Here is a 72,089-nt window from a genome sequence, read left to right on the forward strand (position 1 = left end):
TCTTCTTTTTCCTGATTACTGATCTGCTGCCAGTTTCTGGTTGGCTGGCTGTGATTACCTTCATACAACTATGTTCGAACACTTTCCACCTTGAACCCCACCCCTTTTCACACCTTGTACCGCCTTGCATACCTTAACCACACCAAACTCAGGCCACACTCTGTAAATATCAAGGATGTTGCATTAAGAGAATCCCAACTTCAGCATGCCCGCAAACCACGGCCACTGACACATTTCACCCAGATTGGGCCTAATTGTAGAGCTCTGCAATTAAGTCCAATCTGAGTGAAACACATCAGCTGGCATGGTTGGTGGGTGAGGACTGTAGCTAAAGCGGGGATTCTCTTTAGGCCTCATGCACACTGGACCGGGCTCTGTAGCTTACACATGTGTTTGCAAATGTGTGCAGACTAAACTCTGTTTTTAATGCATAAGACAGGATAATTTGGTTGGTTGCAGGCTGGTCGGTAAGTTGAGCTGGGAATTTCTTTGGTTTTGTTTTGCATGTGTTGCCGTTCCATGTGCTCCTTGCTGCCAAGGTCCAGTCATAGGTGAGGGCAGTAGTCATTTGTTTGTACTGTTGAAATATTGGTGAGGGGATGCACTGGACACTTTTGCTGCTTGTAATTTCTTTGGTTTTGTTTAGCATGAGTTTCATACTTCCCACCCGTCCCAGATTTACCAGGACTATCCCGAGATTTGATTTAAACCCCGGTATCCTAGCAATTTCCTAATTAATCCCGGAGCCCAGTGCCTGAACCAGCAATGAGCTCCAGTAACTGGCCTGGCAGGGGCATGCTGGTGTGGGCAGTGGGGACACCTGCCTCATATTACTTGCGAGGTGTCTGAGGGTCTATACACTGTTATCGGCTCCTCTGTGGCAGCTGGCATCTCTGTCTGCACACACTGCAGAGAGGAAGCCTCCTCCTCGGCTCAGACATTGTATACAGACAGGAGGAGGAACCAGAGAGGAGGGACAACACTGCATGAGCCATGCTTATCTGAGGTCTGCAGTGAGTGTACTGTGCATGGAGAACTAAAGGGGAACAGATTGACTGAGAAGGGGGGGTGGAGGGGGGTAGGTAAGAAAGGGTGTACATGCGGAGGAGTGATTAGGGCACTTGAGGGTAAGAGGATATGTACAGGGGGGTACCTTGGGAGAAGAGAAGATGCTTGCTAGAAGGGGAGGGGTTTATATCCACCCCCCACTGCACCTTCTGCCAAAGGCCTCTCCTCTCCTAAAGCACCCCCCCAGTACATATCAGCCCACCCCACCTTCTAGTACAAGTCCTCTCCCCTCCCAAAGCGCCGCCCCCAGTACATATCAGCGCCCCCACCCCACCTTCTAGCTCAAGTCCTCTCCCCTCCCAGAGCAACCCCAGCAAATATTTGATCCCCCCCTCCTACCCACTTTCTAGTACAAGTCCTCTTCCCTCCCAGAGCATTCCCCAGCATATAACTGAACCCCCCAACAAACCCACCTTCTAGCACAAGTCCTCTCCCCTCCCACAGTGCCCCCAAGTATATATCAGCTCCTTCACTTTACTTTCTAGCACAAGCTCCCTCCCCTCCCAAACTGCCGCCAAGCACATTTTCAAAACCTGGGTTTTGTTTAACCATTCCCCTTAAGCCCCTCCCAAATTAAAGTTTGACCACACAGACTGTTTGCCCCTGGTCTCTGCCTCCCCTAAGTGTCCCTCATTCTCAAGTTTTAAAGTTGGGAGCATAGACACATAGGGTAACAAGCAGGAATGTTTAGAAGCAAGGGGAAAAAACCCCAAACGTGCCTAGGAGCAGCAGGAAAAACATCCAATGTGCATAAGGCCTTAGGGGAAATGGTTGATATTTACAGAGTGCGCCCTGAGTTTGATGTGGTTGTGGATAGGTAGAGCAGGACGTGCTTCTTGAAGAACTAGCATATAGAGTAAAGGGGGAGTTCACAGGACATTACACAAGTGGCTTTGAGGAGTGTTATCTATAAAATGCAACCTTGCATGCCTTGTGATAAAATTCATTTTTTTTTTTAAGAGAACTTCTGTGAAGACTGGGCAATTCATAGATGCCATGGTTCTAAGGCTTGTATCACCGATGGTCCACACCAGGGCTTTTTTTCTCAGACAATAGGTGCAGGAACTCCCCCTTTCTGAGTCACCCCTTGTCTTCTTCCCCTACCCACCCCCTGCACGATTCCTTGGTTCAACCCCCTACCCTCCTCCCAATACCGGCCCTTTTAGAGAATACAGAACCAAGTAACATTTGTGATACTAAGTAATTTGTAAAGAATTTGTTCATGAAAACAAGAAAAGCAGTAAAATAGATCCTCTGAAGCCAGCATCAATAGATCCCCCCAAGCAACCCCCCAACAAAATACCCCTCCCCGCCAGCAAAAATAGACCCCCAGCAGCAACAGATTTCCTTGCAGCCAGCAATTCTAGATCCTTCCCAGTACCAACTGACCCCCAGCAACAAAAGCCCCAACCCCAACAACAGTAGATCCCCAACCAGCAACAATAGACCTCCTTAGCAACAATAAACCCCACCCACCCACCCCGTATAAATACATCCCCTCAAGCAACAATAGATCCCCCAGCATCCAGCATCAATAGACCCTGAACCCCTTCCCATTACATACATTCAATGCTTGAGGTGCCGGAACTGCGTTCCCCCGCGTTCCCGCTGAAAAAAAGCCCTGGTCCACACTAACCCCAAACATAAGTATAGTTCATGTCTTTCTAATAATCCAAATACCTGTGAACAATATAAGGACAATTTTGGAGCAAAGAGGGACTTTTAAGTAAGGACGGGTAAAACTGAGTTGTGTGCAGTTTATGAATAGCCATGGTGGGAAAGGAATATTGAGCATATAATATATATATACTCTTACTTTTTCATTTAGATGTGGAATGAAGCCCTGTGTGTGGGGGAGAGCAGGAACAATAGGTCAGTGACTGGCAGGGTATCAGTAGGCGGGTGGCAGCAGTGAAGATGATGTGGCAGAGATAAAGTGATATGATATAAATAAAACATCTAGTACTATCTGAATCAACGTTCCCAGGTCTTCTGTGAAGTGGTTGTAGCGAATGCAGCGCTTTCTATTGACTAAGTTGAAGTAAAGCATAATTTACAGGCAAAACTATTTTAAAGGAACCGACCACAAATGCTGAAGCAGACTCCAAAAAAAAAAAATTCCCTCATTGCCTTCCTGTCCCCGTTACCACAGGGTAAAGTAGTTGACCTTTTTTGTGATTTACATATTTATTTATTTTTTATTTTGGATTCAACCCGCTCCGCTGCCTTCATTTTTGCCTAGGCGTGCTTTTGCCTGAAGCCTCCTGAGATATGCACATCACATATCCCAGGAGGCTTCAGATTTTACAAAGAGCAATTAGGTGAAAGGGGAGGTGGGGGCCTATTTAAATAGAGGATATAATGGCACCTTCCCCCAAATGCAAAATTGGAAAAAACGAATCAAGGGCATAGGCAGACACCATAGGGAGGTCCGGCTAGGTCCCTGAAGGAGGGGGGATTTAAATGTGCCTCTATAAGTCACAAAACTATGCATATGTTTACATCAGACATGGCAACACATATATGTTAAAAGAATAACAAATCTTTATTTGTACAAATGATAAAAACAGTAAGTACGTCATTCTATCTATATAGATGAACCTTTAATATATGGTACAATGTTTAACAAACATATCAAAAAATGGCTGGAACTACGCGTTTCGCATTATGCGCTTCATCAGGGTCCAGCAATGGAATATATTTAGACAGAAATTCAATCTTTAGTAATCTAGAGGTACATAAAACATTTGTTATAAACATAATCATGTACATACATTATTTTTATTTATTTATGATTTATTGCATTTAAACTCTAAATATCAAGCTGTTCACTTAACCTCAAGAACATTATAATTATTCTAGAGAATCTAAAACAGATTCACAATGTATAATAGAAGATATATAGAGGACTTTTCACATATGGCTAATGAGATATTTTACCTCTTCATCTTATGAGTTTATTGAGAAGTTTAGAAAGAATCTGAAAGACTTTATTAAAAACTCAGAAACTACGTCTAGACATTGCAGCAGAAAACTAAGTTAAAAAAGGAAAAGACAAAAAACAGGAAACAAAAAAAAAACCAACAACATAGCAAGGGGAAAAGACATAGAGAAAACGGAGAAAGCCATTTTTTGATATGTTTGTTAAACATTGTACCATATATTAATGGTTCATCTATATAGATAGAACGACGTACTTACTGTTTTTATCATTTGTACAAATAAAGATTTGTTATTCTTTTAACATATATGTGTTGCCATGTCTGATGTAAACATATGCATAGTTTTGTGACTTATAGAGGCACATTTAAATCCCCCCTCCTTCAGGGACCTAGCCGGACCTCCCTATGGTGGCTTCAGATTTTACATGGTGCTGGAGGAGGACAGATGTGGCATGTCATCAGGGGGCTGGCGGCCTGAACTCGGAAGAGACAGCTGGCTTCTGATGAGAAGGGGATGGAACATGGAAACAGGTGAGTGGCAGCCCTGCGGCAGATCACAGTAGGGCAAAGCTGGATTCACTGGGTGGGTAAATATGTGAACTCACTATAAGGCCTCTTGCACACAGGGCATTAGAAAAAACAAGCTGCAAAGCCACTACAAACGCCAGGAAAAAGCAGCAGTAAAAACATGCTTTTAGTAGCTTTTTCCATTGGCGTTAATGTGCGTTTAGCCGCGTTAGCTTTTAGCAGCATTTTTCTGCCTCTATTTAAAATCAATGGTTGCCTATGAGCCGTCTTTGATCCGACTTTCAGCCCATTGATTTGAATAGAAGTCGCATCCATGTTGGATCATGATGATCCGACTTGTGGTGTGACATGTGCTCTGAGGATCGGATCTTGAAGGGGTACTCAGTGCCAAAATGGAAATATGGGGGTTTCTCCCAAGTTCCATACCAGGTCTTTTGAGTCTGGTATGGATCTTAAAAAGGAACCCCACTCCCAAAAATAAAAAAAACGGCGTCCATAACAGACCCTTATCCGAAAATGCAGCCCGGCGGGTCAGGAAAGGGGAGGAGCAAGCGCCCCCTCCTGAACCATATCAGGCCACGCGCCCTCAAAATGGGGGGGGGGGTGCTTTGGGGCGGGGGAGGGCTCCGCCCCCCGCCACCCCAAAGCACCTTGTTCCCATGTTGATGGGGACATGGGCCTCTTCCTGACAACCCTGGGTCGGTGGTTGTGGGGGTCTGCGGGCATCTGAATCTGGACGCTCCCTGTAATAAGGTGTCCCTCCAAATCCTGCCCCCCCACGTGTGCCCAGGGTTGTCAGGAAGAGGCCCTTGTGCCCACCAACATGAGGACAAGGTGCTTTGGGGTGGGGGTGTAGAGCCCCTGCCCCAAAGCACCCACACCCCCATGTAGAGGGAGTGTGGCGCTGCATGCTGGGGTAAGGGTCTGGTATGGATTTTGGGGGGGACCCCACGCCAGTTTTTTTTTTTTTGGAGTGGGGTTTTCCCTCAAAATCCATTACCAGACCTAAGGTTCTGGTATCGTCCTTGGGTGGGGACCCAACGTCATTGTTTTTTTTTTTTCATTTTGGCATGGGGTTCCTTTTCAAGATCCATACCAGACTCAAAGGGCCTGGTATGGAACTTGGGGGGACCCCCACGCCGTTTTTTTTTTTTCCATTTTGGCATGGAATTCCCCTTCAAGATTCTCAGAGCACAAGTCGCACCACAAGCCAGATCATCATGATCCGACCATTATGCGACTTCCATTCATATCAATGGGCTCCCATAGGGAACCATTGATTTTGACATGGAAAAAAAAAAAAGTCTGACGCAGCTCAACGTTGTATGTTTAGCAGCCTTTAGCAGCGTCAGACATTTTTACAATTGTAACGCCGGTCTTCAGAACACACTGGCCCTTTGTTTTTTTGCAGCTTGAAAAGGTCAATGCCACTTATAGCTTTAAAACGTCTGTGTGTGCATCAGGCCATAGAATAACATGGAAGAAGGTTTTTAAGCTGCAAAAAAAAAACATCTGATGCTCCTAAAAGCAGCTGTAAAAATGCCCTGTGTGCATGAGGCCTAAAGGTTAGGATAAACTTAGGCTTCATATACACTCGCCAGCCACTTTATTAGGTACACCTGTTCAATTGCTTGGTAACACAAATTGCTAGTCAGCCTATCACATGGCAGCAACTCAATGCATTTAGGCATCTAAACGTTGTGAAGACGACTTGCTGAAGTTCAAACCAAGCATCAGAATTGGGAAGAAAGGGGATTTAAGTGACTTTGAACGTGGCATGGTTGTTGGTGCCAGACTGGCTGCTCTGCGTATTTCAAAAACTGGTCATCTACTGGGATTTTCACACACAACCATCTCTCGGGTTTACAGAGAATGGTCTGAAAAAGAGAAAATATCCAGTTGTGTGGAGGAAATGATGTCAGAGGTCAGAGGAGAATGGGCAGACTGATTTTCAGAGGTCAGAGGAGAATGGGCAGACTGATTTGAGATGATAGAAACTCAAATAACCACCCGTTTCAACCAAGGTATGCAGAATACCATCTCTGAATGCACAACACATTGAATCTTGAAGCAGATGGGCTACAAAAGCAGAAGACCGCACTGGGTGACACTTCTGTCAGCTAAGAACAGGAAACTGAGGTTACAATTCACACAAATTGGAAAAGAGGTAAAAAAGTACCAGAGGATCTGAGTGCTGGGTAAATATATTTGCCAGCAGCGTAATGGGTATCAGGGGCAGACTGACAACTTTCGGCCCAGGGGGCAAGTACAAACCAGAGGCCCATGGTGCAGCGAATCAGCCCCCCTCCCACTCTCCCTCTTCCCGTCCTCCTCCTGACCCCCATTCCAGGCTGACACCCTGCTCCAGGTACTCTCTACTCACTGGCAGAATCTGGACTCCCAACCTGGCCTACAGGGGGCAGTTGGGGGAGCTGGGACAGCATGGTTGGAGCTGGCCAGGGGAGGAGAGTCTCCAGTGGGGCATGGAACCGGCCTCTGCTCAGACACAGTTTACACCATCCATGCTGGGGAGGGAGGCTTGCGCTCTGTCCTTGTCTTCAACCCGCACTCAATAGGTCAGTGGTGGGGACATTTTACTTCTCTTCACCAGGAACCCTTGAGGCATGCCTGTGGCAGAAGTGGTGCAGCCTTTTTACAGGACATCAGAGCAGCCCAGGGGGCAATTGCCCCCCTGCCCCAGTCCTCCCCTAATGGGTACAGACTCAACGCTGCAGGTGGCGCCTATCTCTTCAACTCCCGAACACAGGGAAACTATCAAAGGAAATTTAAGAAAGACCCAAAGGAGTTCAGAAAGGGAGGAGGGGGATCAGGCAAACTGTAGTTTATCCCAAAGTAGTAAACTTTATTAGTAACAAAAATTAAAAATTATCAAAAATCACAGATGACACATAAAGAGTTAAAAAATATATGACAACATTGCCAATAAAAACACACACCCAGGGTTTACCACCGCATGTACACAATACACAATGGAGTATGTCATTATATAGTGGTTAGACTGGAGATCAAGTAGTAGTGAGTAGCAGGAAACCTCAGTGATGTCAGCTGGCATCCAGCTATACAGAAAACACTGTGGACATCTGCTCTCGCTATTCACCCATAATCTTTAAATGGTTGACCACTACAGGTTAAGTGACATATATAGAGGAAGACCCTTCACTAGAATTTATAGGGCTGTGATGCCTCCAGGATGCCGGACCTTCTTATAAAGTCTCAATGTAGAGAAAGCAGCTATAGAGGAGAGCTGAGGTCATCTCAAAAAAGATACATTGATTTCTTCTGGAACCACCATGAGAAGTTAGACATTTCGAGTGATAATAGAGCAAATCCTGGACTGGGAGTGTTTCAGATGTGTTACTCATGGTTGTGTTGATAGCGGAGTTCACTAAAGATTGCAGGATCACCTAGGCAGGGATTTCAATGCTGTGACTTAAAGCATTCTCGAATCACCCATTGCTGTTATCGTGGGGTGGCCTCTGTCTTTTCAAGAGATCGTCTTCCTCTCAGCTGTGCAGAGTATGCTGGGAGTATGGAAGCCTTGATTGAGCCGGTGGTAGTCTCAACATTCAGAGGCGCTGGCGTAAATCCTCGCTCAGAATCATGATACAGGCCGAAGCTAGAGTTTTCAATTGGGGGTAGGAGGTGTATCTAGTTCACTGTCGGGCTTCGTGATAGATCAGCTTCAATCCCTTGCTGTGCAATCGGCATGCAGCCTGGGGGTATCAGGGAAATTGCTAGTAAAAGGCTGACAGCTGGTGCAGAGATGAACCGGGGGGGGGGGGTTCAGGGGCATACACACCAACGCGTTTCGTCCACTAGGTGGCGTTGACTTCCTCAGGGTAGTATGCCTGCCTTCCATTCTGACTTTTAAAGGGTAACTCCACTTTCGTTGGGAAAAAAAATAGCAAATAAAGAAAAAACAATATAGCGTATACAATTGCGACACAAATCATATTGTAATTAAAAATGACCTTTCCTTTTCAATCTGCAGCTGTTGTAACTTTCTGCAAATGCAATGCAATATGGCTACTTGGAAGTGTTCTGTAGAAAGAATGTGTACTGACCACACCCCAAAAACATAATTTTCTGCTTGTGTGATTGGCTCACCGATTTTCTTGGAAGTCTGCCTAAGATTCAAGTCAGATTTCTGGCATCCCCCTGCAACAAAAATTTCATTTTTGGTGAGATCCTCCCAATGTTAACAAGTCTAAAGAGATGCAGACCCAGCAGCTTTCCTCATTAGTGCCCTGCAACTGCCACAGCTGATAGATAATTATGAAACCACTTTCATTTGACCCACTCAGCACAGAGGAACAAACAATGATTTCTTCAGAATAACAAAAGGTGGGAATCTGCAACAAAGTTTGTTCAAATCCTTGTAATGTACAGATATCATCCAGAGGGAAATGTTTTTTTCTCAACAAAAGTGGACTTACGCTTTAAGTCCTTTAGAATGTTCACAAAAGTGGGACACGCCCTGTCCTTAGGTTTCTGGTTATTCACCCCCTGAAGGGGTCAAGGTTGGTGTATGTGGGTTGGCCAATGCTTATCGCCATCATGTAGCCAATTGGGAAAATACAGACACATCAGTGACAGTAGATATAACCAGCCTAGCATAGCTAAATAAACTCATCAGTGACACAACAACCTTGTTCATTAACAAGTTATTGTTTAGAAGTTTTTCTTTATTGTGTGTTTAATTCACTTATAGGTATTTATCTTTATAATTTTTATTATGATTTGTTCAGTCGGTTGGGCGTGCCTACTTGGGAAAAGAGAAGATCTGGGCCAGATATAAGATTCAGCTAGGATGTTAGAAACACCTGAAGATTCAGTTCATTGTTAAGTCCTTTGGGAGCCATAGTTCCCAGCCCAAAAATCCATTCCTTTTCTCTCTTTAGGAGGATTATATTGAAATCTCCTCTTCTACTTGATAGATTGAGGGCGTAGAATCCCTTGACTGGCAGGCCATTTGGTTGCCCTTTATGGTACTTGGCAAAGTGTTGGCCGATTGGTGTTTCATCATCTTTTCCTTGGATGCTGGACAGATGTTCACCGAAGTGGACTTTTAAAGGGCATTTTGTTTTGCCCACGTAGTACTTATGACATGGGCATTCTAAGATGTAAAGAGCCCGAGTGGTATTGCAATTAATAAATCAGCTTGCAGATATGGCACTTCCCACATGGGAACATGGCCTTTAAGTTCAGGGAGGTCAGTTAGCCAATTAAGACAGGTGTAGATGGAAGCAGCTGCAGCCAGTACCATCTTAAAAGCATTAAAGGGCCCCAGGCAATGCAGTGCACTGGGGCCCTGCCTACACAAACACCCACGAGAATAAAAATGCTAATTATCAATAAGGCTTTATTTATTGGTACAGCAGTGGCAGGCATGGGAGTCCGCAGAACTTTTTTCAGGGGGGGGGGGGGCATCATTTTAAGGTCACCCATGCTCTGCCCCTTTTTGCCCCCATCGATCCCCCTTTAGAGCAGGCCAGGCCAGGGTCCCCCATAGATCCCCTTTAGAGCAGGGTCCCCATAGATCCCCATTTAGAGCAGGCCAGGGTCCCCATAGATCCCTTTTTAGTCTTACCTTTTCACCTATATTCCCCATGCTACCAGGTTTTCCTGCACCACCAGGTACTCCAGGCACTCCCTGCAAAGAATATAGATATATATATATATAGATATATATATGTATATTAAAAAAGAATAGCGCGCAAATGCAAAAGAAATTACTACCAAATCTGAAGAGAGTCCATAAATAAAAATGGGGGTTTGGTCCCACCATATGGCCATATCGTGCTCAAGCCCACTACTGCGTCAAAGTACCCCATTATCAGTGGGTCCTACACTATCCATGAAAAAGAGATGAATCCAGCCTTTCTAACCCTTGGAGATAAAACTCCTTGCTGGGAGAGATGTGCAAATGCACTACAGGGGACTCCTCCTATATCCACTTGATGGTGGACACTGATTGAGTACAGGTGTGTGTGGGGGGTGGGGAGGGCTGCTCAACCTCGATAGTCTGGTCAGACCGAATACATAATAAACAGGCAAAAAATTTGGGGGAGCATACCCATGTATTTCCAAAGCTGCTGCAGCTATGAACCAAAAGACATGTATATTAAAAAAGAATAGCGCGCAAATGCAAAAGAAATTACTATATATGTATATAGCCAATATGACCCCCTTTAGAGTAGACCAGGATCCCCATAGATCCCCTTTAGGGCAGGCCAGGGTCCCCATAGATCCCCCTTTAGAGCAGGCCAGGCCAGGGTCCCCCATAGATCCCCCTTTAGAGCAGAGTCCCCAAAGATTCCCTTCTTAGGCCAGGAAATTTCCAGGGGGGGGCCCTTTCCCCCCTTGCCCCTCCTTGAGGACACCCATGGTGGCAGGGTAATGACAGCTTCCAGGTTTGGCGGCTGAGTCCAGTGAGCACACACACGGATAGGAGTCAGACTCGACTGCCCTGTGTGTGCCTATCCCCGTGGAGGTGTGCAGTTGTGGGCTCCGCCTCCATGGCCCAAGTGGCCTGACAGCAGCACAGGGCCGACAGGCGCTTGCCACCTGCTAAGTTCGTGGTGGAATGCACACGGGAATCGGGAATAATGCTTGGCTGGGGCTGGGTCGGGCAAGTGGGGCCCCCTGGGCAACTGCCCAGTGTGTCCATTCAATAAGATGGCCCTGGCTGCAGCGCTGACATCCCGGCGCTGGAACAGCTTAGTTTTAGGGTAAGTTTCACATATTGTGCTAGTATGTGATGCATACTAGCACATTATGATTTTAGCTTGCAGGAAAAAAAAAAGTCCAGCGGTACAACCGCTTTCAGGCTGGCCCTTTTTGCAGGTATAGCAAAATGTATGTATGTAAAATAGGGATGCACCGATACAATTTCTTTTGAGTACCGATACCTTTTTTTTAGTACTCGCCGATACCAATTACTGATACCTACTGCAACTGTTTTGTTTACACTTCAGCAGTCAGCAATGGTACAAAGCATTGAAGTTATCTAAAAATTTAATTAATTTATATTTTTTACATTTTGCATGTTTTTCAATTTGAAACGTGTGTGTAAATATATGTTAAAGGTGTAAAAATATTAACGAACAACGCAAACAAAAAAAAGTTTTAATTATTAATAGTTTATAAAATAGAAGTGGACGAAAAAAAATCACCAGGAAAATAATAATTGAATGGAAGAGAATAAGGGGTTAATAAAAGTGATTGTAAAGTCTCGTTTTTGTTTTTTTGAAATAACAAACATGTTATGTATACCAACTCTGTGCCGCTGGTTTTCCACAGAGCACCCCGGATCCTCCTCTTCTCGGGTCCTTCTTCGGGTTAAACAAAGGAACATGTAATAAAAAAACATTAAAAAAAAGTTTTTTTTTACTTTACAGGTTGCTTTAAACCTACTTCATCTACAGATTGAAGTTCATCCCTTTTGATCTGTAGATGAAGAAACGAAACAATACAAAAAGAAACAATGTTTCTTTTTATCTAAGTGTTTCAGCGGCTGTCTGCTTTTTTTTTTTTCTTTATGACAGATCTAATTGCCGGACTTCTTTAACACTTTAGCTGTCAACAGAGGAGCCTCACTGACAACTGAATGAGTCATGAGTTGTTGAGGACGCGGCGGCCCCACTCGTTAACCACTTCTGAACCGGAAGATTTTCCCCCTTAGTGACCAGGCCATATTTTGCGATTCGGCACTGCGTTATTTTAATGGACAATTTCGTGGTCATGTAACGCTGTACTTAAATAAAATGTATGTCCTTTTTTCCCACTAATAGAGCTTTCTTTTGGTGGTATTTGATCACCTGTGTGATTTTTATTTTTTGCGCTATAAACAAAAAAAGAGTCAATTCTGAAAAAAAAAAACAATATTTTTCACATTCTGCTATATAACATTCTCAAAAAAATAAATGAAAAATCTACATTTTTTAACATTTTAGGGCAATTTGTTTTCTGCTACATATTTTTGGTAAAAAAAAATCACAATAAGCATATATTGATTGGTTTGCGCAAAAGTTATCACTACGGGAAAGATTTATGTTGTTTTTATTGTTTTTGGTCTTTTTTACTAGTAATGGCGGCGATCTGGGATTTTTAGCGGGACTGCGACATTGCAGCGGACAGATCGGACCCCTAACTGACATTTTTGACACTTTTGGGGGCACCAGTGACATTACTACAGTAATCAGTGCTAAAAATATGCACTGTTACTGTACTAATTACACTGGCAGAGAAGGGGTTAACATTATGGGTGATCAAGAGGTTAAATGTGAGCCTAGGGGAGTGATTCTAACTGTGGGGGGGGGGGCGTGGTTTGTGAAATGATCATAGAGACCTGTGATCCTATATAGAAGGATCACAGGGGCTCTCTGATCATCCCAGGGAGAAGGACGGTCGGCTGTGTTTACAACAGCTGACCGTTCTTCTCTCTCAGCGGGGAACGATTGTGGGTGTCAGGCGGCAATCGGAGCTGCCTGACCCGTGCCTGAAGCTGCAAATTCTTGTGCAACTCTAATGTAAAATATTAAAAAATATGTGCCTATACTGTGTAAAATCCAGTAATACACTGTCTCACCCTGCTCTGCACATGCTCAGCTTCTCTCAATATTTGGCATTGTGCCGAAAATCAAAGCCACTAGAGGCCGATCTGCTGACAGCCTAAAGATTTACTGCTGTTTGGGGGATCTGGGCTTCAGCAACATGGCAGCTTCCGGCAAGAAGAAACGCACTGAATGCACTGTCCAATTCATTTGCTGGAGGGGGGATTATGGTGTGGGGTTGTTTTTCAGGGGTTTCAGTAGGTCCACTCCTAAACCTTGTGGACAGCCTTCCCAGAAGAGTTGAAGCTGTTATAGCTGCAAAGGGTGGGCCAACTCAATATTGAACCCTACGGACTAAGACTGGGATGCCATTAACCGCTTGCCGACCGCCGCACGACTACTCACCGCGGCGGTCAGCCCCTCACAGGCAAAGTGACGTAGTACTACGTCGCTCGCCTGTGAGGCTCTAGGGGGCGAGCGCGCACCGCCTGAGGCGCGCTCCCGCCCCCGCTCGTTCCCTAAGCAGTCCGCGCGAGTGACCTGCGGACCCGATGTCCGCCGGTCACTCGCAGTCTCCCCGTGAAGAGGGAGAAAGGCAGGCGGCTGATGTAAACACAGCCGCCTGTCATTCTCCCCTGTGTAAGAACAGAGATCATACGGTCCTGCTATGTAGGATCGTATGTCTCTGTTGTTACACCACTAGCCACACCCCTTTACAGTTAGAAGCACGCCCCTAGGAACACACTTAACCCCTTGATCACCAATAAAGTTAACCCCTTCCCTGCCAGTGTCATTTTTAAAGTAACAGTGCATATGTATAGCACTGATTACTGTAGTAATGTCACTGGTAACCCCAAAAGTGTAAAAAATGTCAGTCAAGGGTCCGATCTGTCCACCGCAATGTCGCAGTCCCGCAAAAAAAAAATCGCAGATCACCGCCATTACTCGTTGAAAAAAAAACCACCAAAAATGACAGAAATCTTTCCCTTAGTTAGTAAACGCAATAACTTTTGTGCAAACCAATCAAAATACGCTTATTGCGATTTTTTTTAGCAAACATATGTAGCAGAAAACAAATTGGCCAAAAATGTTAAAAAAATTAGATTTTTACATTTTTTTGGGGGAATTTCATATAAAAAAATGTGAAAAATATTGTTATTTTTTCAAAATTTACGCTCTTTTTTTGTTTATAGTGCAAAAAGTAAAAATCGCACAGGTGATCAAATACCACCAAAAGAAAGCTCTGTTTGTGGGAAAAAAAGGACATCAAATTCGTTCAGGTACAGCGTCGCTCGACCACGCAATTGTCCGTTAAAGTCACGCAGTGCTGAATCGCAAAATAGGGCCTGGTCAGGAAGGGGGTAAAATCTTCCGGGCTTAAGTGGTTAAAGTTCATGTGATAAGAGAAGCTCATTGTCAGGGTTTACATACACTTTAACAGCTAATCACATATTACGGCGATCTGTCAACACTTGGCTCCTCGCACTGCGTCATAAACAGGTGTTACTTTAATTGCTATCCCAGTGAACGGCTACCAGTGATCTGCCCCTCCTTGTCACCTTAGCGCTGATTACAATTAGGCCGCGCTTTCCCACCACTTACATCCTCCCACGCCACCTCCCCGCGTACGTCCCCACTACCCAGCTGGACACTGATTGCGGATTGACAGACCCAGCCACGCAAATTACTTCCACACAAATCCGCCTATTCTGTCTCAATTAATTCTAAGCCATAAGCATCAGTTCTGTCTGTGAATGTAACGCTTTGGCAGAGAACTTTGTATTATCCTAATGACAGCCCCAGGACGACCCATATACAGCATATCGTTATAAATAGAATGTTCTGGCATCAGGAAATGCTATTAATATGAAAGTCAATTTAAAGCCCAAATTGTGCTGATTCTTTTATTTTGTACAGGGCTGGGGAGGATTAGAAGCTGTCAACTTTTACAGCTCTGTCTCCCCGCTTTGAAGGTTTCTGGTCCCTGTTTGTTTTAGGGACCTCCATCGTAGGTAGGGAAATTTACCCAGGAACTATTAAACCAGCTTTCTAGATGTAGGGGGCCTCAAGTGCAGCCCTTGATATTACCATAGGACTGCGCATAAAGTTTATTGATTATACTGCTGCAAAAAGCTGTTAGGGACTACAGGCCAGGGGCGTAACTACAGGGGTTGCAATTGCAACCGGGCCCCATGCTCCAGGGGGCCTGTGCGGCTCCCCTGTACACCTGGATAGAAAGGGGGGGGCAGCATGTAGAGCAATCGCTGTCCTCCGTTTTCCTCCTTTAGCTGCAGGAGGAAAATGGAGGAGATTGGTTCCTCTGTACAGGGGAGCCGCACAAGCACCCTGGAGCATGGGGCCCGGTTGCAACCCCTGCAACCCTTGTAGTTACGCCCCTGGCCTTTAGCCCCTCCTCCTATTCAGTTCACTTGTGTTCTGCTGTCTGTGGGCCCCTGGTACCCCCCCTACTGTGCTACCCCCCCACCCCCCTCCCACTGTGCCACTTTCTCTCTCCTGCCGGCTGCTGCAGGGGATGTGTCACAATAGAGAACCAAGAAGGGGTCGGTAAATATGTAATTTACCAGCTCCTTCCTTTTCTGAATGGACAGAGTCATAGTCAGTGACATTGTAGAAAAATAAAATAAAATGATAAAAAAAATAATACAATTAAAATACCAAAAAAAAAAAAACTACTGACACCAGTGGGTGAACTTCCAGGATCACAAAGGTCACACTTGTGACCGGGCCCTGGCACTCCACCACCGTGGGGAGGCCCCAAGATGGCAGGAAGGGGGCCCACTGCAGAACTTGTGAAAGGGTCCCGCTAGAAGAGTAAAGGGCCCCAGGATCAGTGGGAAGAGCCCCAGGCTTGGAGGGAAGGGCCCCGGCCAGGGTTACTACAGGAGATGGTGAGAAACCCCAGGCATGCTACAGGAGATGGTGAGAGACTAAAGGTATGCTACAGGAGATGGTCAATGATTGCAGGCATGCTACAGGAGACAGTGAGAGACTCCAGGCATGCTACAGGAGATGGTGAGAGACTCCAGGCATGCTACAGGAGACAGTGAGAGACTCCAGGCATGCTACAGGAGATGGTCAGAGATTGCAGGCATTCTACAGGAGATAGTCAGAGACAACAGGCATGCTATAAGAGATGGTCAGAGATTGCAGGCATGCTGCAGGAGATGATGAGAGACTCCAGGCATGCTACAGGAGAGGATCAGTGATTGCAGGCATGCTACAGGAGATGGTAAGTGTAACAAAATCGACTCACATGGTGCTTGCGTGCTTCCGTCAATATACCACTTCCTTCCAGTCTTCAACACAGATATCAGATATTATAGCTGCGTCATACAAAACTAGCCGAGAACTTAGCTTGTATGAGATCTGGAACTGTTTATTGAACAAATGCACACAGAATATATACCCCACCAGGTCAGGTGAGCCTGATTACATTATCATATGCAGATGAAATTGTATACAGAAACATAAATAACCTGAGCTAATTTCCTAGCCATCTGGACAGAAACAATCGGTGAATTGGAATCCAGACCCAGACAATGTTATAATTAACATGCTAATTAACTCAGCACTGCAACAAGGCTAAAACAAAGTACTTTACACATTATCCTAAGTATAAACACAGAACACCTTATTACACAGACAATAGCAGGAGAACTCGGTAGCAGACTGTCCGTCTCCTACATTGTAGTACTATACACATTATTATAAGTGTAAACACATCCCCACAGTCGACAATAAGTGAGTCAATTAGCACAATTAACAATGTGTGGAAGACAGGTGATTGAGCTGATGATATTAAGCCTCTGCTATGAGTCTGACTGTGTGGAGCAGTCCTTTATTGGTAATAGGCAGCTAGGCCTTTCACATGGATCCTAGGCCTAGAGTCCCAGAGTCTGTGTGTCTTGGGGAGACATGAACTTGACTCCAAAGTAACATTAATGCAAGGGTCCCCCCAGCATACACCTCACAAAGAGTAGTGTTCCCTTAAAAGCTAGGGCCCATAGTCAAGGGGCAAGAGGCTAGCCTGCGGTTCCCTCCAAATGCCCCTGTCTTGCGTGATTTTGTCACAGTGAGAGACTTCAGGCATGCTAGAGAACATGGCAAGAGATTGCAGGCATGCTAGAGAAGATGGTGACAGACTCCGGGCATGCTACAGGAAATTGTCAGAGACTACAGGGATGCTACAGAACATGGTCAGAGATTGCAAGCATGCTACAGGTGATGGTCAGAGGCTATAGACATGCTACAGAAGATGGTCAGAGACTGCATCCATACTACTGATTTGTCTGCTTATTTTTTTCTGTCTAAATTTATGTTATGTTTTTTTTTTTCTTTATTTATTTTTTTTAATTTGTTATAAACATTTTCAAAATAAAATCTGATTTAAAAAAAAGACTGCAGATCTACTCAACGAGATGGTCAGAGACTGCAGACATACTACAAGAGATGGTCAGAGATTACATACATACTATAGGAGGTGGTCAGAGACTGCTTACTTGGACCCTAGCTGCGGGCCAGATGTAAGGGGGACTCTGATGGGGACTATGATGTAAGCGATGGCCCTGATGGGGACCCTGATGTAAGGGGGCTCTGATGGGTACCCTGATATAAGGGGGACCCTGATGTAAGGGGGGTGCTGATGGGGACCCTAACGTAAGGGGGACTCTGATGGGGTCCTGATGTAAGAGAGGACTCTGAAGGGGACCATGATCTAAGGGGGGCTCTGACGAGGACCCTGTTGTAAGGGTGACTCTGATGGGGAACCTGATATAAGGGAGACTCTGATGAGGGCCCTGATGTAAGGGGGACTCTGATGAGGGCCCTGATGTAAGCGGGACGCTGATGTATAGGAGCAGTCCGATGGGGACCCTAATGTGAGGTAGATGCTGATGTAAGGGAGGAGTCTGATGGGGACCCTGATGTAAGGGGGACTCTAAAGGGGCCCTGATGTACGGGAGGACTCTGATGAGGACCCTGGTCTAAGGGGGATGCTGATGTAAGGGAGGACTCTGATGGGGACCCTGATGTAAAGGGGACTCGAAAGGGGCCCTGATGTAAGGGGGACTCTGATGGGAAATCTGATGTAAGGGGGACTCTGATAGGGACTCTGATGAGGATCCTGATGTAAGATGGATGCTGATGTTAGGGAGGACTCTGATGGGGACCCTGATGTAAGGGGGATGCTGATGTAAGGGAGGACTCTGATGAGGAAGGTATAGACTGGATTTATTTTTGTTTGATCCATTTTGTACTTAGTGAAGTTTATCTGGAATTTATTTGCTTTGTTTTATGGAAATGTTTCTCTATTGCTATTAATCATATGATGCTAATTAATTCTCCGGATAGATCCTATGTATTCAATGTAAGTGAATGTAGGTATAAGTGAATGTATGTATAAGTGTAATGTATGTATAAGGCGGATTGGTTGCAGTGTCAGCGCACAGATCTCTATGATTTCTTCCTTCTACTTAAAAGTTTTGAGATTTTTGAATAAAGAAAAAAAAACATAACTAAGCACTAGGTGGCGCTGTACTTGTGTTTCCTCTGTCCTCTGCTTTTATAACGTTCCATGCATTGACCAGAGGCCGCCGCTAGGTGTCTCCGGTGCAGCGATAGGTGATATTCCGGGCTCCGCTGTGTTTCCCGGCGGCAGCGGCGATGGGAGAGACGGAGACCGGGGGGGATGCAGCGGTGGAGAGGCCGGGACCTCCACCAGAGGAGCCGGTGCTGTGGAGCCCCGAGGTGGAAGTCTGCCTCTTCCATGCTATGCTCGGCCATAAGCCCGTAGGTGAGTGAAGGCCGCAGCGCATCCTCGGGCTTGCGTAGAAGCCCAGCCGGGGAAGTGTGAACAATAGGCCTAGGGGGAAAAGGAAAACCCCGGGGCCTGAAATATGCCACCCATATATGGTCTGTGATGGCTGTGTGTCCAGGGACCGGCTCAGAGTACTTGTCCCTGTATTATACAGTTCTCCCTCTTTGTAGAATTCTACTTATACCCATCCCCCATTGTTTACATTCATCACCTTCATGTGCCGGGCGTACACCGCGAAGAGCGTACACCGAGCCGAGCGTACACCGCGCCGAGCGTACACCGAGCCAAGCGTACACCGCACCGAGTGTACAGCGCGAAGAGCGTACACCACCGTACAGCGTGAAGAGCGTAGACCGCGCCAATTGTAGACCACCCCGAGCGTACACCGCGCCGAGTGTACAGCGCGAAGAGCGTACACCGCACCGAGTGTACACCGAGCCGAGCGTACACCGCGCCAATTGTAGACCACCCCGAGCGTACACCGCACCGAGTGTACAGCGCGAAGAGCGTACACCGCACCGAGTGTACAGCGCGAAGAGCGTACACCACCGTACAGCGCGAAGAGCGTACACCGCGCCAGCGTCATCTCATAGGTCAGTCCTTCTATTAGAATGGGCTCCCCAACTAGGGATTCCACCTCATCCCTTTAAAAAAGGACACAATAATTACACAGATTCTGGGGATGATTACGGTGGTAAATAAACTCACTTGGTGCCTTCTGTGCATTATATCAGCCTCAGATCCTGTGTAATGTATAGGTGTCCTGGATTAAAGGGATGGGGTGGAAACCCTATGCCCAACGCACCAATGTGTGCAACGTTTCCAGAGGCGTTCAATACAAAAACGCAAGACGCCATTCAGAATCAACAACATCACACCACTCCTGTTACTGCACTGCAAATGTGTGTAGGCACCCCCCAGGGGGCTTTTACATTTTTAATAGCTCCCCTCCATTCCCCAACCTTCTTCGTCTTCTCTTACCTTCCCCTCTACATTCCCCTTCCTCCTCCCCCTTCCTCTTCTACCTTCCTCCTTTCCCGTCCCCTCCTTCCCTCCGACATTCCCCTTCCTTCTCCCCCTTCCTCTTCTTCCCTAATCTTCTCCCTGTTCCCCAACCTTCTTCATCTTCTCCTACCTTCCTCCTTCCCCTCTACATTCCCCTTCCTCTTCCCCAACCTTCTTCATCTTCTCCTTCCCTCCTACATTCCCCTTCCTTCTCCCCCAACCTTCTCCCTCTTCCCCAACCTTCTCCATCTTCTCCTACCTTCCTTCTTCCTCTTCCCTAACCTTCTTCCTCTTCCATAACCTTCTCCCTTTTCCCCAACCTTCCTCCTTCCCTCCTACATTCCCCTTCCATCTCCCCCTTCCTCTTCCCCAACCTTCTTCATCTTCTCCTACCTTCCTCCTTCCCCTCTACATTCCCCTTCCTTCTCCCCTTCCTCTTCCCTAACCTTCTCCCCCTTCCCCAACCTTCTTCATCTTCTCCTACCTTCCTCTTTCCCCCCTACAGTCCCCTTCCTCTACCCCTACCTTTCCCATCTCCTCCTTCCCCCTACATGCTCTTTCCCTACTTCCCCCCCCCCCAGTCCTCTTCCTTACTTTCCTCCTCCCTTTCTTCCCCTCTCTCTTCCCCATCTTCCTCCTTCCCCGTCTCCTCCTTCCCCCCTACATTCCCCTTCCTCCTCCCCATTCCTACCTTTCCCCATCTTCCTCCTACTTGCTCTTTCCCAACTTTCTCCCCCGTCCTCTTCCTTACTTTCCTCCTCGCCTTCTCTCTTCCCCTACCTTCCTCCTTCCCTGTCTCCTCCTTCCTCTACCCCTACCTTCCTCCTCCCCATTCCTACCTTTCCCATCTCCTCCTCCCCTTCCTTCTTCCCTTCTCTCTTCTCCTACCTTCCTCCTTCCCCGTTTCCTCCTTCCCCCCCCTACATTCCCATTCCCCTTCCTCTACCCCTACCTTCCTCCTCCCCATTCCTACCTTTCCCATCTCCTCGCTCCTCCCCTTCCTCCTTCCCCGTTTCCTCCTTCCTCTACCCCTACCTTCCTCCTCCCCATTCCTACCTTTCCCATCTCCTCTTTCCCTACTTTCTCCCCCCGCCCTCTTCCTTACTTTCCTCCTCCCCTTCCTTTTTCCCCAACCTTGTCCCCCTTCCTCTTCCCCAACCTTTTTCCTCTTCCCCTACCTTCTTCCTCCCCTTCCTCTTTCCTACCGTCCCCATCTCCTCCTTCCCCCTACATTCCCCTTCCTCTTCCCCGACCTTCTCTCCCTTCCTCTTCCCCTACCATCCTCCTCCCCTTCCTCTTTCCTACTGTTCCCGTCTTCTCTTTCCCTACTTCCCCCCCCCCTTCTTCTTCCCCTACCTTATCCATCCTCTTCCCTTTTCCTACTTTCCCTGTCTCCTCCTATCCCCTACATTCTCTTTCCCCTTCCCTTTCACCTTTCTCTACTTTTGCCCCCTTTCTCTTCCCTTACCTTCCTCTTCCCTGTCTCCTCCTTCCCCCTACATTGCCTGCTTCCCCCAGAAAGGGTTTTTTACCTTCCCCCCCCCCCTTCCTCTTCCCCCTACCTACTCCATTGTCTCCTTCCCCCACCATCCCCTTTACTCTCTCCTTTTATTTCCTTTCTATCCCCTTTTCCTTCCTTCCCCCCTATCCCCAGTTATCCCCCTATCCCCTATTCCGCAGTGTAGCCCAGGTGCAAGGCCGCTAATTCTAGTTGCCAATGTGACCTGGTGCCTGGGGTTTGTTGAGCCCTGTGTTAAGGACCTTCCACAGACCTGTCCATCTCTCCTAGAGTAACTGCCTGTCTCCTAGAATCTCCTCCATGCTCTTGAGACTGTGCTGGGAGAACAGCAAACCTTCTGGCAATGGCACCGCTTGATGAGCCATCCTGGAGGAGTTGGACTGCCTGTGCAACCTCTATAGGGTCCAGGTATTGCCTGCTGTCATAACACCAGTATGTAACGTCATAGTACCGACATAAAACTGCAGCGGGCGGTCTGGAATTGGTTAAGGAGCTTTGGGCCGCCACGTCCTCTACTACTGATGACTCATTCAGCTGTAAGGGGGGTTCCTCTGTTGACAGCCGAAGTGTAAATAAAGTCCCGACAATTGGAGCTGTTAATAAAAAAACAAAAACATCCGGACAATGTTTTTATCAACAGCATTGCTCAGTCACTGAAACAGAAAGATAAAAAGAAATTTTGTTTTATTTCGTATCTTTCTGTTTATCTTTCTGTTTATCTATCTACAGATCAAAAGGGATGAACTTCCATCTGCAGATGAAGTCAGGTGAAAGCAACCTGTCGAATAAAAAAATAAATAAAATTTTTTTGTTTTAATAAATGTTCCTTTGTTTAACTCCTTGTTAACCCTTAATTCCTTATATTTACTTTCCTGCCGATTTTTTTATTTTTTTTTGTTCTCTTCTATTTTATAAACTATTATCAATACCTTCTGCAACTTTTTTGTTTACACTTCAGCTGTCAGAAATGGTACTAAGCATTGAAAAGTTATTGTACAAATTAGTTGTTTTTTTTTTGTTTTTTTTTTAATTTTGCACTTTTTTCATTGTGAAACGTGTAAATATGTTAAAGGCATAAAAATATTGAACAAAGCAAAAAAAAAAAAAGTTGTAATTATTAATAGTTTATAATAGAAGTAAATAATAATGAAAAAAAAATTAAATCAGCAGGAAAATATTAAATGGAGGAGAATAAAAAGTTAATAAGGCTGATAAGAGTAAATTAAGGGTTAATAAGGGGGTTAAACAGAGGAACAATTTATTAAAAACCTATATACCATATATATAATATATTTATTATATAATATTTATTTTTTTTTTTTACTTGACAAGGTTACTTTAAAGCGGTAGTATACCGCCTTTTGTGATTTTTAACTACAGGTAAGCCTATAATAAGGCTTACCTGTAGGTACGATTAATAGCTCCTAAACCTGCATGGGACAAAAATAAATACCATAACCCCTAATCCTAACTCTAACCCCAACTCCTAACTCTAACCTTAACCTTAACCCTAACCCCTTACCCTAACGGGGAAAAAAAAAAAAATTAAAAGCTAATGAAAAAGCTGAAATAGCATCAAATGATGCAACAGATGAGTTTTCTCTGTTGGCTAATAAAGAAAAAAGAAACCGCAAAGCTTAAAAACACTATATAAAAATGCGCAAGTTGTGCATAAAAACGCGCCAAAATCACGCATTAAAAACCCATAAAAAAAACTAGGAAAACATCCAAAGTAGGGCTGCCACGACGCGTCGACTACGTCGACTACAAAAAATCGTCGACGTGCGTGAAAATCGTCCACGCGTGATGTCACACGCCCCCTGGCCGGCCGCCGCGCCGCTTGAAACATTGCCGGCCGGGTGAAATTCCCCCCGCCGGGCTCCTTCCACACCGATGTCGGAGACAAGAGGTGAGCGCTGACCGTCTCCAGCACCCCTGTACTCCCTGTACTGCCACAGCTTCTGCCGCAACACATTCGCCATCCTCCCCAATCACCCAGCTATTTAGAGATGTCACATGTGCGGCGCTACACCGGCTTGTAATGGCCTGTACTAGGTGGGAGGGCTTACTGGGGGGTCTGTACTGGGAGGGGGGGCTTACTAAGTGGTCTGTACAGTACAGACCACTTAGTAAGCCCCCCTCCCAGTACAGACCCCCCAGTAAGCCCTCCCACCTAGTACAGACCCCTTAGTAAGCCCCCCCCCCTCCCAGTACACTAGTACAGACCCCTCAGTAAGCCCTCCCACCTAGTACAGACCCCTTAGTAAGCCCCCCCTCCCAGTACAGACCCCCCAGTAAGCCCTCCCACCTAGTACAGTCTGTACTAGGTGGGAGGGCTTACTGAGGGGTCTGCACTGGGAGGGGGGGCTTACTAAGGGGTTTGTACTAGGTTGGAGGGCTTACTGAGGGGTCTGTACTAGTGTACTGGGAGGGGGGCTTACTAAGTGGTCTGTACAGTACAGACCACTTAGTAAGCCCCCCATTCAGTACAGACCCCCCAGTAAGCCCTTCCACCTAGTACATACTGTACTAGGTGGGAGGGCTTACTGAGGGGTCTGCACTGGGAGGGGGGGCTTACTAAGTGGTCTGTACTAGGTGGGAGGGCTTACTGAGGGGTCTGTACTAGGTGGGAGGGCTTACTGAGGGGTCTGTACTGGGAAGGGGCTTACTGAGGGGTCTGTACTAGGTGGGAGGGCTTACTGAGGGGTCTGTACTGGGAAGGGGCTTACTGAGGGGTCTGTACTAGGTGGGAGGGCTTACTGAGGGGTCTGTACTGGGAGGGGGCTTACTGAGGGGTCTGTATTAATTACAGGATTAATTAGCTAATCAAAAAAACACTAAATTAAGCAAAAAAAATAAAATAAAAATAATCGTTAGGTTAGTCGACTAATCGTAAAAATAATCAATAGATTAGTCGACAGACAAATTAATCGTTAGTTGCAGCCCTAATCCAAAGACCCTAAGCTCAGGTGTGAATGCAGCCTCTGTGCAGATGTAATTTAAATTTTGCAGCAAATTTTTTATTTTTTTTAATGGAAAGCTGTAATTCTATTTTAAACCTTTGATAAGCTTGTTATGTATTTGCCCAAAATATTAAAAAAAATTTGGGATTAAATGTAGTATTGAAGGAGAACACCAGTGAGCTGATTATTGTTTGCTCTGAGTTAACAATGCAGTAATTGTGATGTTTGTTATGTTCTGATACAGGAGTGAACAGACATTTCCACATGATCTGCATCCGGGACAAGTTCAGTCAGAATATCGGGCGTCAGATTTCATCCAAAGTCATCTGGGATCACCTCCGCACCATGTATGATATGCAGGCTTTGGTGAGTGCTTCCGGCCACACCACTCCATTACCCCAATCTAGAAAGGTAACGTGGTCTGTGACAATAATGGTTAATAAATTATCTATACTTGAAAAATATCAGTCATATGGATGACGTTTATTACAAATAACTACGACGCCTTATTCGATAAGGTTTAATGAGAGCCGTACATGTTCGCCATCCGTCCAGCGGGTCGGATCGGATGAAAACGGACAGGCTTTCTGTTTTCATCCGATCTCCCCATAGAGGAGATCGGGACTCTGACAGGTCCGTCTCTGCACAGTGAGTGGAGATGAACCTGTCATCTGCCTGCTCAGCGGAGATCAACGGAGCAATCCCTATTGAGCAAGCAGAGTCTGTCCAAATGGATCCACTCCGTGTGAAAGGGGCCTTAAGGTCTATGGACCTCAAGTGGCTTCAAAGTCTGACCAAAGTAGTGCATGGTCTACTTTGAGGTTGCTGCGACTTAAAGTAGCACAGATATAAACGTTACTCATTGGAAATCATGGGGTACCACTTGTCATGCAACTTTGCAGTCGCAAGTCGCAGGACAGGTCGCACAAGTGTGAAAGGGGCCTGAGTCACATTTGTAGCCATTTGCCCAACATCTGGATTACAGGGCTGCAGTAACTGCCTTATGTATGATGAATATGTTTGTTGCTGTGCACCATATAGAACAGGGGTGGGCAAACTTTTTGACTTGAGGGCCGCAATGGGTTCATATATTGGACCCAGGGGCCGGACCAAGATGCAGATATGCCAGGGGGCCCCCTTTCAATGCAGATATGCCAGGGGGCCCCCTTTCAATGCAGATATGCCAGGGGGCCCCCTTTCAATGCAGATATGCCAGGGGGCCCCCTTTCAATGCAGATATGCCAGGGGGCCCCCTTTCAATGCAGATATGCCAGGGGGCCCCCTTTCAATGCAGATATGCCAGGGGGCCCCCTTTCAATGCAGATACGCCAGCGTGCCCCCTTTCAATGCAGATACGCCAGCGTGCCCCCTTTCAATGCAGATACGCCAGCGTGCCCCCTTTCAATGCAGATACGCCAGTGTGCCCCCTTTCAAATTTTTTTTATAATGTAAAAGATGTTACACAGAGAATCCTGATCTTTATTCCAAGCAAAAAAAATCGTGATTCTCATTTTGGCCAGAATCGTGCAGCTCTAATATGCCAGCGTGCCCCCTTTCAATGCAGATATGCCAGGGCTCCCCCCCCCCCCCCAGAGACCTGTGCACTTACCTCAGGCAGCGCTTCTCTTCAGTCCCCCAGTGTCTTCTCGAGTCCTCAGTCCTCCCGCCTCTTCCTCGGCCAGTGGCATGGGGTTTGACTTTCGGCCAATCAGGAAGCGGGAGGACCCCGATTGGCCAAGAAGAGGATCCGTGTGACAATAGCGAATTTTCATTCGCTATTGTCACACAATGGGCAGGCTCGGTGCGCACTGCTCTGTGCGCCCCCGGCCGCCACTGCCGAAGTTCCTCAGGCGGTGGAACCACGGTACCGGTCCGCGGCCCGGGGGTTGGGGAACACTGCGCGCTGCGGGCCGGATTAAAACGTCCGCCGGGCCGTAGTTTGCCCATTCCTGATATAGAACATGCTTTTATGCTGTGTTATGATTACCTTGCTCTTGATGTTTCCTAAATTTTGATTACTGAAACATGCCGGCTTTCCCTCCTGATTACCAAGTAGTATTTTTGATCTGATTTTTCAGCACGAATCTGAGATCCTCCCGTTCCCAAACTCTGAGAAGAACTTTATACTTCCAGAGGAGATCTTCCAGGAGGTGAAGGAAGGTGAGATCTTACTTTTCCTGGATTATTATGCTGTTACTCCAGCATTTCATATTCCTGATATGTGCTTGTTGTACCATGTACTTTGTGTTTTTAAAAGTATCCAATTCTTTGTATTCTTTATGCAAATTACCTGGTGATCTTGGCTTTGCCCCTGCTTTCCTATTTTAACCACTTAAGCCCCGGTAGATTTTACCCCCTTCCTGACCAGGGTTTTTTTTTTGTTTTTTTTTTACTGCGTGACTTTAACGGACAACTGCGCGGTCGTGCGACGCTGTACCTAAACTAATTTGACGTCCTTTTTTTCCCACAAACAGAGCTTTCTTTTGGTGGTATTTGATCACCTGTGTGATTTTTTTTTTTTTTTTTTTTTTTTGATCATGCGCTATAAACAAAAAAAGAGCGTAAATTTTGCAAAAATAACAATATTTTTCATTAGATTTATGCTGCATATGTTTGGTAAAAAAAAATCACAAAAAGCGTATTTTGATTGGTTTGCGCAAAAGTTATTGCGTTTACTAACAAAGGGAAAGATTTTTGTCATTTTTGGTGTTTTTTTTTTTTTTTTTTTTTTTTTTTTTAACGCGCAATGGCGGCGATCTGCGATTTTTGCGGGACTGCGACATTGCGGCGGACAGATCGGACCCTTGACTGACACTTTTGGGGTTACCAGTGACATTACTGCAGTAATCAGTGCTATACATATGCACTGTTACTGTAAAAATGACACTGGCAGGGAAGGGGTTAACTGTATTGGAGAGGGAGGGGTTAAGTGTGTCCTAGGGGCATGCTTCTAACTGTGATTGGCTGTGGCTACTACTGTAAAAACAGAGATCAACGGTCCTACATAGTAGAACCGTCTGATCTCCATTTTTACACAGGGGAGAATGACAGGCGACTTGTTTACTTTAGCCGCCTGCCTTTCTCCCTCTGCACCGACGATCGGAGTGTGACCGGCGGACATCGGGTCCCCCGGTCACACGCATGGACTCCTTAGTGAACGGGGCGGACGCACGCTCGCCCGCTATTGGCTCACAAGCCGGTGACAGGCTAGTGACGTATATATACGTCCCTTTGCCTGGCCGGGCCGACCGCCGCAGTATATCTACTTGCGGCGGTCGGCAAGCGGTTAAACTGCCCACTTTAGGCATGAGAGCTTATCCATCCCATTGTGGTCATTTTTCTGGCTGTGCTGGGAGAACAGCCTGCCTGTCCTTCAATGGTCAGACTTGTACTGGACACACTCCCCTGCAGAGCCGTTCAATGTGAAAACCAGTGTCCTGCTGTTTCTCCATCCTCACATCTCTGAGCCTCTTATGCAGCTGAGAGCAGCGGTAATGTGATCACTTATAATAATAATAATAATAATAATAATAATAATTTTAAAAATAAATTCTACATACATTCACAACGTTTTACCTTTCATTTCTATTTTAAACTGAATGGGATTTTTACAAGGTGAGGTCTCAAATATACTTTAAATGTCTAAAATAAGTTCATGTCCAGCGTGGGTATAGAAGTCGAGAAACCAAAAATGTCCTTTTGAGTTTGTTATGCTTGTTTTTGTATTTAATGCAATTTTTTCTTTTTAACAATTTTTTTTTAATAACTTACCTGGGATTTTTCATTTTTTTTGCTTTTAGTTTTTTTTAATGAATCTTTAAAGCGGTTGTACACCCGAAAATTAAAAAAAAAAACCTGCAAGACAAAGGCATAATGAGCTAGTATGCATCGCATACTAGCTCATTATGTATTACTTACCTTAGAACGAAGCCCCGACACGGACCCCCGGACATCGCTGCGGGCGCTGCCATGATCCCTCGGCGTCTCTTCCGGGTTCGGCGGCTCTGGCGCTGTGATTGGCCGGAGCCGCGATGACGTAACTCCCGCGCATGCGTGCGGGAGTGATTTTTCCGGCAAGCTCCCGGCAAGAAAAACTGAAGGTCCCCCCGGACCTTCAGAGCGCATGCGCCGCTCGCGTGTGCGGCTGCATGCACTGCAAATATCTCCTAAACCGTGCCAGTTTAGGAGATATTAATTGTACCTGCAGGTAAGCCTTATTATAGGCTTACCTGTTGGCAGTGGCGTAGCGTGGGTTGTCAGCGCCCGGGGCAAGGTAAGTAATTTGCGCCCCCTACACAAACCTACTAGACCATTACACAGACCACTACACTGACACCTACACTGAGCCGCCCCCCCCACACTGACACCTACACTGACCCCCCCCATACACTGACCCCCCATACACTGACACCTACACTGACTGACCCCCCCCCATACACTGACACATACACCCCCCCCCCACTTCCCTGGGCCCCCGGGGGATGGCAGCACATTACTTACCTTGTTCTGTGTCCAGACACTGGCGACTCGAGGAGGCGATCCGGAGTGGAGGAGAGAGACTGCGTATCGGCAGGCAGCCTGGACAGCAGGGGGAGACTCCGGAAGATCACAGGCGGAGTGATATCAAGTGCACTTCGCCTGTGAGAGGAGGAGTCATACAGAGTAAGCACACGGCTGCAGTAGAGAGCAGAGCCTGCTTCCTCTGTATGTCTCCTCCTCCCACAGGCAGAGTGCACTTGATATCACTCCGCCTGTGAGAAGGTGTAGCATGAAAATATGGTACTATGTGGCAATTAGCGGCTCCCTACTCAGTCAATACAGCTGAGCTCACCTCTGACACTGCCGTCCTCAGCCCTGCCGGGATATCGCCCTGCGCTCGCGGGTGTCCGTGAGTACAGGGCGAAATGTGGGAGACTGTAAAGGGACGCTATGATCCCGCGGATGGCGGGCGTGGGATGCGCCCCCCTAAATGTTGCGCCCGGTGCCAGTGGCCCCCCCTGCACCCCCCACGCTACGCCACTGCCTGTTGGTAAAAGTGTCAAAAAGCGGGATACTACCGCTTTAATGCCTTTTTTACTACTTCTTCTTTTTTTTTTTTTTTTTTTGCTGCTTGTTAAAATATTTCACATCACTGCTCAGAAATTGTACTTTTGGTCCAGATCAGTGTTTCTTAATCAGGGTGCCATGAGAAGTCCTTAGGGGTGCCATGGCAACAGCTGAATCTGAGTGATCCTCTGTTGGCTCCTGATACTACTGTAAGGAACAGAGGGGATTTGGGCAGTAATTGTGCTTGGGGGGGGGGGGGGGGCGGCGGAGGATTTTGGGGGTTGTACTGGGAGGGTGATTTGGTTCAGGTGGTTGTGCTCAGAGGGGGGATTTGAAGCAGGTTGAGCTGGAAGGGGGATTTGGGTTGAGGGGTTCTGTGCTGGGAGGGGTATTTGGGTAGGGGGGCTGTGCTGGAACGGGAATTTGGGTTGAGGGGTTCTGTGCTGGGAGGGATATTTAGGTAGGGGGGTTGTGCTGGAAGGAGGATTTGGGTTGAGGGGTTCTGTGCTGGGAGAGGGATTTGGGTAGGGGGGTTGTGCTGGGAGGGGGATTTGGGTGTAGTTGTGCTAAGAGGAGGGATTTGTTGAGGTTTGGGTGGGGGGGTTGTTCTAGGACGGGGGATTTGGTGGGGTTGTGCTGGGAGGGGGTTTGTGGGGTTTGTGCTAGAAGGGGGGATTTGGTGATGTGCTAGGAGAGGAATGTGTAAAAAAAGTGCGTGCGCTCAGATGCATCTCCTCTTGGTGCGCTCTGGGGTTGTTTGCGATTCTAAAGGGTGCCTTGGCTGAAAAAAAGTTGAAAAACACTGGTCTAGACACTTCTCTCTTCAATGTATCACAGCTATATAACTCTAAAAAGGAAAGTCTTTGCTCGTGGTCCGGGGAGAATTTCCCAGTTCTGCCATTTTGAATAAACGTTTGCTATTTCAGGTAAAGTAACCACAGAGGATGATGGGAAAGAAGAAGGCAAGGAAGATGTGGATGTCCATTCTGTCTCCGATGAAGGTGAGAAACATTTTTTTTTCCCCCTGGAGGCTTTTAGAATCTTGAAGGCATCTTATTTTTTTCTTATATTTGGTACTTTTTAGTACAGGAAAGATCAGAAGAAGGAAGCCAATCATGTGACATTTGACTGGTTATGTGACCAGGCTCTGCTCATATCACATGTAAAAAATGTGCAAAAAAGCTATCAGCGCAGATATGTGAAATAAATAGAAAATATCCGGCAGCCACCACCAGATAGTGTTATCCACTTCCACAATATAAGTAATTCAAAACGCCTGTTTGTTTTGAATTACTTATCTTCTGTAAGCTGGGGAACAGGTAGCAGGTGCAAAGCTCCCTGGGATGAGCAGTCTTTCAGGCACAGATACCAAATCCACTGAGGTAGTGACAAACAGTGCAGTGTTTATTGGTGCTATATACAAGTTTATAAACAGGTGCTGTACAGTGCTTTAAGGAAAACAAGCAGGAATAATAATAATAAACAAAAGAATAGCCGTGTCCCGGCGCTTACTACACACAATGCAGTCCCTAACTAACACAGACTGAGCAAGCCTACAGCTTGTCCGCTTCCAAAGACACACACTGACCGTGTTACCAACCTTCTGCTCTCCTAGACAAACGTTACATAGTAGGTGAGGTTGAATAAAGACAATAGTCCATCCAGTTCAACCTGTGTAGGTGTGTGTGGCTGTAATCATCTCACATAGCCCTGAATGTTCTAATTTCCCAGGCTGAGAGAGCACTGCTGTCTGTCTCAGGTGAGTTTAAATTGGCCTGGTGAAGAGGACCAAGATCCGAACTGGATCATGGCTCAGAGATCCCTAAGGTATACGAGAGATGCCTGGGTGATGTATAAACCCGAACAGGACTTTTCCTGGCTCTCTCTGGGACGCTCTGCTACACTTCTCATATCACATCTGCATTTAAAGTGGTCCTAAAGGCAAAGACATTTTTTATCTTATTGCAGTAGTTTTATTGCCCCCCCCCCCCCCCCACCGCCTCATACACTTACCCGAGTCCTATCTTGATCCAATGCTGTGCCCATCTGCAGTGACACTGGTCTCTGTTCCCCCCTACTCACAGGACACAGAGCCAGCAATGAGAGCCATTGCTGCTGTCAACAAATCTTGTGAGGAGGGAGTGTGGTGCAGGGCTGAGCCATGCTGTGTGTGTGTCTATAGACACACACAGCAAGGGTCTGAATCGCTTGTGCACATGTGCCCCCATAGAACACAGCTTACTACAAGTGGAGGAGCCAAGAGTGCTGGCAGTGAACCCCAGAAGAGGAGGTTCGGGAATGCTCTGTGCAATACTGTTGCACAGAGCAGGTAAGTTCTGCATGTTTATTATGCTAGAAAAAAAATGTAGAGTGCAGGTGCAGCGTGGAGTGTTTATCAAAAGCCTAGTATCATAATATTCTGTATGACATAAATATCCATCTGTCACTATAGTCGCATCAAATCTTTGTTTGCTTACAGCTTTTACTAACTCTTCTACAACTTCAGGAAAAGGTGCTGACAAACCGAGCACCAAGGAGAAGGAAAGAACTCTGTCCGAATCAGGCTCCAAAGAGTCGGGTGACAAAAGGAAGAGGAACCGTCAGACAGAGAAAGTTGTCAATGCCAGCAGTAATCCTTCTAGTCCTAATGCCAACAAAAGGAGGCGCACGTAGGCGGCAGACTGTTAATGGGTACTAGGCATTTTATACTACAGCAATACAAGTTGCACCCCTGTTAAAGTAGAACTTAATGCAAACTTTCTTTTTTTTTTTTTTTTCACTTTGGATAGAGTAAGGGAAGGTTTGTAACCCCTGTCAGTTTTTTTTTTTTTTTTTTTTTTTTTTTTTTTTTTTTTGTCATTTGTGTCCTATTAGTGAGATTTACCCTAATTTTCTGTCCCATAGCCAAGACAGAAAGTTAGAGGAAATCCCTGCAAATGATGGTAATCCCCAGCTCTCCAAAACTAGTGTCCTCATTGGAAGCGTTCCCCCCTCTATTCCTATTCTGGGACAACCTAAAATTTGGGATTTTCTTTTACCTTCACTTTCAATGATAATGGTGAACAGGACAAACAGAGAGGGTGAGTCTATCCAACGGGGGCACAGACCGCACTAAGTGCCGGTTCACATATGTGCGGCTGCGGCGATCGTATATAATATCGGAGCGCACTGCTCCTTCATTACATGCGATCGGGTGTGCGGTGCGAATTCAGCCATACACTTTGTATGGCTAAATTCGCACTGCACCCGCAGTAAAGTCGCACATGAGCCCCATCAGGATCGGATCGTACAGTGGTTCACACTTGTGCGATCCGATCCTGTGCAAACTATAAGATCGCACTGCGATATGCGATCAAACTGGGGGTGTCGTTAAGATTACATTGACACCCCCTGCGTATCGCATATGGCAGTGTGAACTGCCAAGGGTGCGTTTGCGATGCGGGAACAGGCTGCGAATTCGCAGCCTTCCCGCATCGCATAAGTGTGAACCGAGCCTAAAAACTGACTCTGTCCAAAACCCGAAGAAAAAAAAAATAAAGTATTGCCTTTAGTTGTACTTTAAATCCTACTAATAAATGTTTTTAATGTTTTTAAAGTATTTGTATTTATAAAAAAAAATTTAAAAATCCTCTCCTGGTGCTTCTGTTTTCCTTTTTGATAAGAAAGAATTGAAACATTGCGTCTCATGTAAATGGCACAATCACAACCAGTCTGATTACTGGGGAAACCAGTTTACTGCCGTCCAAAGGGGAAAACCGGTTGGGTTGCTTTGTGACAGCATAAACATTCCTCCTTTGTTTTTACAAAATGGATTACTCTTTTGTTTCAGTTGTGCTTCATCTGAAACAAACATTTTGGTGCTATAAAGCAGACAAGCCAAAAAATATTAGAGATCTTCTGTTTCCAATCATTTTTATTGAATATTTCAAAAGGGGTACAAAGAATTCAAACATTATTAGGCCTCTTACACATGATACTCCTGTTTGAGCATCTACTTTTTCGGACTTTTTTTTTGTACTTGCGTATTTACGTGCATTTTCGCATATATGCACTTGCGCAATTTCACACGCAAATGTGCAAAAACGTATTCTCGTGTTCTTGTTTTGCACAATATGTAAATGGGCATTTGCGCGCATATGTGAGCATGAGGCTTAAATTACTGACCAAAAAAGCAGATTTTTCTATTTTTTTTTTTTTTTTTTTTACTGAAGAATGCATGGCGCTTGTTTATGCGCCTGATTGTATAGGCACAATACAATGGTTCGGTTCTACAATACCCAGCACCCAACTTGTAGCAGTATTCTGAAACACCAGATATTTAAAAGGTATTTATTTCTTTAGATCAACTTACCTGGACTTCAAGTGGTTGTAAAGGTTGAAAGTTTTTACCTTAATGCATTTTATGTATTAAGGTAAAAAACATTCTCTGTGAACCCCCCCCCCCCCTTATTCTTACCTGAGCCGGATCTTGATCCAGTGATGTGCACAAGAGCAGAGGCTCTCTCCCTCCCTCCTCATGGCTCAGACAGCAGCGGCAGCCATTGGCTCCCAACAATCACAGCTAGTGGGGAGCAGGGCCGAGCCACGCTCTGTAGCTTATGAGGACACAAAGCAAGGTCCAGGAGCGAGCATGCATGAGTGCCCCCAGGGAAAGTGGCTTGCTATAGGGGTACTCGTCTGAGGGAGAGAAACCAGAAGCCAGGCGGGGAACCTTAGAAGAGGAGGATCGGGTCTGCTCTGTGCAAAAGCATTGCACAGAGCAGGTAAACAGGACATGTTTGTTATATTAAACAAATCATGCGTTGGACAGCTTCGTTTCACGCTTTTTCAATTAACTGTTCTATTCGGTGACTTTTGGGAGTTCCTGGTACTATATATTTCCCATTACTCCCTTCCAAAGCTCTATCTGTATATTAACACTTTGCTGTGGTGAGGATATGTTAATAAGTTTCCTCCTTTTGACAGCTACCAGCCAACACTTAGACAATGTGGTCTATGTGGGACTTTAAGTGAGACACCGGCAGGTATGCCCAGCGTCTCCATCCCTGTATCGGAAAAAACAAATTGAAAAGGATTAAGAGAGGTGCATGGAAGCCAGCCAGCCCCCAGTCTGATGTACTCACCCTCCAGTCTGCCACCCACCAAGTAGACCTGTCTCGATATAAATAAAGAACAGGGGTTTAGTTGACACGCATTTGCAAACGCATGTGTAAGCTGCAGAGCCACTACACGGCACCCTGTTTTATCTGCAGTCCCTAACACTTTAAAATTTGAGTGTCTCCACTCTGGGAGCACATGGCTGCTAATGGATGGATAGGAGGCAGGTGGGAGGGAGCAGCCCAAACTTCCCCCACCCACCTCCATCCATGACTGGTATAGTATCTCAATGCTCTAATAGCGATGTTCTTAAGATGGTACAAACTGAAAACGACCAGCTGAGAAGCATACACCTCCAACCCCTTGGCGGATGCAGTGTAAAACACAGATTGGGACTTTATATGAGGCAATTTGCCTGTATAGCTCAGTGCCTCCATCCCTAATTTCATAAAATATTTGGGACTTTACATGAGACAAGCAGGTCATGCTATGGTCTCCATTCCTGTATATGAAAAAACACTTTGCATGGCTAACAGCTGTTTACCCTGGCTGTCACTGCCAGCTTAGGCTACAATTCACCCTGGTGATGGGTTGCATTTAAGGCCCGTACACACGTACCGATTGTCGGCCGAAAAGCTTCGGCCGACGACCGATCTGCCGATTGTAGGCTTGTTAGTATGATGCCTCCGACAGCCGACAGCGCACAATCGGCCGAAAAGAATCTGTCATGCAAGCATTAAAATTTTTGTATGCCGACACCAGAGCGGCCGATTGTTCGCCAGTCAGTACAGAATTCGGCCGACAGACCGCTGATTTGCAAGACTGGGCATGCTCAGAAAAGGAAAAACACAGGGAAAGTTAACCATTACATGACATCACTTCTGCAGTCGGCTGTAGTCGGCGGACAAAATTCTTGTGCAGTCTTTTGCACTTTTCAACAGACACGACAGCCCTGGACAAAAGACGGCCGATCGGTACGTGTGTACAGGGCTTTAGTTTTGCTGAATTCTGCAGCAACACTCTGACTATGGCCATATACAGACTGGCCAATAGCAACATTGGTTAGCATGCAAAGTTTCTCCTAATTCTGGCTGCTCCAATTCTACTTATTGTGTGCAGGTAGCATAGGTGCTCGCAGGGGGTGTGCTTGGGCACACCCTAATTACGCTGTGCGGTGCAGATTCACCCTACTGATATTTCACCAAAGCTCGTTAAATAATTAAAAAATATAAATAAAATTGTGTAATAATACAAAACTAAAATACCAAAAATGAAAAAAACTACTCAGAGTCCATACATACACATACACACATACATACATTATCTCACAAATACAAGGAAACCCCTCACATTTTTGTAAATATTTTTTATATCTTTTCATGTAACAACACTGAAGAAATGACACTTTGCTACAATGTAAAGTAGTGAGTGTACAGCTTGTATAACAGTGTAAATTTGCTGTCCCCTCAAAATAACTCAACACACAGCCATTAATGTCTAAACCGCTGGCAACAAAAGTGAGTACACCCCTAAGTGGAAATGTCCATATTGGGCCCAAAGTGTCAATATTTTGTATGGACACCATTATTTTCCAGCACTGCCTGAACCCTCTCAAGGCATGGAGTTCACCAGAGCTTTACAGGTTGTCACTGGAGTCCTCTTCTACTCCATGACGACATCACAGAGCTGGTGGATGTTGGAGACCTTGCGCTCCTCCACCTTCCGTTTGAGGATGCCTACAGATGCTCAATAGGGTTTAGGTCTGGAGACATCCTTGGCCAGTCCATCACCTTTACCCTCAGCTTCTTTAGCAAGGCAGTAATCATGGTGTGTTTGGGGTCGTTGTCATGTGGGAATACTGCCCTGCGAACCAAGTCTCTGAAGATAGTGGATCATGCTCTGCTTCAGTATGTCACAGTACATGTTGGCATCCATGGTTCCCTCAATGAACTGTAGCTCCCCAGTGCCAGCAGCACTCATGCAGCCCCAGACCATGACACTCCCACCTCCATGCTTTACTGTAGGCAAGACACACTTGTCTTTGTACTCCTCACTTGGTTGCCGCCACACATCCTTGACTTCATCTGAACCAAATAAGTTTATCTTGGTCTCATCAGACCACAGGACATGGTTCCAGTAATCCATGTCCTTAGTCTGCTTGTCTTCAGCGAACTGTTTGTGGGCTTTCTTGTGCATCATCTTTAGAAGAGGCTTCCTTCTGGAACGACATCCAGTGCAGTGTGCGGCTTATAGTCTGAGCACTGACAGGCTGCACCCCCCCCCCCCCCACACACTCCTTCAACTTCTGCAGCAATGCTGGCAGCACTCGTATGTCTATTTCTCAAAGACAACCTCTGGATATGACGCTGAGTATGTGCATTCAACTTCTTTGGTTGACCATGGCGAGGCCTGTTCTGAGTGGAACCTGTCCTGGTAAATCGCTGTATGGTCTTGGCCACCTTGCTGCAGCTCAGTTTTAGGGTCTTGGCAATCTTCTTATAGCCTAGGCCATGTTTATGTAGAGCAACGACTTTTTTTTTTTTCAGATCCTCCAGTGACCAGTAAGAGAGTGAGAGCGACAACACCAAATTTAACACACCCCATTCCCCATTCACACCTGAGACCTTGTAACACTAACGAGTCACATGACACCTGGGAGAGAAAATGGCTAATTGGGCCCAATTCGGACATTTTACCTTAGGGGGTGTACTCACTTTTGTTGCCAGCGGTTTAGACATTAATGGCTGTGTGTTGTTATTTTGAGGGGACAGAAAATTTACACTATTATACAAGCTGTACACTCACTACTTTACATTGTAGCAAAGTGTCATTTCTTCAATGTTGTCACATGAAAAGATATAATAAAATATTTCCAAAAATGTGAGGGGTGTACTCACTTTGGTGAGATACAGTACATTTTCAGACAAAGTAGTGCAGTGCTGAATAGCAAAAAAAAAATGCCTTGGTCACGAAAAGGGTAAAACCTTCTGTTGTTAAGGTTCACACTGACAATTAGGGTGTTTTCTGATCATGTGACATCTATGGCATAGTGATTACATTCAAGCTAAAGCCTTTGTTTTAAAAATAATGGTTTTGGCTTGCGGAGGCCACTCCAGCCTGTAGATGAGAATATATATATATATATATATGTGTGTGTGTGTATATATAGCTATATCTAAAGGGTTTTGTTTTTGCAAGGATTTTTTTATTGAATAATAAGTTTACATATTGCCTGTGAGGTGTCAGTACATATTCAGTGTAGTTACACAAAAAACAAAGGTGTTCTGAAGCACATAGCAACAATCAAAGAGTCAAAGCATAAAGAGCCAAGACCTCGAGGCAACCACTCCAATGAGTAAACCACTAAGTTGTTGAAAGCAAACCATAGTACAGGGCAAATATTCCAGGGCTGTGAGAGCAAACAGTCTATCACCTATAAATCATTATTTATCTGTCCTGTCAGTACCAGGAACGCTATTGGAAGGGTTGTAGATTTTATCTGCTTGTCAGCTTCTAATGAAAAAAAAAAATCCAACCCTTCCTGCCATCATTTAAAAAAAGTATTCTGGGGAGCCGTTTAGACATTTTTGAAATATCAGGGTTCATATTCTGAAATAAAGCCAGTTCAGGGGACCTGGAGACGTGTATTCCTATCACCAACTGGATGAGGTTAAAAACTCTTAATACAGAACCTGGATACTTTGGGTCTTTGCCACTATATGTGGTACCTAGTGTCCGGTTGGCCACACTGTCTAAAGCAAGCTGATGAGTGTATCGTTGCAATTCTAGTTCTAGGTACCATCTCAACAGCGTTTTGTATTTGGATTCTCTAAGGCTCCATGTACACGGGACGTTGTTAAAAGTCCCTTTGCTGGAATTTTTAGGACGTTTGAAACGTCCGTTCGGTCGCGTTTGTACCCGCGTTTAGGGGCGTTTGCGGGCGTTTGCCTTTAGAACCGTTCCTAGAGGTCAAAAAAATTATTCCCCTTTAAAATGGAAAAATGTGAACGCGGGTCATCGCGTTCGGACGCGTTTGTAACGCCGGGAAACACACGTTCGAATGCAAATAATTGCGTTCTAAAAAAAGTCCCTGAACGCAACTGCCTGCAAATGACTGTAAACGACCTGGTGTACATGGAGAGATAAGATAAAATGTAGATGGGTTCAGGGGCTTCTGAAAAAAACGCCCAACTGCTCCTAAACGGCCATTTCCAGCGTCCCGTGTACATGGAGCCTAAGAATTGTATTAGATATTTTAGGCCAGTCTGACAAGTCAAGTAATGTTCGGATCTTTTTCCCATAGTTGCATATATGGGAGTTTGCGACTCAGGTCCATTAAAGTAGATAGGGTAGATACATCTTTTTCATCAAATCTCTGGATTGACAGGATAGTTCAAATGACGTCAGCGGGCCAGGTAAAGCCAGGTCCAACCTGAAAAGGGGCATCAGGAAAGCAAAGCTCACATTCAAACTACACATAGAAGAGCACTTCCACAACTCTGACCACAGACACATGTGGAAAGGCATCCAGTCAATCACAGATTACAAATCTACAGCTCAACCAATCAGCAGTGCCTTCCAACCGAACAAACTTAATCACTTTTTTGCTCGTTTTGACCAATGCACAGGACATTTTACACCAACCACGGACTCTGCTACTGTTACAGCTCACTTTCACTCTCAACAACGGACGTCTATTCAGTGTTTAGCAGAGTGGATGCACGTAAGGCAGCTGGCCCGGATGGCATACCGGGACGTGTTCTCAGAGCATGCGCTGGACAACTGGCCCAGGTTTTTACTGACATTTTCAACCTGTCACTGGCCCAAGCCACAGTACCAACATGCCTGAAGCCCACTACTATCATACCAGTGCCCAAGCACTCAGCTGCTGAATACCTGAATGACTTTCGCCCAGTTGCACTCACCCCCATTGCTATGAAATGCTTTTAGAAGCTGGTCCTGAATCACCTCACTGCGGGTCTACCACCTACACTGGACCCACACCAGTATGCCTATTGCTCGAACAGGTCAACTGAGGATGCAGTTTCCACAGCTCTTCATTCTGCTCTCACCCACCTGGATAAGAGTAACACATACGTCAGAATGCTGTTCATTGACTTTAGCTCTGCATTCAATACAGTCCTCCCCACTGTATTGATCACTAAGCTCAGCGAACTGGGTATCTGCACCCCCATTTGCAGATGGATTCTGGACTTTCTCACCAACAGACCTCAATCTGTTAGGTTGGGAAACCAGGTATCCTCAACCCTCATTCTGAACACTGGCATACCACAGGGCTGTGTTCTGAGCCCACTGCTCTACTCCCTGTTCACCCACGATTGTGCTCCTTTGTATAAATTCAACATCTTTATCAAGTATGCAGATGACACCACCGTGGTCGGCCAGATCGAAAACAATGACGAATCGGCCTACAGGGAAGAGATTCGTAATCTGGCAGTATGGTGTGCCACCAACAACCTGACTCTCAATGCCACAAAGAGCTTATTGTGGACTTCCGGAAATCCAACAGCGGGAAACATCTACCAGTCAACATCACTGGAACCGAGGTAGAGCGAGTCTCCAGCTTTAAGTTCCTGGGAGTTCACATCTCTGAGGATCTGTCCTGGCAGCAGAACACGTCAGCTCTGGTAAAAAAAAGCACAACGCCTGTACTTCTTGAGATGTCTCAAGAAATCTCATCTGTCCCGGGGATTTTAACGAGCTTCTACCGCTGCATCATTGAGAGCATCCTGACCTACTCCATCACTGTATGGTACGGAGGCTCCACTGTGTGTGAACGTAAAGCATTGCAAAGGGTGGTCAAAACCGCTCAACGCATCACTGGCACCCAACTACCTGCCATTGAGCACCTTCACCACAGTAGATGTCTGCGCAGAGCTCACAACATCATCAAGGATTCTTCGCATCCCAGTCATAAACTGTTTAACCTCCTTCCATCACGAAGGAGATACAGAAACTTGCGCACCAGAACCAGCAGGTTCAGGGACAGCTTTTTTCCATCCACCATCATACTACTGAACTCAACACTACACCGTTAATCACTACAAAACAAACACAAACAAAAGACTGTATATAACCTCTGTACTATACGTGTACATACTACATAGTATATCTTTTTTCACTCCTCAGTAAATCTGCACTATTTATATTTGTATGTATCTTTATCATTACGGTACATTCTGCCCAACATTTCACACTCATCTGTGTATATAATGTATGTGTATATATTTATATATATATATATATAATGTATATATATTTTTTAATTTGTAAATATGCTAGATGGTTATCTACACTCTTGCACGACTGCTACATTTTGCATTTCTGGTAGATGCTAAATGGCATTTCGTTGCTGTGTACCTGTGCTATGCAATGACAATAAAGTTGTATCTATCTATCTATCTAAAGTTTTGAGTTTAGTTGGAATATAAGATATAATTTGGTTATATCGAAACAATTCCATAGGGGGCAGCTGTAAATTATAATGAAAATGTGCTATGGCAGGAATAGGCACCCTTTGAGAGGTGAAGATCTACCTGAACAACATGAAAGAAATCACAGATCACCAGAGTTCAGGCCCTCCTTTTTTTTTTGGTGGTAGTTGTAGTAAAGTCCACTTTTGGACTTGTACCTACAGGAAAGCCTATAATAAAATTTACCTGTAGGTACAGTGAATATCTCCTAAAATTCAATGTTCAGGAGATATTCACACGGAATGCTGACGCCACAGGCGCATGCACTCTGAGGGGAAGGCATACCTGTGCCGTGTCAGTGCCATGACTCCTGCGGGCATGCCCGCGAGTGACATCATCCCAGCTCAGCCATTCATACAGTCAGAGCCCACAAACATGTAAGGAAGACCAGGTGAAGATGGAAGCCCTGTTAGCGATGACAACACGCCGCTTGAGGGCTTCATTCTAAGGTAAGTATTGTGCTAGTATGCGATTAAGCCATTGCCTTGCAGGGGATTTTTTTTTTAAATGCCCATGTTTCTACCACTTAAAATAATAAGAAAAACTATATATATAAAATATAATAAAACAAATTTCATAAAATTATAAACTTAGCCATCCTTAAAACTGTTGGTCAGCAGGGTAGTGGACTTTGTTAGTAGGGCAGAGAATGATGTTGGTAGGTTTTTTATTTTTATTATTATTATTTTTTTTCCATTTTTTTTAACAGCCCTGTTGGAAGGCTTTGGTGAAATAGGGGTCTAAACAGACCCCCAATGTCTCACTTTTGAGACAGAGGAATGAGATTGAGGACACAGTCCTCAACCTCCATCACGGAATCCTCAGTGTCACAGAATGAATGAACAGGAAGAGCACTGCACTGTCTTCCTGTTCATGCACAAAGTGAAGCATAGTAAACCTAGTTTACTGTGCTTCTGCTTGTGAATGAACACAGTGATTGATCAGTAACTTACATATTTACTGGCCCCTTCCCCTATTCTCCACCCTGCAACAATCCCTGCAGCAGCTAGCAGGAGAGGAGGGGAAAGAGTGCTGCGGGGTAAGGGGGGACCAGGTGAGCGCACAGTGGGACTGGGCAGCAGAAGGAAGGGGAACCTGGATAGGCAGAGTGGTGGGGTTGTATTTACTGCAACCGATCCCCGGTATTTTCCTCCTGCAGCAGCTGAATGCCGGCATGAGGGAGAGGAGAAGCCGGCTTTCAGCTACCACAGGAGGAAAATACAGGAGATCGCTTTCCCTAAATGCCACCCCTCCTGTCCAGGTTCTAGGGGTCAGAGAGGAAGGGATGAGATCTACCCATCACCTGCCTGTGATTGAGGGGTAGACCGCTATCGAGGGGTTGCTGATGCCCATGCTAGGGTGTATGCTTTATTGCCATTCAAAAAATCTCCTATCCTGAAAAGGCCCTTGTTTATCCATCATTGAAAATGGTGTGTTGTTATCCTGGTGTAAACTCTGAATTATTAAAGATGGGGGCAAGGAGGGTATTGAGGAAAGAAGAGGGGTCTCCTAGCTCTGTGCCTGTTCCAAATGTCAAGGGCATATGATAAAGTAGGGCATAAAATAGAAGGGCACAATCTACTAGGCAGTGCCGACTCTAGGAACAATATAGAAGCGGGGGCACAAAAGATACCACAGTCAAAATTGGGGGGGGGGGGGCACTCATAATTTTCACCACTTAATCATACCACTGAAAAAAACTAAGTATATATAAATAAGGTTACAAAATACGAGAGTAATGCAGTATGCAATGATACTGGTGCCAGTTTACGCAGTAATAGCCCCTCGTATTGGTGCAAGTTTATTCAGTAATAGCCCCTAGTACTGGTGCCAGTTTACGCAGTAATAGCCCCTGGTATTGGTGCCAGTTTATTCAGTAATAGCCCCTGGTATTGGTGCCAGTTTATTCAGTAATAGACCCTAGTATTGGTGCCAGTTTATTCAGTAATAGACCCTAGTATTGGTGCCAGTTTATTCAGTAATAGCCCCTAGTACTGGTGCCAGTTTACGCAGTAATAGCCCCTAGTATTGGTGCCAGTTTATGCAGTAATAACCCCTAGTATTGGTGCCAGTTTACGCAGTAATAAAGTTTAGTATTTGTGCTAGTTTATGCAGTAATAAAACCTAGTATTGGTGCCAGTTTACACAGTAATAAAGCCTAGTATTGATGCCAGTTCAGGCAGTAATAAAGCCTAGTATTGATGCCATTCTCTCAGTGAGGAGGAGGTAGGGAAGAATAGTGAGACCTGCCAACCACAGTGATGAAAGTGTGAAAGCCTTAACACTTTTATCAACTTCATGGGGGCTCTTTATGATTTCCCCGCGGGTCTCCTGATGCGCTACAGTACAGCGCACCTCTCCATCTGGGTTCTCCTTCCCCCCACCACACACCGTGGCAAAACTAAGGGGGGAGGCTGCTACAGCGCACCCCTCCTTCTGGGACTCATGCCCCTACAGCAGGGGTGCCCAACCTTTTGAGGAGCGAGGGCCACTTTAGCAACTTGGCAACCAGTTGCTGGCCACAATGATCGGAGCAGGCAGATGACAGGTCCGTGTCCACTCAGCATATACAGAGCAGACACGGACACAGCCTGCTCTACTCTTTGGGCCCTCCAATCCGATCTGCCCAGACAGAAGGGGACGCATTTCCTTCTGTTTTTTTTTTTTTAAGTGGATCGGATTGGAGATAGGTGGGTGTAAACGGACACAAGTCCATTTACATCTGCCACTCAATAGAAGTGAATGGAGGGTCCGATTAGGTCCACCTGAAAAACAGATAGGCACACAGTTGCACTGCGGTTTACCTGAACCTCAACTGACCTCATTCTTCACTTCTTCCTGCTTCTGCTATGGTTGGTGGCTGCTGCTGGCTGTCCTCCAGGGCTGGTACTGCTGGCAGGTATTTCTGGCGTGTACTGCTGCCGTGTACTGCTGGTGGGTACTGCCGGTGGGTACTGCTGGCTTCAAAACAAAGATACAGTGGTCCTTATGGGGTTTGTGCGAGGCATACACTTATGGTATGAAGTATAAAGAGTAACAAAAGGCTACTGTTGCATAAAAGGAACGGAACTACAAAATTTCATTGTAAACAATGTCATAAAAATAGAGTGAGTGAAAACAGTCACTCAACCATCTAAAAAGTACAAACAAAAGATGACAAAAGTAGTGTTCATAACCATTCTAGTGTTTTGAAATCAAACTATACAGTACTCAAGTGTTTACACGAGCCTACTGATAGTGATTCAAATGAGATGTCCCACCATGTTTCAAAATCCTTAGACGATTTCTTCATCAGGGGAAAAAGGAAGCACAAAATTGTGTGTTTCTAAAATACAATGCAACATGTAAGTGTAACATAAGTTGCATACATGAAAAAACAGTTTACAATATGCAAATCATCAATGCGTGAGTCTATACAGAAGTAGGTAAGCATACTAGTAGGTCCACCTGAAAAACAGATAGGCACACAGTTGCACTGCGGTTTACCTGAACCTCAACTGACCTCATTCTTCACTTCTTCCTGCTTCTGCTATGGTTGGTGGCTGCTGCTGGCTGTCCTCCAGGGCTGGTACTGCTGGCAGGTATTTCTGGCGTGTACTGCTGCCGTGTACTGCTGGTGGGTACTGCCGGTGGGTACTGCTGGCTTCAAAACAAAGATACAGTGGTCCTTATGGGGTTTGTGCGAGGCATACACATATGGTATGAAGTATAAAGAGTAACAAAAGGCTACTGTTGCATAAAAGGAACGGAACTACAAAATTTCATTGTAAACAATGTCATAAAAATAGAGTGAGTGAAAACAGTCACTCAACCATCTAAAAAGTACAAACAAAAGATGACAAAAGTAGTGTTCATAACCATGCTAGTGTTTTGAAATCAAACTATACAGTACTCAAGTGTTTACACGAGCCTACTGATAGTGATTCAAATGAGATGTCCCACCATGTTTCAAAATCCTTAGACGATTTCTTCATCAGGGGAAAAAGGAAGCACAAAATTGTGTGTTTCTAAAATACAATGCAACATGTAAGTGTAACATAAGTTGCATACATGAAAAAACAGTTTACAATATGCAAATCATCAATGCGTGAGTCTATACAGAAGTAGGTAAGCATACTTACTGCACCAAATTTTGTCATCCAGAGTTAAAAAAGCAGCTACATCTTGACCATAGGGAGTTTTCTAGGCCAAAGTCTCCAATCTAAATCTTCCCCCACTATTCTTTTCAATAGCATAGGGGGATTGATATGTAATATATCAAAAAAAAAAAAAAATATATATATATATATATATATATCCTTTTTATAATCTTCAGAAAACTGGGGATAGGAAGGATATACCAGGGCAAAGTAGGGAGGGAACCACTTGCATGGACAGCTCCTTAAACCCTCCTCTTATGTTAGGGTCAGAACTGACCCGTTTTCAGGTTTTGAATGTCTATAAGTATCACATAAATTTGTTTATTGCATCAAGATTTTTTTACTTTGTCAGGAACCTCTATTTAAACAATGTAATAGAAAAATATCCTTTTCACTAAATTATAAAATACTGTGGTGAAAATTAAGACGTTCATGGTGTTAGGGTTAATTCTGACCCAGTTATAATATAGGATTTTAGGACACTAATAAGTGCCAAAACTGAAATCATAAACACTCTCTCTGCTTAGTAACAGTGACAGCCAATCCCCTCTCAACCCTGTGAGCTGTAGTTAGGGAGGGGCCTATCTCTTTTCCTGCTTGTCTGGTTCTCTAAATAAAGTGAAGAAACATAGGACAAATTCATTTCAGAGTTGCTGACTTTATTTTACCATTTTTTAAATTTGAAAATGAGAGGTATGCTATCAAAAGAAAGGTCTAAGGGGTCACACCAAAAATATTAAAACCAATCTTTTCAAGGATAAAGAAGCCTAACAAGGTAACCAAGAGGTAAGAAACAAATTTGATGATAAATAATTATTCAGAGGGTATTTTTTGGCTGATTTAAAACACGGGTCAAAACTGACCCTAAACATCATGGATAGTAACGGAATTCTAACATAAGAGGAGGGTTAAATGCATGATGTAGGTTCACGGAAATAGATTCCAAATGCAAACACCACACTAAAGGCCTGTACACACGCACCGATTGTTGGTCGTGAATTTTCGGCTTGTTAGTATGATGCTTCCGACAACCGACTGCTACTTTTCGGCCGAACAAAATCTGGTGTGCAGGCTATAAAATTTTTGTTGGCCGTCACCAGAACAGCCGATTGTTCGTCAGTCAGTACAGAATTCGGCCGACAAAAGCCAGATGAGCAAGACTGGGCACGCTCAGAAAAGAAAAAACACACAGAAAGTAAACCATCACATGACATCACTTCTGAAGTTGGTTGTTGTTGGCCGACAAAATTCGTGTGCAGTCTTGAGCACTTTTCAACCAACAAAACAGCACCGGACAAAAGACGGCCAAACGGTCGGCCGACAATCGGTGTGTGTGTACGGGGCTTTAGAATCAACTCCAGACCTGTTACCTGCTTAAAAGAGATTTATAGGATCATTTTTCCCCCCAATTATACTTACCTAGTTGGATGCTGCATCAGTCCAATGCTGCATCTGTCTCCTGGCGCTCTACACTGAGAACCGAGTGATCAAACACCGCAGATCGCTCGGTTCAGTTGTTACAGTTTTATGAATATATGTCTCATGATATATGTTTTAAAAGGATGACACCGCTGACATCCGATTTTGCGTCCTTTCCGTTTTTTAAACAGAAGAAAAATAGGGTTCTGTTCCGTTCCAAAATACGGAACAGAACTGAAAGGACGCAAATCGGATGTCAGCGGATGGTCATCCGCTGACATCCGCAATCCCATTGACATGCATTATGTCCGTATATCACCCGCAAATGGATGGGGTGATATACGGACATACGGAACGCCCGTGTGAAAGAGACCTTTGACTTTCTTTACAGTAATGGACTGTTTGTAACTTTGTATGCCTTTTTTCTGAAACTAATAAAAAGATTGAAACATAAATCTGCTAAACTTAAGCCTCGTACACACGCACCGATTGTTGGCCGTGAATTTTCGGCCAACGTCCGATCGGCCGATTGTCGGCTTGTTAGTATGATGCTTCCGACAACCCACTGCGACTTTTCGGCCGAACAAAATCTGGTGTGCAGGCTATAAAATTTTTGTTGGCCGTCAACAGAACGGCCGATTGTTCGTCAGTCAGTACAGATTTCGGTAGACAAAAATCAGATGAGCAAGACTGGGCATGCTCAGAGAAGAAAAAACACACGGAAAGTTAACCAGCACATGACATCACTTCTGAAGTTGGTTGTTGTTGGCCGAAAAAAGTCTAGAGCACATTTCAACCAACACAACAACACTGGACAAAAGACGGCAGATCGGTCGGCCAACAATCGTTGCGTGTGTACGAGGCTTTACACTACCCTCCGCCCAGATTGACAGTGCTGCTGCCCCAAGATGTCTACTACTACTTCACCCAAAATGCAGACACCCTAGGACAGGAAGTGTGTTACTGGCAGGCTCACCAGGTAAAATAAAGGAAAAACAAAAAAAAAAATAAGCCAACGAATGCAGCAGTTACAGCAGGTTTCATAAGCTGCAATAAATTACATTTTAATTTTTGGGGTTATTACCACTTTACGTGTACTTTTTATAGAAAATATAAACAGTAGCACAATTATCTTTTTTTTTTTTTAATAATTGCAACTGCCTTCATTTTATTATACAGGGTTTTATTATATTATTTTATTTTATTTTATTTTATTGTATTTTTGTTATTTTTGAATTTTGTATTATTTTATTGTATTGTATTTTATTATATATTTATATATATATATATAAATATATATATTTTATATATAAATAAATATATTTATTATGCTTTTAGAAAATATATAATATTTTGGGAGCTTTAAGAAAAAAAATGTGCATTTTAACATGACAAAAAAAAAACCAAAGCCTTCAGCAAAGCTAGGGTTAAAAGCTTGAAAAGAAAGTGAAAGTGACCCCGTGTCATCCACCCCTCCCTGTTTGCCTGACCTCCGCTCTGATTTTGTCAGATCTATTTTGGTAAGAGAACTTGTGATAACTTTCCGGGGTGTCACCAGACTGCAGGTGAGCTTATTTGTCTGTTGGGGGTTTTTCTGGCTCGGCTTACCTCTCCTCCCACCTGCTTTACTAGAACTTCTTCCGCTACTTCTCAACATCAAGGGGTCGCGTGTTAATGATATTTACATCCAAGCCTTTTCTCTATATACATCCAAGCCTTATTTATCAAGGTATCGGAAAGAAGCTTAATCAGATAGCCCTGTAAGATCACATTCACACGGCTGCTTTGCAGGGGTGGCTGCTGGCAAAACTCCCTAGATTTTCATCAGGGGCTCTAAACACTGCCTGCACACAATGTGTGTAAACAGCAGATGTCAGATTTGTACAGATCAATGTCTGGCGTGCCGCTGCTCAGAGTGATAAGAGCCTCCGTAAGACCCTATACGCAGCCAGTGTGCAAATACCCTCACTGGCCACTTTATTATTAATGATGGGCTCGGGCAAACCCGCCAGGAAGCCGACACCTGCCAGGAAGCCAACACTGCATGCCGCCAATCATAGGCAGCGCATGTATGTGCAGCTGCCGGTCTGGAAATGCCTAACTGCCTATGATTGGCGGTGTGCAGTGACGGCTTCATGGCGGGTTAGATCCAAACACGCCCGAGCCCATAGTTATTTATTAGGTACACCTGTTCAATTGCTTGGTAACACAGATTGCTAATCAGCCAATCACATGGCAGCAGCTCAATGCATTTAGGCATCTAGACGTGGTAAAGACGACTTGTTGAAGTTCAAACTGAGCATCAGAATGGGGAAGAAAGGGGATTTTAGTGACTTTCAATGTGGCATGGTTGATGGTGCCAGAAGGACTGGTCTGAATATTTAAAAAATTGCTCATCTACTGGGATTTTCACACACAACCATCTCTGGGGTTTACAGAGAATGGTCAGAAAAAGAGAAAATATCCAGTGAGCGGCAGTTGTGTGGAGGAAAATATCTTGTTGATGTCAGAGGAGAATAGGCAGACTGGTTCGAGATGATAGAAAGGCAACAGTAATTTAAATATGCACTCGCTACAACCAAAGTATGCAGATCACCATCTCTGAACGTGCAACACATCCACACCGAGTGTCATATCAGCTAAGAACAGGAAACCGAGGCTGCAATTTGCACAGGTTTACCAAATTTGGACAATAGAAGAATGGAAAAACGTTGCCTGGTCTGATGAGTCTGGATTTTTAGGATCAGAATTTGGTGTAATCAACATGAAAGCATGGATCCATCCTGCCTCGTATCACTGGTTCAGGCTGGTGGTGTAATGGTGTGGGGGATATTTTCTTGGCAAACTTTGGACCCCTTAGTACCAATTGAGCATCGTATATACACCACGGCCTACCTGAGTATTATTGCAGACCATGTCCATCCCTTTATGACTACAGTGTCCCCATCTTCTGATGGCTCCTTCCAGCAGGATAAATATAAATGCAATATGGAACGGCACTTTAACAGTGTAGAAAACATATAGTTAGATATACTGTAGCAGTGATAAATGTCTCTCTTAATATAAAGCGCTCTAGTGCATCAACTCAATATAAGTGCATGTGCAAATAATCATAATAAAACAGATTAGACAATCTAATAGTGAATGTGCAAAAAGTGCATGATAAATAATGCACACCATCTACCAAATGAAATGATGAGTTGAAGTCCCAAAAAATAATAGAACCAAAAAAAGTGTAAACAAATGTCCAAAATATAATGTGCAATAGTGATGGAAAAAGTCTGTTTACCCCGTGAAACAGTGATCCAAAATTGTAATGACAGCAGGCGCAATCTCCCAACATCCGATATCCAACATTAAGGCCGCTCACCTTAAGGCAAAGTAACATAGCGTGTTCACAAGAAATAATCGTTGGTTGAGGGGGGATTCACTCCATTGTAAACACCCCCCAAAAAAATACATAAATGCTCCAAATGCAGCCTGTACAGGAATGCTTTCTCCCCTCCTTGCCAACGTTAGCTCTGTGTGCAGACTGACTGGGGAGCTGGGAGGAAGTGATGTTGCACGCAGCACAGCTCATTGGCTGGATACCTCTTCTTCATGGATTGGCTTCGTCTCCAGCTTACATCATCCAGCTTCAGCCATATGCAGAACATCGGTGCAGTGTGTGGGGAACAAAGCAGCCATCAGTAATTTTGGGGCCCCTTATACGGCTACATCAGGGTGCCAAGAGTTCCCTCTCCCCAAATCAGGGTCCTCAGTCCCCCCCCTTACATCAGGGTCCCCAGAGTACACCCTTACAACAGAGACCCCACTTTTATTAGGATCCCCAACGTCCCTTCTTACATCAGGGTCCCCATAGCCCCCTCATATCAGGGTACCCAGAGTCCCTCTGGTTGTGGCTGTGCCCTAGGCAGCAGTGCGCTCTAGGCGATTGCCTAGTTCGCCTAGTGGTAGCACCGGCCCTGGGCGGACCTGATCGGATGCTCCATGCATCCCTATGAGGCAGCGGATGTCAACGGAGACATCTCGGCCGACACCGACTGCTATCCGCTTCCGATCCTATTCATGAAATCCGGACAGATGGAAACCCTATTTTCCATCCGTCCATCGGATCGGATGAGAACGGACAGGAGGTCTGCTCTCATCCGATTCCCCCATAGAGGACATTGGGGATCTGACAGCTCCGTCTCCACAAACAGAGCGGAGACAGAGCTGTCAGCCGCCTGCTCAGCGGGGATCGGCGGATCGATCCCCCGCTGAGCAGAACGGCTCTGTCGGCGGATGCGGGCCGTGTGAAAGGACCCTAAGTGTAACAGCAGACCGGACCAAGGGGTCCCAAGAAATTCTGAACTTCCGGTCTTGGCCGTAGACCGGAAGTGACATCACACAACTCCTTCTGACACGTTGCGTCACAATCACATGACTTTCTCAAGGGCTGGAGACTGGGTGAAGGTCGCCGGGATAAATAAGGAAGTGGTTGCCATGAGAACCGCCTAACAGTATAAACAATATTGTTATAACATTCTAACAATTTTGCCAGTGCATGATAATCAGTTCTAAATCACAAATCCATAGCCCAATAAGATCAGTATACTGATGAATGATCATAGTACAAAGATCGCTGTAACTAAATTTAGCTCTCGCTAGTATATACCAAATAACAGATTCATATAAATTCTTTAAAAACTAAAATAAAAATGACATATCACTATAAAATATATATATAAAAACATAACACGAAGAACAAGGCTATAAAGGGATAACAAGTAAAACCTTGCAGTAGAAATCAATATAAAATATTATGATGTCAAAATATAAAACAAATAGCTAATATAAATTCCAATGAGTAGAGAGAGTAACCTTGGTGATACAAAAAAGAGAGAGAGAGGGAGCCTCAAAGCAACTAAATATATGTATATAAAAATAGGGATGAAAAACTAAATAGGAGAACAAAAAAAAATAAAAATGAAAATAAAAGTAAAAATAAAATCAGAAAATAGAATGGAAATAAAAAACTTAAAAATGAAGCAAAAATAAAATAAAATAGAACAATATTATTATATGTAATAACCCAGACTTTTTCAACCAGGGTGCCTCCTGGGTTCTTCAGGGGTGCTTTGGCAAAAATGCCTAAAAAATGAAAATAAATTGCCACAGGTGTTTACTTAGCAGCATTACAACCCTTGGCACTGTGCAGGTCAATCCACTGGCACCCTGACAACCAATTACATCACTGGTTGATAAGGAGAATGGACGGGTGCTTGCATAGCATCCTTGTTTAGTTTTCCCCTCTCCATCAGCACTGGGGTCACATTGGGAAGTAGAAGAAGAGAAACTGAAGGAGAAAAGAAACGCTAGAATACTAGTCAGTACCAGTTTACCAGGAAAAAATCACTTTTAATGTTGCATGGTCCATGTTTTGGATGTTGCTGCTATTTGTAAAACTATTAGTTTAGGGGGTTTTTTTACATTTTAGAATGGGTTGCTTCAAGATTGTGCAGAATTTTGTAGGGTGCAGCAACTTAAAAAAGGTTGAGAAATACTGTGCTAACCCACCAATAAAATATATATGAAAAAATGGGGTCCGGAACCCTCCAAGAATAAAAGAACGACAAATAAGTAGATGACAAATTACTTGACCTAAAACCCCCAGAACCAAGAAAAATAACTCAATAATCAGAAATGAAACAATTAAGATCCAACTCAACATTGTGGCCCAATGGTGCGAGAGTCTGCATCTCATAAATCCACCGAGACTCACAAAGAGTATTCATTTGTTTACTTTTTTATAAAATGGGGTTTATACTTCTCTATGCCCCAAAAAAGAAGGGAGGACGGATCTTTTTGATGGTATTTAGCTTAGTGCTTCCAAATACTGTGTTTTGGATAACCTCTTTGTATATTTTTGATATGTTCTCTCTAACGTTTCCATAATGGTTTTTTTGTTCTTCCTATATATTGAAGATGGCAAAGACATTCTAAATCATAGACGGCTCCCTCTGTCTTGCATGATATAAATTCCCTAATGTTATATTTTTTTTCCAGTAGAGGCGGACGGGAATTCTTCTTTTTTTTCTCTTGTTAAAATTGGTATGTTGACATTCAGAACAATTTTTACTCGGATAAAAACCTTTTCCTTAAAAAATATTCTTTGCTATAAGATCTCTCAGTGTTGGTGCCCTCCTATACACACACCTATGGACATTTGATAGTAATTGTGCTAATGATCTATCTGCCAATATGATTTTCCAGTGCTTCTTGATGATACTCTCCAATTTTTTATGTTGAATATTGTCATCAAATATAGGAGGGATTTCCTGATGGGATTTCTTTCTTCTTTTTCTTTTCTTCTTACCGCAAAGTGACGTATTTTATTCTATTGACCGTAGTTTGTCACCATTCCACGGGTGTGCGCAATGTTAAACCGTAACATGTTGGGTATCTATTTACTTGGCGTGACATCATCTTTCACCATGTACAAAAAAATGGGCTAACTTTACTGTTTAGTATTTTTTAAATGCAGTGAAATGTGATTTTTCATAATTTTTCCAAAAAAATTCACAAATACTGCGTGTCAAAAAATATTGAAATGACCGACATTTTATTCTCCAGAGTCTCTGCTAAAAAATATATATATATAATGTTTGAGGGTTCTAAGTAGTTTTCTAGGAAAAAATACTGATTTTAACTTGTAAACAAAATGTGTCCGAAATAGGCCTGGGGCTTAAGTGGTTAAGTTATGTTTCTCTTTCCAAATGACCTACTTCACTGATTTTCTGTTGTATGAAGGAACTCTTAGGGCTCTTTCACACATGTGAACCGTTCAGATCCGCCTGTCCATTTTTTTGGCGGATCTGAACGGTCCCCCCATGCATTCCTATGGGGCATCAGATGTCAGCGGAGACATGTCCGCTGACACCCAATCCAATCCATCAAATCTGGACGGATGGAAACCCTATTTTCCATCCGTCCAGCGGATCGGATGGGATCGGATGAGAACGGACTGACGGTCCGTTCCCATCCGATTTCCCCCATAGAGATGCATGGGGAACTGACAGCTGTGTCTCCGCACACAGCACGGAGACACAGCTGTCATCCTCCTGCTCAGCGGGGGATCGGCGGCTCGATCCCCCGCTGAGAAAAACGGAATCCGTCCGACGGACGGAGAGTGTGAAAGGAGCCTTATACCCTTTCTCGATAAAGCTAATTTCCAAAACTTTTTCTTGTTGTTAGTAGTCCTTCTTTTTAGTACAATTTTTCCTCAATCTTATTAATTGCCCTTTGGCTATGTTGGGTATCAGTAATAATAGATAATAATAATAATAATAATAGATAATAATAATAGAAATATCAACAACCTAAGATATGCAGACAATACCACACTAATGGCAGAAAGTGAAGGAGAACTACTGGTAGTAGCCTAGTGCAGAAAGATAACAAAAAGAGGGGCGCACCGACCTAGAACATTACCACTAAAAACATTTATTAAAATTGTAAAATGCATAAAATATACTCACAAAAATAGTGTGGTAATACACACATATCAACAATGCTATAAATAAGGGAAGATGTCTCAAAGGTGGCCAGGCACTGCGTAATGCTGAACGGCGCGCGGTGAAACGCACGGAGCTGCTGTGGCTTATGCTGACGCGTTTCGAGGGTGAACCCCCTTCCTCAGAGCCAAGAAATGCTGCTGCCGCACACTGCACAGGTGGGGGGGCTAAATGTAGGCTGGCTCCACCCACTACCGGACCCGCCCCATAGGGGGCAAAGGTCAACAGGTGGGGGATGATAGAGCCAACTACCCACGCCAGCAGGATCCACCCAACCCCCCAGCTGTAGTAGCCTAGTGCAGTTCCTGTACTGCAGAGCTCAGAATGGGAGGTGGAGAAGCAGCACAAGGAACCATTCAGGTGCGCTGCAGCTCTGTGCAAACAAGGGATATGCTGATGGGAGGAGAGAGCAGAGTGACAGGTGAGCTCTTCAGTCTGCTGCTTCTCCTTCACTGTCCAGTCACAGGGGAGGGACAAGACCTATAAGTGTTACTTAATTGTGGAAGGGAAAAACCGGCAGAGCTGTGTAACTCTCAGGACTGCATTGACAGAAATACAAATTCTTGTCTGGTAAACCAGCTCCCACATATGAGTTTCATCTGTGCATTTAGTTGTTTGCCTGGAGTTCTGCTGTAAATAAATTTCCCTCAATGGACGTGGGGACATTATGCTTATATACTTGAAAAGACTCTTTTGTATAATTATTTATTAAAGGTAAATGTGTTTTAAGTCACAGAATGGGTTGCTCCACTTCTACCACTTCTTACGACTCAACCTGGGAGGAGGATGAAGATGACAGTAGCGTGAAGACAGGGGGGTCTTCAGTGGGTAGCAAAGTCTTCTCCCTATAGTGACCTAAAACAAGCACTCAGGGCATGTTCATGTCCTTCACATTGCAGGTTTGACAGCCCAATTTATACTGTATGAATGGGCTGCCAAACACACGGGAAAGCGGAAATGGTGGTGCACTATTTTTACAAATTGTGCTGCACCAAACTGCATGTTTCTGTCTATGTTTCACGGGGAGATTTTTCTTCATTTCCTGTCCTGACACCCAACAGGAAGTGAGTGTAGATCTTTCTAAAGTAAGCACAATCTTCTTGTAGAATAGACCGTTGTCCGTGGAACAAGTCCAACAGTCCGTGGAACAAGTGGTATTAAAGTGATTGTAAACTTTTTTTGTTGTATTAACCACTTAAGCCCCGGAGGATTTAGCTGCTCAAAGACCAGGGCCTATTTTGCGATTCGGCACTGCGTGACTTTAACGGACAATTGCGCGGTCATGTGACGCTGTACCCAAATGAAATTGATGTCCTTTTTTCCCCACAAACAGAGCTTTCTTTTGGTGGTATTTGACCACCTGTGCGATTTTTACTTTTTGCACTATAAATAAAAAAAGAGCGTCAATATTGAAAAAATAACAATATTTTTCACATTTTTTTTATATGAAATTCTAAAAAAAATGTAAAAATCAAAATTTTTTAACATTTTAGGCCAATTTGTTTTCTGCTACATATTTTTGGTAAAAAAAATCGCAATAAGCGTATTTTGATTGGTTTGCGCAAAGGTTATTGTGTTTACTAACTACGGGAATGATTTATGTCATTTTTATTGTTTTTTATTTTTAACTATTAATGGCAACGATCTGCGATTTTTTTTTTTTGCGGGACTGCGACATTGCGGCGGACAGATTGGACCCCTGACTGACATTTTTGACACGTTTGGGGTACCAGTGACATTACTACAGTAATCAGTGCTATAAATATGCACTGTTACTGTAAAAATGACACTGGCAGGGAAGGGGTTAATTGTATTAGTGATCAAGTGGTTAAGTGTGTCCCTAGGGGCGTGATTCTAACTGTCAAGGGGCGTGGCTTGTGGTGTAACCACAGAGACATACGATCCTACATAGCAGGATCGTATGATCTCTGCAGTTACACCAGGGAGAATGACAGGGGGCTTTGTTTACATCAGCCGCCTGCCTTTCTCCCTCTCCAGAGTCCAGCGGGAGATCACGAGTGACCGGCAGACATCGGAGCCGCCAGTCACTCGCGCGGGGATGTCAGGGAACAAGCGGGGGTGGGAGTGCGCCTCCGGCGTCACGCGCTCGCCCCCTAGAGGCTCGTGGGCAAGCGACGTACCAATACGTCGCTTTGCCCAGGAGGGGCTGACCGCCGCAGTACATAGTCGTGCGGCGGTCGGCAAGTGGTTAAAATAACAAACATGTCTATATTGTAAAGCTGTTGGCGCTATATAAATCCTGAACCATACCAGGCCACATGACCTCAACATGGGGGGAGGAGCCCCACCCCAAAGCACCTTGTCCCAGTGTTGATGGGGACAAGGGCCTCATCCCCAAAACCATGGCCGGTGGTTGTGGGGGTCTGCGGGCAGGAGACTTATCGGAATATGGAAGCCCCCTTTAACAAGGGGGCCCCCAGATCCCCCTCCCCCATTTGAATGAGTATCGGGTACATAGTACCTCTACCCATGCACCAAAAAAGTATACAAAAAGTAAAAAAATAAGAGACAAGTTTTTAACAATGCCTTTATTAAAAAAGTGTCCCTCGATGTAAATTCATCGTCAATTAAAAAAATATTAAAAACGCTCCCGCCTCCTGGGAAGCCTCCCGCTTAATGCACTTTGACATTTTTTACATAGGTAAGGGGCGAGGCTACCTGGGTACATCACCCGGTGGCCCCGCTCCTTCTGACGTCATAAACCCAGCATGCATCAGTTTGTGACATCAGAAGAGGGCGGTGGGGCAGGGGGAACAGAGCTCCCCCCACCCCAAAGCACCCAGCCCCCCATGTTGAGGGAATGTGGCCTGGTATTATTATTCAGGAGGGGTGATGCTCGCTCGCCCCCCCCTCCCCCTTTCCTGACCTGCCAGGTTGCATGCCCGGATAAGGGTCTGGTATGGATTTTGAGGGGGGAACCCACAACTTTTTTTTTTTTGTTTTTGCCGTGGGGTTTCCCATAGAATCCATATCCAACTTGAAGGGCCTAGTATAGTTCGGGGGGGGGGGGGGGGGGGTTGTGGGGACCCATGCTGCTTTTTGTTAAATTTTCTATTGCCGGGCAATGCCGGCATTCTTTTCTTTACATTTATCTGTCAGTGGGGAAGCCAGCTGACAGATGATGAATCATGGTTGTTAGGGATGCGGGCGGCTAGCTTCCTGGCCTCCTGCTTAACAACCAGCTATTTCTTCACACAGAATTCAAATCAGTCGATCGTTTTTGGCTGATCCAAATTCAAATTGTTCTGAAAAGTTGGAATTCATTCGAAAACAAATAAAAAAAACAAATTTTTACAGATTTCAACAAAATTCATCACTATTCGTTGCTATTTTATTCGGAGATTTGGATACATCTAAATCATCTCCGATTAACCAAAAATGTGTTCCAATTTGTATTCAGACTGAAATGAATTACACATGTCTATCCATCACATCTAACTTGTAAAGTGCATTTTTATAATCAATGTTTGCTTTTGGGTTCAATAGCCTCCTTCCTGGATGCCTAGTATAAGATTAACCTGAACCTAACCCCCACAACTAAACCTTAACCTAACCCCCTAATAATACCCCTTAATCTGATCTCCAAATGCGGTATTTAACTATAGTGAAATGACACTTTGAATATTGCATGCACTAGGAATTAGTGATTTGACCCTTCTGGCTCTTATTGTTATTAATTTGCCTCTTTATACCCCTTAGGGACAAGAGACACATAGAAACCTGGAAAGAAGAAAGCCTAAAGAATACAAGGTAATAAAATGTCTAGCAGGTAGGAGTAACTAAACTATGGGTGCTTTAGGCCCCTTTCACATGGGCTTTCAGATCCGGTCCGTCTGTCAGTTTTTCAGGCGGACCTGATCGGACGCTCCATGCACCCCTATGGGGCAGCGGATGTCAGCGGTGACATGTCCGCTGACGCCCGCCGCTTTCTGATCCGATCCTGTCTGTGAAATCCAGACGCATGGAAACCCTATTTTCCATCCGTCTGGAGGATCGGATCGGATAGGATCGGATGAAAACAGACAGGCGGTCCGTTCTCATCTGATCTCCCATAGAGGAGAGTGGGGATCTGACAGGTCTGTCTCTGCAAAGTAAGCGGAGACGGAGCTGTCACCTGCCTGCTCAGCGGGGATTGGCGGACCGATCCCCGCTGAGCAAAACGGAGTCCGCCGGGTGGAAAGCCCATGTGAAAGGACCCTTAGTCTTCAGCTAAGAAGAGATAGAACTTCCAATAACTTTTTTTTTTGTTTTGTTTTTTTGCTGTCTTTACGTTCCTGTCCCGGTGACAAACACACTCTCCATTTCTTGTACTCAATACATGGACTGGAAGTGAAGGAATATCTTTCCAGTCTAATAACAAATTGGTTGTAAATCTCAGACATGAATTATAAACAAAGCAAATAGTGTGTACTTGTCTCAGTTAAGAGCACTAGGTGTCATTTCTGTCTGCTGCTTCATTCCTCTGCTGTCAGCATGTCAACTTCTGACAGGTTTTCCTGAAAGAGGATGTATCTCCAGCACAGAGCCTGTGATTGACAGCCTCAGCTCTGTACCTGTGTACTGTGTGAAGGGGGTGTGTCCCTTCCCTCCATTCGGGCAGATGTCAAACTGGCGGCCCTCCAGCTGTTGCAGAACTACAAATCCCATGAGGCATTGCAAGGCTGACAGTTACAAGCATGACTCCCACAGGCAGAGGCATGATAGGACTTTTAGTTCCGCAACAGCTGGAGGGCCGCCAGTTTGACACCCCTGCGTGACGATCCAATCAGTTCTCATTGCTTTCCTCACTGAGCTCTGCAGTGTGTAATTTAGACTTTCCACCCCTGTTTTCTGAAAGCTCAGACAAGTTTTATAAATTCTGGACTTTGAAACAGTTAGTACTTATGTATGACCTGACGTCAGTCACTTCATTGGGCATATGTAGGGTTTACAACCACTTTCACTCTTCACCATCCTATCTAAAACTAAAAAAAAAAGTTGCGCACCTGAAGGGCACGGAAGCATCGTTCAGTCCCGCTGTCAGCAGCCTGTCAAACTCTCTGATAATCTGATGCCTGATGGGGCTAAGCAGTGCATCTAGCAGTATTGAAGTGTCACTAGACCCACATCGTAAAAACTATTACCACTTCCTGCCCAAGGACATCATATGGCATCCTGGACTCTAAGTGGAGATATCTGGATGATGGGTGCAGCTGCAGGCATAATTCAGATATCTTTTTTTTTCAGCAGGCGATTCCCTGCAATCTAAAAGCAATCATAGCGGCTGTTTAGCCTCTTGATTGCTTTTACAGGCTGCGGGAGGGGAAGTCTTTGTGATCAGCGAGCCAGAGAATGAATCCGCTGGCAGCGGAAATTTACCATAGAGCTGACCACAGACCAAATGGTTTCCGCCCATCTCTATGACCCTCGGAGGCCAGAAGCAACCTCTTGACATCACTGAGATCGATTGTTTTTTTTTTTTTTTTTTATCTCAGGCTTTTCAGCGTAGAGGAGAGATGTGGGGATTTAGAGAACCCAGATCTCTCCATAAAGAGAACCTGTCATGCCCTATTTCTATTACAAGGGATGTTTACATTCCTTGTAATAGGAATAAAAGTGATCAGCAGTCAGCACATGTCCAGGAAAAAAAAAATGAATGGGAAAGTGTAAAAAAACAAAAATAAAGATAAAATAAACAATAAAAGGTTTTTAAAAGTTTTAAAGTGCCCCCATCCCCATGTTCTCGCAGGCAGAAGTGAACACATACGTAGGTCATGCCCGCATATGTAAACGGCGTTCAAACCACACATGTGAGGTATCACCGCAAACGTTAGAGCGAGAGCAATAATTCTAGCACAAGACCTCCTCTATAACTCTAAACTGGTAACCTGTAACAGTTTTTAAAGCATAACCTATAGAGATTTTTAAGTACTGAAGTTTGGCGCCATTCCACGAGTGTGCGCAATTTTAAAGCGTGACGTGTTAGGTATCTTTACTCATCATAACATCATCTTTCACATTACTCAAAAAAGTTGGGCTGACTTTAGTGGTTTTTTTTAATTCATGAAAGTGTTTTTATTTTCCCAAAAAATAGTATTTTGAAAAAATACCGTGTGACATAAAAAAATTGCAACAATCGCCATATGTAATGAAATATATTTTTACATGTAGGAGAGGAGTGCCAGAATAGGCCTGGGCTGGAAGTGGTTAATAAATGGTGTATTCCATGCTGTTCATACTCACTCAGTCACTATGGGATTCCTTTTCTGTATTCTGCAGAAAACCTGGTTGATCCTGCTGTTCTCTGTTTTCTGCAGAAAACCTCTTTGATCCTGCTGTTCTCTGTTTTCCCCTTCTGTTCATGTCCCCAATGCAGTTGGGGATTTTGCAGAGCAGTGTTGGCAGCTCTGCACATGCTCAGTTTTCAGGGAGTTTCAATGGTGAGCATTTCCTCGCTATCACATCTGAGCAGCCCATGTGACTATAGAGTCACACATGTGGGTGTATATACAGTGGTAAATGACAGCCCACTCCCTCCGTCCTCCTCCATGCCCACTAACCAGCTAAACACAATGGGGGCGGGATATTATATGTTGATTGATGGCGGCTTCACCTCCCTCTTTTTCTAAGACACAGGCTGGAGGGGCGTGACACCGTCTGTGACTGGCAGAACTCCGTCCACACTATGTTATTGTTAATAAATAATAAAAAATGTGATTTTAAATATATAGTTGTATGTCGATTTAAATGAGTTTATTTATATTATTTATTTTTCTCTGTATCCCAAATGCTGTTTTTTTTTTTTTTTTTTTTTTTTTGAACATGTGACCAGCAGCAGAGGACTAGAAGCTCCTCCTGCTTATGTTTCCCTGCAGACAGACTGGGAAAGATCTGGGTCATGTGACAGCTGTATATTGATTAGGAAAAAATGGTACTTAGATGTTTTATTTATTAAAATAATTACAATGCCATTATCCCTATATAGAAAGAGAAGAGATAATGCAAATTAAACAGTGTGTGTTTAGCATCACTTTAACATTTAGGGATTCATGCGCCTAGAGATGAGAGCCCAGAAAGGAAGCAATCGTTTTAAGTGTTCGTCCCTGGGCGCATACTGCCTTAAATGGAAGTACCACTGAGTGCACCACCCAGCCACAGCAGCTGTCAGATTCCCAAAGAGTTTGACAGGCTGCCAACAGAGGGACTGGATGGTGCATATGTGTCCAACAGCCACAGCTGAATGCTGGAGCCTCATGCATCAGGGATAAACGCTCAGTGTGTATGAGGCCTTGATGTGCATGATACATCAAAGTCTGATTGTGAAGTAACCCTTTTAAGTGTCCTTTCTCTTCTTTATAGTATATGTTTTCTGACGCTGCACAGAATATGCAGGGCTACAGACATGGATTCCGGCCTTTAGGTTCCAATTACCAGAGTGGCCCGGTAAGCTTATTTAAATTCTCTCGGGATTGATGGATATGGGACTATACCTGTTAAGTTAGAACAAAACATTAATTCTTATTTTGCTTCTCGTTTCATTGCAATAAACGACCAGTTGGCTTCATTTCAATACGTAATTTCTGTAGTCCAAACCCCCCTTTTATATTGCATTGGCTTGTAGCTGAACACTTTAGGCCCAGCTCTATTTTTTTTTTACTCTCACTCTCTGTTGAAGCCCCACCTCAAGTTCGGTGGGGAGTTGTGCCTATTCCTAGACAGCACAGCGATCGTAACATGATGTGTAATTTCTGTGCTGTCCAGACATTCTGTAAGCACAGGGAGCATGTCCACAGTGGTCTGGGCGCACAGGAAGTGGGTTGAATGATGATGGACGTCATTCAATCCAATAGACTGGTGGCATCTTGTGGCAGAGAAGGGGTACTGTAAGGGGCAACTGCAGATTAAGGCTGGGTTCACACTGCTCCGACATGGAAGTCGGACCTCTTCTGATCCGACTTTGCCCTGCAACTTCATGATCGACTTTGATGCGACTACAATGAATAGGATCCAACTTTGAGCTGACAATACCAGGCCTTTAAGTCTGGTATGAATCTTGAGGGGAAAACCCCACACCAAAACTGGAAAAAAAAAACAAACAGTATGCGGTCCCCCCAAAATCTATATCAGACCCTTATCTGAGCACCCAGCCAAGCAGATCAGGAAAGAAGGGGGCAAACGAGCGTCCCCCCCCAAGACCATACCAGGCCACATGCCCTCAACATGAGGGGGGTGGGTGCATTGGGGCAGGGAGGCTTTGCATGTTGATGGGGACAAGGGCCTCTTCCCGACAACCATGGGCGATGGTTGTGGGGGTCTGCAGGCAGGGGGCTTATCAGAATCTGGAAGCCTCCTTTAACAAGGGGGCCCCCAGATCCCGAAACCCCCACCCTATGTTACATTGTACCCCTACTTATTCACCCAAAGAAATGTCAAAAATAAATAAATCCAGTACACAGGTCCTTTATTAAAGTAGCTCCAACGTGTCTTCTCCCTCCGATTTCTTCTCCCTCCAGTTCTTCTCTCTCTCCGGTGATGTCTTGTTCCACCGGTTCTTTTCCCTGCGCGGTTTTCTTCCTCTGGTTCTTCTTCCTCCGTTGTCTTCTTCCTCTGGTTCTTCTCCCTCCGTGGTTTTCTTCCTCTGGTTCTTCTCCCTCAGTTGTCTTCTTCCTCTGTTTCTTCTGCCTCCAGTTCTTCTCCTCTGCTGTCTTCTCCCTCCTGATGTCTTCTCTCGACGCTAGCTCCAGCTGTTGTGTTAGCTTCGCTGTGTGCCATTACTTATATAGCCATGGGGCGTGATCATCCGGTGATGTCATCCGGAGACTCTGCCTCCTTGTGACGTCACCTGGGGGCATGATGAAACCTATGTACTGGTTTTATTTATTTTTGACACTTTTTTGGGTGAATGGGTAGGGCTACAATGTACCCCGTACTCATTCACATAGAGTGGGGGGCCGGGATCTGGGGGCCCCCTTGTTGTTCACCGGGCTGAACGGAAAAAAACCTGAAGAGCTTAGGGGGAGTCGCTGTACTGATATGCATACAAATATATACAAAATAAATGCCAGAAATTGTGGCTGGGGATACTGATGTTCAAACATCAGTACCCTGCACAAGTACCCTAATATAGGAGGTGTGTTGCTGGCCAGATCACCAGGTGAAAATAGAGGGGATATTTCCAAAAAAAAGAAAAGGAATGCAGTCACCGTATCCAATGATCGGTAAGCTGCAATATAATACATTTTTGTTTTTTGGATTTTTTTTTTACCAGAGGGCTACTTCAGGCAAATTTGTTAGATTTGGTATTGTAAGTTGAGCCAATAAGATTATTCGTTTTTAAAACTTATTTTCTTATCTTCAAATTTCCATTGTTCCCCTGTGGAAGTTGTTCACATTTCATGGGTTACCTCGGGAGAAGTGCAGACACCTAGATTTCTGTGTCTATGTTTTATTTCATACAAGTTTTTAGTGCTATTTTTCAGTAAATAAACGCCCTTTCTGCTCTTTTTCATGTAGGATGAGATGCCCAATCTGATGTTTTACAAAAACCAGATACCATTCAGGCCAAATGGTTAGTACGGAGGGGGAGATCACCTTGTGAGATAACTTTATAGTTTTTATTTTGGTGTATTGCAGAAATAAAGCTTGTTTAACTGCTTTTTAGCTCTTTTTTCAGCGTGTTGTATAAAGTTCAAAGTAAAACTTTTTGGAGGTTATCAGCAGGGCTTTTTTTCTCAGACAATAGGTGCAGGAACTCCCCCTTTTTGAGTCACTCCTTTTCCCCACCCCCTACCCACCTCCTACACATCATTCCTTGGTTCCACCCCCTACCCACCTCCCAGTACTGCCCCATTTAAAGAATACAGAACCAAGTAACAATTATGGTGCTAAGTAATTTGTATAGAATTTCTTAATGATAACAAGAAAGCAGTAAAATAGATCCCATGCAGCCAGCAACAATAGATCCCCCCAGTAACAATGGACCACCCGCAACAAAATATCCCTTTCCCAGCATCAAAAGATCCCCAGCAGAAACAACATATCTCCCTGCAGTCAGCATCAATAGACCCCTCCCTCAACAGTAAATCTCACCCTCAGCAACAATAGAGCCCCACCAGCAACAACAGACCTCCCCAACAACAATAGATCCCCCCAGTAACAATGGACCACCCGCAACAAAATATCCCTTTCCCAGCATCAAAAGATCCCCAGCAGCAACAACATATCTCCCTGCAGTCAGCACCAATAGACCCCTCCCTCAACAGTAAATCTCACCCTCAGCAACAATAGAGCCCCACCAGCAACAACAGACCTCCCCAACAACAATAGAACCCCCCTGCAAAATTCCTCTCCAGCAACAATAGATCTCCTAGCAGCTAGCATAAATAGACCCTGCACCATGTGCCATTACGTACATTCAGTGCTGAAGATGCCCGAAATGCGTTCCCTCACGTCCCTGCTGAAAAAAAAAGTCCTGGTTATAAGAGTAATGAGGAAACAGTACAATTGCAGTCAAAATATATTATTTTGGGACAGAGTGGGGAACCTCCCTGTTTCTGTAACTTAAAATAGAAAGTGAGCACAATCGCTAAAAGTGGCATGGATGGTGGAAAGACGATGGGGTTGATTTACCAAAGACAAAAAGACTGTGCACTTTGCAAAGTTGCTCCAGAGCTTAGTAAATGAGCAGAATCTCTGCTGACTTCTACCATCCAATCATGTGCAAGCAAAAATGCTTTTGTTTTTATTTTCCTTGCACGTGATTGGGTACTGTATGCAAAGTGAAGCCCTATATCATTTACTAAGCTCTGGAGCAACTGCACTTTGCATAGTGCACAGTCTGTTTGCCTTAAGTAAATTAACCCCATTGTTTTTTAGAGCGGAGGGTGAGAACAGAATAGGCGACCCTTCAGATTAGGTAACGGAAGTGACGTCCTGTCAGCTGAATACTTACTGCGCATGCGTAGCAGGTTTGCTAATGTGACAGAACACCTGCAATCAGAAGGCGGCATCGGACATCTTACTACACCCAGCTACGTCTTAAATTTCACAGTAATTTTAGCAATAAACTGAGCGGATATAAATAAAAATAGTATATTGACATCTGTGATGCTGTTTTGAATGTTACATTTTGAAAGAAGCTGGACGCTAGCAGTAGGAAGGTGGCAGAGGCCATCTTGGTATACCCTGCACTCAGTGGCGTATTTAGGTTTTGTACTGCCCTAGGCCTGACTAAACTTGTACACCCCCTAGTTTAAATATGACCCACCCTTCCTGTAAAGGCCACACCCCTTCCTGTTTATGACACGCCGTGTCATCTGTAAACCACAGACCACAACCACAGTCTATCAGAGCAGCCTCATCAGTTCCCATAAGTTCAGCCTCATCAGTTCCCATAAGTTCAGCCTCATCAGTTCCTATAAGTTCAGCCTCATCAGTGCCCATCAGTGCAGCATATCAGTGCTGCCTTATCAGTGCAGCCTCATTAGTGCCCATCAGTGCAGTTTATCAGTACCCACCATTGCCGCCTCATCAGTGGCCATTAGAGCAGCCTAATAGCGCCCATCAGTGCAGCATATGAGCGCCCATTAGTGCCTGGGGGCAGAGGAGAGTAGGCGGAGCATTTGGCTGCAGTGACACACTTATTAGCATTGGCGGCCGTCGGGCCAGTTGTATTAAGTGTGGTCGGTGGCCTACAATCTGTCTGAATGTCCTCACCAGCTGGTATTATCATACTGGTAGGTAGCAGTGTGACCGCTTTATGGGGGTACCAGACTGATTTGCCTCCTAGACCATGCCCTCCGGCCCAATTCACAACATAAGACTGGCACTATACAAAAAGTGTAGCGCAAGCTGGCGGGGACCCTTTTCGTGCCAGGAGGAGGCTGTTTTTTTTTCGTGCAGGTTGCAGCTTTTTGCCTCCCCCCCTGCAAAGTGCCGCCCTAGGCCTGGGCCTTTTTAGCCTAGGCCAAGATCCAGCACTGCCTGCACTGCTTAGTGCTAAACCTTTAGGCTTTGAAAATGTAAAATGAAAACAGCATGACAGATCTCAATGTACTATATTGATCTATATACTCTCACTTTATTCGTTAAATGACTGTGAAATTCAAGACGTAGCTGGGTGTAGTAAGATGTCCGCTGGTGTCTTATTGTGGCAGTACCTGGAAAGCTTCTAAAATAGCAGATAAATAGCCTTTTAAGACAAAATGGTAGATTCTGTGGTACTACAGAGATCATGACAGCCAAGCTGCGCATTTGAGGCCCCCACCTTCTCCCTCATATTTTTCCTCTCTTGCCTCCCAAGAACCAACGAGAATACAGATAAGAGTGAAGGCCAGGATGTAATTGCTACACACAGATATGCAGGAGTCAATGGTAGGGGGAGGATTTGTATTGTATTACTGCCAAGCTAGTTAGGGAAATATGTATCTGTGATGTAACTGCGGTTTCATATATGTGATGTACACGCTTTTTTACTCACTTAGCAAGCGGGCATGAGCCGGGCTAAGCCATTTTCACTGGCGAATAAAAAGGTTCGATTCCGAAGCCTGAGTCCAAAAAATTCATTCTGGGTTTCAGTTTATTTGCTGCAACATTTTGACTGCAGTTCTGTTCTGTCAGATTAGCAAACCTGCGCCTACGCAGTAAGTATTCAGCTAAAAGAACATCACTTCTGTTGCCTATTCTGACGGAACATCTGCAAAGGCTTTATTACCCTCTGTGTGTCCATTGTACAGATCTCCTCACTTCCTGTGTAACCGCCAGAACAGGAAGTAAGATTACATTTCCTCGGGAGGGGCTCCTTGCTTATGGATACATATTATCCCTTTTTTTTTTTTTTTTTTTTTAATAAAGATAAAATTAATAAAATAATATTCGGAAATGTTTTTATAGCAGGATGCTCTTAGGTGTGGACAAATAGCAAACATATCCCAGGAAAGGGGACAGAAAAAGTCAATGTGGCTTGTTTTTGTAGTCAGGTGCTCTTCATACCAACCAATCAGATTGCTTTCATTCTCTGAGCTCCACTAGAAGGGACAGCTTTGATCTAATTTGTTTGCTTTGGACAGAATCATCACTTTTCATTCATGCTTGTATTACTTTTAATTTGTTTCACACTCAGGTTTGTATATAGAGGACCTGCTCAGGAATTGGAAGGATCAGTATGACACACTAGAGAGGAACCATGACTACATTCAGTGGTAAGTGTAACAACTATTGTGACTGGCTGCTGCCCATTCCTCCCCAAATACTGCCTGTTTCATTGATATTTTTTCTTATTCAATATCGAGTTGCTTATATGGAGGACCTTGACTATGAAGAGTGTCTACAATCGCTCGATTTATTCTCCCTGGAGAAGAGACGTCTGAGGGGGGACATGATAGCAATTTATAAATATCTTAATGGGGATCCCAGCTTAGAAAAAAAGCTGTTCATTCGAAGGGATTGCATGAGGACTCGAGGGCATACAATGCGATTAGAGGAGAAGCGTTTTAACCACAGGCAACGTGGGGGGTTCTTTACTGTTAGGGCTACAAGATTGTGGAATTCTCTACCACAAGAGGTGGTTTCTGCGGGAAGTATGGTGGCTTTCAAAAGACTCTTAGACTTACATCTCAAGGATCAGAACATTCAGGGGTATGTGAGATGAGTACAGCCACACACACCTACACAGGTTGAACCGGATGGACTATTGTCTTTATTCAACCTCACCTACTATGTAACTATGTAACTATGTAATATTAGATTAAAAAAAAAAAGAAAACGGTATCCCATAGGCTCGAACATCGACATACTTTAAAACTGGAGCAATTTAAGTTGTTATAAAGCCTAAACATTTTTTTTTACACCCTAATTCATTTCTTTCATTAAGGTAAAAACTGTATCGGTAGTAGTATCCCCCCCCTCTATATTTACCTTAGTCCCGCCCCTTATACATATTCGATCCAGTGCTGTGCCTGTCTGCAGCGGCTCTTTCCCCTCACTCTCTGACCTCACAGGCTTTGCTGAGGCAGCAGGGGGCAAGGTTGTCAGTGACATGGGGGCAGGGTTGAGCCTCACTGTCCATGTCTATAGTCACAGGCAGCGCTGCTCAGGAGCGAGCCCACACAGTTGCCCCCATAGGAAGCGACTTCCTTTGGGGGCACTCGCCAGAGAAGAGGAGCCAGAAGCGCCAGCAAAGGACCAGAGAAGAGGAAGTTCCGGGTTGTATTTACAACAGTGGCGGCTGGTGCATTGGGGGCGCAGGGGCACCACCCCCCTATCTATGCGTCAGGCCCCCTAATCTACATGCGGGGCACCGGACACATGGATTCCAATGTTTTTTGTTTTTTTTACTTTGAAGCACGTGATTAGAGCCAGAGGCTCTAATAGGCTTTCAAAAAAGGGTGGGCTCGGGGCGCAGAGCACACCAGGTTGTGTGACAATAGCCAATGAATATTTGCTATTATAACACTGATTTTCCTCCCAGTCAATCAGGAAGCGGGTCCTGAGACCCGCTTCCTGATTGGCTGAAAGGAGAGGCCATGCTAGTGGCCAAGGAGGAGGAGGAGGGAGGAGACGCACGCAGGGGAAGCCGCCACCGCCGCTGCAGGGGGAAGCCGCCACCGCCACTGCCTGCCCTCCACATCAGTCCAGGTGAGTGAGCCAGTGATGGGGGGGGGTGCTATGGTGTGTGAGCTGGTGCGGTCCGGGGGGGGGGTATGGTGTGGTCCGTCTGCCGCCCCCCCAGCCCATGGAGCACCAGCTGCCACTGATTTACAATCACTCAACCACTTTAATTTTAACTCTGTGCATTTCACATCATGCAGTCCAGTGAGTTGGGCTTCAAGCACATTTGAAGTAACAGAAGTAGCTAAGTGATCAGAGGCACATTGTACAAGCAACCTTTATTTTATTAGCCTTACCTCAAGTTTCCAATCACAACGGTTGCTGTGTGTCTAAATATGACTGGGCAGCTTAATAGTCACCAGTGTTAGACCTGGTTCATTTAGTAATCAGCTCTCAGTAACAGACCTGATAAGACACTCTGATTCTCTTCCTCTGCAATACAAGGCTGTGTTAGGACACTTGTACTGAAGGGTGTGGCTGTCACTCTGCTCTGCCAGCACAGAGCACTGCAGTGTGAGGGCAGGAAGTAATGCTTTTTCCTGAGAGAGAAAGTTTTTTTTTTAAATGTAAAAAATCTGCCACAAATAATTACATATGGGGGTACAGGTCTTTATAGAGATACATACCTGTAGGTGTGAGGCTTAAATTAAGATTTAACTATGTAAAAAAAAAAAAGTCAGGCTTTAGACTTTCTAAGTCCTCTGCTTCTCTCCCAAGGCATATTTGATGGTATCCATGGCAGGAATTCTATTATCTGTTTATGTGTTGGGTTGCTACAATGTGCACAGTAACTGTGGCCAAATCTGTAGTTTTTATGGGCCATACACACTATAAGATTTTCTGAAGACTTTTTCCTTTAAACCCCGTACACACGATCAGATTATCGAACGATCTGTCGTCCGTTTTTTATGGCATGCTAGTCTGATGTGGAAAGTGAAGAGTGTTCTTTCGTCTCTGAGCATGCCCAGTCTTGCTCTTAAGATATTTTTCCGTCTAAATCTGTACTAATGAGACGAAAATCAGACGTTGTATTATGGACAACAAATATTATATAGCCTGCACATCAGGATTTTTTCGGCCGAAAAGTCTGAGTCAGCTGTCGAAAGCACCATACTAACAATACGAAAATCAGCAGATCGGTCGTCGGACGAAATTTCCCTACAGATTTTCTTATCATGTGTACGGGCCTTTAGGCTTTCTTCAGGCGTTTTTTTTGTTGGGTTTTTTCAGGCGTTTTTTGCAGGTGGTTGGAGGCAGGCATTGACATCTAACAAAAACGCTTGTAAATTGCCAAAAAAGAAGCTCATGTACTGTACTTTTTTGAATTTCAGGTGTTTTGCTTGTGAACAGGGGCCATTGAAATTAATGGGATTTTGCTTGTTGGGCGTTTCGAGACTTCAGAGATGAGCGCTTTATGAGCTGAAATATGCTCAGGTGTGAACAGGGCCTTAAAAATGAGTCCAGAGTGACACAGCAAAATTAGGAAGAATTAACATGGAGGAAAGGGCAATAGTTAAAGCTGAGGTTTAACCTGCTTATATTTTCCCGTCCCTGGTTCCTCCCTCCCTTCTCTTTAAAATGCTAATGGCATATTTAAATAAAACATTTCCATTTTCTTTGCATACCTGATATAATACCCAGTGACATCATCACTGGGTCTCTGTGCTTCTCTACCACTGCAGACAGATCATGGCTGGTGGAGGGGCGCGCGGAGTACTGTACAACGCTTTCTGAAAAAAATCACAGCCCCCTGCCTTAGTACTCCTCTCAAAAGCCCCCATGATGCAAGCTGTGGGCTGGTTCTCGGGAAGATTTATACAAATAGCAAAATGCTGTGATGGGTGGATGTCAGTCTGGAGTTGGCATTCCTAGCCAGGCAGTATTTGCATGCAGACCGCCCTAGGTGATACTCACATGTGATGATGAATTCAATGAATGAACAGGATGGGCCAGGGACTGTAAAGCAGGGAAGGAAAGGGCTTGATATCCTCCAGACAGGAAATAAGGTGGCCTCTAAAGGACTTGCTCCAGCAAGGGTGCCAGAGCGGACATTTACCAGCTCTCTGCTCAGGGAGCCCTGAGAACCAAGCGATCAACGGTGTTTGATCACTCGACTCTCAATCTTAAGCCCCGTACACACGCAACGATTATCGGCCGACCGATCGTCCGTCTTTTGTCCAGAGTTGTGTTTTGTTGGTTGGAATGTGCCTAGACTGCACACAAATTTTCTCGCCCAACAAAATTCTACTTCAGAAGTGATGTCATGTGTTGGATTGCTTTCTTTGTGTTCTTTCTTCTCTGAGCATGCCCAGTCTTGCTCATCAGATTTTTCCCTGTCGAAATCTGTACTGACTGCACGAAAATCGGCCGTTGTGTTGACGGCCAACAAAAATTTTATAGTCTGCACACCAGATTTTTTTCGGCCGAAAAGTCGGAGTTGGTTGTCGGAAGTATCATACTAACAAGCCGAAAATCGGCAGATCGGTCGTCGGACGAAAATTCCCTGCCAATTTTCGACGCGTGTGTACGAGGCTTTAGAGCCGGCAGGGGACGGCTAGGGCATTCACTTCGGTGTGTATGATTGTTATGTTCAATTTATATATTTAAAATCATTTTTTTATTATTAATATATTTTTTGGGATTTGTTCTGTATAGGTATTTGCGATTTGCTTTGTTATATGTGTAAGAAAAAACTTTAAATTCAATACAAAGTTTTTGACTGAAAGGAAAAAAAAAAACCACCCTCATTCTTCTCTTTTAAAATAAAATTGGGAAAATTAAGATTGCATAGTACAGTAAACCCCCCTCCATCGCAGGGGTTACGTTCCGGACCCACCCGCAAAAAGTGAAAATCCGCAAAATAGAAAAACCCAATAAAATACATTGTAGACATGTTTTTTTACTGTCACTGTACAGTAAACCCCCCTCCATTTCGGGGGTTACGTTCCGGACCCAGCCGCAAAAAGTGAAAATCCGCGAAATAGAAAAACCCTATTAAAATGCATTGTAGGCATGATTTTTTTACTGTCACTGTACGTGTAAAAGCATTTTAACCGCTTCCATACAGAGCAGTTTGACACCCTTCCTGCCCAGACCAATTTTCAGCTTTCAGCACTCTCACACTTTGAATGACAATTGCTCAGTCATGCTACACTGTAACCAAACAAAATTTTTATCATTTTTTTCACACAAATAGAGCTTTCTTTTGGTGGTATTTGATCACAACTGGGGTTTTTTTTTTCGTGATATATGCAAAAAAAGAGCAAAAATTTTGAAAAAAAAACACTTTTTTAG

At 44.7% G+C, this 72,089-nt stretch overlaps 2 protein-coding genes across 3 annotated transcripts in view; both read left to right on the forward strand.

The window, feature by feature from the left end:
• Positions 1–18,705: 18,705 nt before the first annotated feature.
• On the forward strand, positions 18,706–32,227 carry MRGBP (MRG domain binding protein). 2 transcript variants are annotated; one of them, XM_082271350.1, is made up of 5 exons: positions 18,706–18,926; positions 24,682–24,803; positions 26,516–26,597; positions 30,410–30,484; positions 31,963–32,227. In XM_082271350.1, the coding sequence occupies exons 1-5, from the start codon at positions 18,797–18,799 to the stop codon at positions 32,154–32,156; spliced, it is 603 nt and encodes a 200-aa protein (XP_082127476.1). In that variant the 5' UTR covers positions 18,706–18,796; the 3' UTR covers positions 32,157–32,227. The 2 variants fall into 2 exon arrangements, with proteins under 2 accessions (XP_082127476.1, XP_082127477.1); XM_082271351.1 differs by having other exon boundaries at positions 18,709–18,926; positions 31,990–32,227.
• A 22,698-nt stretch (positions 32,228–54,925) lies between these two features.
• Positions 54,926–72,089, forward strand: part of LOC309567487 (opioid growth factor receptor-like) — a gene marked incomplete at its 5' end in the record, with an annotated part of 43,053 nt that continues 25,889 nt past the window's right edge. The window contains 5 exons of the mRNA XM_082272875.1: positions 54,926–55,012; positions 57,909–57,959; positions 61,548–61,631; positions 63,702–63,756; positions 67,309–67,387. Of these exons, the coding sequence (XP_082129001.1) occupies positions 54,926–55,012; positions 57,909–57,959; positions 61,548–61,631; positions 63,702–63,756; positions 67,309–67,387 (356 nt within the window). The remainder of the gene's footprint in view (positions 55,013–57,908; positions 57,960–61,547; positions 61,632–63,701; positions 63,757–67,308; positions 67,388–72,089) is intronic.

Source organism: Pelophylax lessonae (genome assembly GCF_965119305.1).
Source record: "Pelophylax lessonae genome assembly, chromosome: 11".
Classification (NCBI taxonomy): Eukaryota; Metazoa; Chordata; class Amphibia; order Anura; family Ranidae; genus Pelophylax; species Pelophylax lessonae.

Coding starts and splice junctions, on each gene's coding strand:
- MRGBP (XM_082271350.1), top strand. CDS start 18,797: ATGGGAGAGACGGAGACCGGGGGGGATGCAGCGGTGGAGAGGCCGGGA. Junction 24,804..26,515: donor TGTATGATATGCAGGCTTTG/GTGAGTGCTTCC, acceptor CTGATTTTTCAG/CACGAATCTGAGATCCTCCC. Junction 26,598..30,409: donor CTTCCAGGAGGTGAAGGAAG/GTGAGATCTTAC, acceptor TTGCTATTTCAG/GTAAAGTAACCACAGAGGAT.